We start from the raw sequence: 72,089 nt of genomic DNA, 5'->3' as shown, positions 1-72,089 counted from the left end.
TAATCATAACGATGTGACAAATCATCAGTAAATTCACAAACAGACGCTTGCCTTGCTTCATATTTTAAAACTTGAACCTGAGATTGGAATTGAGCGATCCTACAATACCCAGTATTAGTGAATTCATGGCATACTTTTCATAGACGAAATCATCAACAAAATCACCAATTGATACCAGCCGTAACGAAGGGAAATAAATTTGTGTGCTTTATTGATAATGACTTTAAAGAATTCATAGATTGACCAATTTAATTTATCTGCCTAAAACTGTTCACTTCAAATTCTTAATGCATTTTTCTCACGCGTTTGCATTGCGTTGCCAAATGATAGGCATAAACGAATATACCCCTAAAGGCCTAGCTAGGAATTTTAAACCGCAAAATTAATGAGCACAAACAAAATTAAGCGATGCGCGAAGTGCATGCCGTTAAGCTGCAAGCGTCGTCCATTTTGGAAAACTCCTGCTGTTGGTGGTGGTGCTGGGTCAGTCCACAGTCGAGTGGATATGCCCTGGCACACACACACACACACCGCCACATGCTGAGGGGGCAATGGTAATGAATGCACTTTCGCAGCTAATGCAAACATACGCTTATTTGCTCAATCCTCCAGCCGTTGATGCTAATCGCCAGCGACAATTTAATCTCTAATCAAAATTCAAAATCGCAAATTTCCGCAAGCACGAAATGAGAAATGCGAAATGCCAAATGACAAATGAGTGAAAATGAACGAGAATCGAATCAGAGAAGAATTTGGTGCATGAAAATGCAATCAGCATTTTGCCGCAAAACTTGGGCATTAATGAGCACATTAAGCCAGAGACAATGGCAAATAGCGCGGGCCAAGTGGTTGCCACAACCACCACCACTACCACCACCCTACACGCAACAGAGTGTGGCGAGCGTGTTTGTTGTTTGTGTGCATTGGTGCAATCAATCGCTGATGGGTGGCAATTGGAAATTGGAAATTGGAAAAATATTGCGCTGTTTACATAGCCAAAGGATTTTCACACGTTCCTGTAAGCTGGCAGCGTGATATAATATTTAATTATTGATTTATTATATGGAACAAGCCAATTGCAACTCACCCCATTGTATCTCTGTATGTTTGTGTGTGTGCTCATTAAATGCAATGAACGTGGCAGCGTTAACAAGAAAACGCAACAAATCTAAAAGAGGAGCCTCGAAAACAAAGCGCTACAAATCTGAAAACCGAGGCAGGCTAACAAGCTGTTTGGTCAGGGGCCCAAGGATCGCGCATCGGCGATTTGCCTTTGAAGTGTGTGCAGGGCATATAAAAACAAAACAACAACAAGCAAACACAAGGCAACAATTTTTTATGACCATTTGTTGTTTGATTATAGCAAACGGATAAACCCAAGCACAAACAAAAGCCGCACACTCACTCTTGCTCGCTCTCTCCTTTCCTCTCTCTCTCTCTCTAACTCTATTCTGAATCTCAATCTCAGTTTCAATTTCAGTTTCAGTTTGAGTTTGAGTTTTGAAGTTCGAATGCTCTGCGGGCCTGGATGCTGTTTGTCGATTGTAACGGCTTGGGGTACTCCTACTTGCGGCTCGCTGTGTTGCATGCACCGCATGACCTGCTGCCAGCAAACAAACAAATCCAAGCAACTCTCAATTCACCTTTTCCGACAAAACAACACGAGCACTAAAATAAGCAAAAAGAAAACAAAAACCAAGCGACGCACGACGTTGAGCAAACAAAACTCTCATATACGAAGAACTTCAAAATTCTGAGATCAGTTGTGTACCCAGAACACATGTAAATAGCAACGGACTTGACATGCACCGACAGCATATTGTATGTTATAATGGGCACTAAGCCGACGTCAACCGACTTAGGATTGTGCAAGTAATTAACATCAAAGTTGAGATATGTACCCTGTTCCGTTTGCAACGATAATTAATTGCAAGCTGACTGGCTTTTCCAATCATATTTTAATTTACTTATTAAATGTCAACTCAAAAGTTGGTGCAAGGATTGGGTATACTGAAAAAATACGTGGAGTCAATTTCACTATTTACTCATTTAATGATAAGCACGATGCCGAGCATACTCCGAGTAAGTTAAGGAGGGAAGATATATTAAAAGAGTTAGAGCCTACAAGAGTAAGGAGATCGATCCACACATAAAACCCTAAAAACCTCGCGAAAAAAAAATAAATTTAGATTTTTAATAGATTTAATGTTAATCTGATGGTTTAAGTATTATGGAGAGCTATATCTCAGAATAGTTCAAACACTAGTTATATTAAGTAATTTATTTGCCCAAGAACTTTAAGACAGTGAAGAGAAACATGCTTGTCAAACTTTAGATTTCGATCAAGCGGAACACCATTAACTTCAGCAAATCTATTGAGAGGTAACTGAAAATCCAAATAGCTGTAATTTATTTTATCTTTTTGCGCCTTTGTGACCAACTCTATTATATTCGACTTAGGGTATACGCTATCGAAACTCGTTTCATAGCAGGAAATATCAAAATAATAAACATCGCATACACGCGCCGAGGACATAGACACGCAGCATGGAAAGCGTTAAACTAGTTGTGAAGAGAGAATGTGGCAAAGGAAGTTGCCACTCAGCGCTGACAGTGGCAGAAATATGTTGTCACTCGGCATAATCTTGGCATGGAGCAACAAGAGAAGTGCCATATATTCTTTTTAATATTTTTGAATTTCCGCTGATTTATTTGCCGCCCTTCTTCTTCTTCTCCAGCTCCGGACTGTACGTGCTGTGAGCGTGCATCAGGAATCACACTTTAATTTACACTTGAAAGAATTTTCACGTCTCTAACACGGCGAACCGCAAACGTGTGCGCAACAAATGAGCAGCAAAGCGACCCGTAAAAAATAAGGGAAATTTCAAGAGGTTTATAATTCGATTGTCCACTCAAATGAAATCGAATGCACAAATCAGAGTTCACAAATCATCAAATCAGTCGAGGGTGAACTTAAGGCTCTAACTAGTGTACAAAAGTTTCGCACAGCTCCTGCTCTCCGGGCTGAACTGTGGGGAGGGTTGACGGAAATGCATTTCCCAAGCAATAATAAACAATAATTGTTGTGTGTAGCGATAAGCATATTGCAGTGAGAACGACGCTCGTAACATTAATGGAACTCGAACAGGCGCTCAAGTGTTAAGTGTCAGATGCAGGATAAGTGCGTGCGGCGACAGGATATTTGTTTGTTTGTTTGCCTCGCCTAGCCAAGGACTCCTTCACTGCGAATTTATGTGCGAATGCGTTCGTGTGTGCGTATGTGTGTGTGTGCCACACATCAGTTACAGGCACATTTTTAATGCAGCACTTTGCAAATCACGATAAGAACCTAACAAATGATCTGACACATGACGGCAGCAGGACATGTGGGCGTTCTTACCACAAATAGTTGCACAAAGTCAAGTTCAATCTACTGCACTCTCCATGTTATCTCAACAACGCAGCAAAACGCCCAAACCAATATGTTCCCGAAATGATAAGCGGTAACACCCCCAAGCATAAGAGAGCTGAACATTTCATACTATCTAAAGCCAACAGTTAGCCTGGGGAACTTTAATTTCACTTTTTAATGAACAGTACTCTAGCCTCTGCATAACATTACTTAATTGTCCTCATACACACACACACACACACGCACACACGCTTACACTTACAGGCAGGACACCTAATGTCAAATGAGTTTTTAAGCTGCCGTTGTGGACTTAACCCACAAACCCAGATTACTCGCAATTAGTTTGCCAGAGTAGTTTCAGTACGACAAACTGAGTGCAGCTAATCTAACAGCTTAGACAATTATTTATGAAGCATTGTTGGCTGCTCGACTAATGTCCGTGACTTGGCATTAGTCAACACTGCGAGCACTTTCCAACACTTGCACTGATTTATGACACTCTATCGCCAACTGCATGTGACATGCAGCTGGCAACACCAGAGGGCGCCACTCACAAAATCAAGCAATCATGCAAGTAGTCTCTGTCGCTCGACTTTCGACTTTAGACTCTCACTGTCACAGTCACTGTAAATGCAAAGCTGCTAAATGTCGAGCAGAGGCGTCAAGTGGTTGAGCACTAGTTTGGCGCTTAATGTTATTCTAAATATGCTTTTATTTATTTAAGATGTGGCTGCCTGCTGCCAGTCGCCTGCAGTTGCAACAACAACAAGCTTAGATTGTTTGCACAATTTTCTGCTCCAAATCATTTTGCAACAGCAGGAGAGAGCAACTGTTGCATAGCCCAGCGCCAGCAAGCTAACTGGCATCCTTGCAATTAAGCAACTCTTAACTAAATGACAATGCAACAAACACACACACACACAGACAGACAGACAGACAGACAGACACACACATACACACAGGCAGACACAATGCATGTGTATATGACTGTTACATGGCATAGTTAGTGGCTTTTTGGTTAGAATTTTGATATTTTGACTCATAAAATGAGAATTATGCCAACTATGCATGTTGATAAATTGTTTTTGTCGTCTTGCAGCATAATTGTTATTATAATTCAAATGTAGCTTAAATTTACATACTTGCTTATGCGCATAAAGTTACTTCAATTAGCAGGCTAACAAGTAAAGCATGTTTAAATTGGTGTAAGCAATTTCAAAAATTCATCAACCACTTACTTTCACTTAGGGCTTCACAAAGAAATTCATTTTTGCTTTGCTCAAAACAAAAAGTTGTGTGCAGTTGATTGCAGTCTTAACTACTAATTGTAAGTCATGTGCGTAGGCAGGTAGGGCTTAGATTATGAAAACCTAATAACATTTTCAAAATAATTGTAACATTTTATTAACGTTAATGCTTGAGCATTTATGATTGCCCCTAAATCTCATCCTGACTACGCCCATGTGCTGAGCGTTTTAATGTTTCGCTCATTGTCTGTTTTTCAGGTGTTTTCAAAAAATATCTATTAAGAAATGAAAAATTAGTGCAGCTAAGTTTACTTTTAATGATGCTCAAATTGCATTTAACGCTGATGGGAGCTGAGTGCGAGTTTGTTGACTGTTTCGAACGTTGCCAAGGCTAACGGCTCCCAGTGCCATTAAAAACCTTAAAAAAAAAGTCGTAAACTAAAAATTGGTAGCGTAAACAAAAGAAATGTAAAGCAACAACTCAAAGTGTTATGCAACGATAAAATACCCTTTAAGTAATTTGACTTGAGCAGATAATATTTTGATTACTTCAAGCTTTTAGGGTATCTAGCCGAGCATTTTCTCTGTCCGAGCTCAGCTGACAGACGCAGCTGAACAGTCAAGTGTGTGGTAATTAGAATTAAAAAGCATTAAAAGAAAACTCAGCAAAATTCACACAATGCGTTCCAAAGCCAAAGTCGTAAATAAAGCCATAAAAATGTAAAGCCAGTAACTATTTTCTTCAGCTTCGTTTTAGTTTTTTATTTTTTTTGGTAACTGTGGAAACTTAATTAGTTTGAAGAGCCAGGTCGGAAAGGAAAACCCCAAAATATAAAAACTGCGACCTGCCACAGATAACAATTAGTTTGGACGCTGTAGAGCATTTCAAAGTAATTTATGAATACAGCTTGTTGACAATGCCGCTTTGGACAGCTCATAAAAACAGTTTCGAAAGGTCGAGTGCCCACCAGCTCATAAAATAATAATAACTACAAATGCATAGCCAGTGGACTGGGCACAGCTGCGTGGGCGAAGATAGAGATAGACTGGGCTCTTGGCATTACAAGCTCGATTGATTCGCAATGCCAACGTTTGTTTAGTCTACAGCAAATTCAAATATAAATGCAGAAACACATGCTTGTGCCTTCAAAACATACCTGGAGTTTGGAGTTTTTGTCATCTATAATCCCGCCAGGAGGATAATACCCAGCCCTAGTTGTTGACATGCAATTTGTTGTGCTCAGCTTCAATGCTCAATTCTCAATTCTCACATGCACATGCACATGCACACAGGCAACTCTCGCATACAATTGACATTTGCTTTGGCTGCGACAAAGGCGGATTTGCGGCAGGATGCGGATTTGGCTGCAGGGACTACAACAACGGACGCGGCCGCGGCGGCTTTGGCTTATTTGTTGAACATCATTTGAGAAGGCTTGCGGCTGTTGTCAAATCTATCTGAAAACAGAGCGAAAACGAGAGAGAGGGAGAGAGAGAGAGAAACATGATTAATGCGGTTTGTTTAAAGTTTATGCAAAACGTAAATATTTATGCAAGTCTATTAATATATAATCAACTGGCTTGCAGCAGTGTGGCAACTATTTTAAAGCCACATGCGGCATATTTATAAACTGTTTACTGCCAGGCCAGGCAAGGCCAGGCCAAGCTTAAGTAATTCCCAGTACAGAACTTAATTAATTGCAGCTAATGCAATGCCCATTATGGCAACAGGCAGCCGCAAAAGTGAGCAGGATACAGGACGTTGGGCATAGCGCAGATGAGCAGCGCTGCAGGGAAGCCTCGGTGCAGCCCGAGCGTACTTAATGTAAAAGAAAATAGATTGAATTAAATATGAAAATAGTTAACATGCAGTGGAGCTGCCCTGCAGCGTGTGGTATGTTGCATGCTGCAAGCGCGTGGGTGCGGCTTTGAATATGTGTATTAAATAAAAAAAATGTTTAATTTAATTTCAGCGCTAAGCAACAACAACAATAACAGCAGCAGCAGCAGCAGCAAGAAGCATCGGAAGCACTTGACCCCACACACTGTAAAGAACACACACATGCCAAGTGGAAAGCATTCAACTTGGCTTCCAACATGGCCTGTAGTATAAGCTGGCAGCTGTGTGGCATTTGGAGTGCACTGCTGAGCGCAGATCTGTTTTACTAATTGGGTCACAGCTTAAAATGTGTTAGCCAGCATATGCTATAACTTGACCGGATGTGTTGATGTTGTTGTTGTTGTTGTTGTTCTTGTTGGCCAAACAGGTCGCAAGATATTTGGCCAACCAAACGTTAAATGCATTTAAGATATTTGTCTAAATTATTCAGCTTGCATACAAAATAATTAATCGAAGTGCACTTAACTGCGGTGAGATAGCCAAGCTTAGTGTAATTGATTTAGTATAAATATTAGAAATTGCAATTAAATAAACAACTTTATATGATTTTATTATGACATGTCCTTGTGGTTGCCAATGAAAGCAAATGCAATGTAAATACAAAGTAATGCAATCGAAGCATTAAAAGTATTTGAAATTCAGAGCTTCTTAAGAATAGCAATCAAATATTTATTATTATTAATTGGATAATTATTTTACTTTTTCCGTTTCTTTACGTGGATTGAGTTAGCAGAACATGTTATGTTAGAATGTATTTACCAGGAAATGTTAGATGCATGCCCTGCTAAGTTTGAACTCTAAGTTTTAATAAAACTTATGTATGTATGTTTAAAGGCTCGGCTAAGCAATATTACGATCCTTATGGAATGCCCTGGGCAACCTTCTTTGTTTATTAAGATTTATATGAGAGTAAAGAGATAGAGGCTCGTACTGAAATTGAAGCTTTGTGTTGGACATTTTATAAAAAAAAGGAAAATCGCCCACCATCCATACTCGACATTAGATAAATAAATAAATAATAAGAACGCATTAAAGTTGTTTGTCTTGCTGTATAACCCTCTATATGTACTGTATATTTCCTTTTTTTATTAAAATATTAAAGTGTGTAAGAATGTCTTTATGTATTCACTATCAAGACTCTTCTCTGGCAAGCTTTTCTCGCCCTAAATCAGATTACAGCTGTTAACTTATACTTTTATTTTAACAGACGACAACCAGGATATACAACAAACTCACAATCGAATAAATCCTGCAATACAATTTGATAATTTCTTTAGAAAATATTTTTCTTGCAATCCATTTTTGTTTTCTCAGTATCGCTTTTAACAGCAATTTGAATTCCTGCCATGTCTTGATTAATTTGAAGCTGCTTCTTGCCTCTTCTGGCGACGCTTAGCCAACAGCCAATGTTCAGCTCCGACTGTCGACTGTCGACTGCCGACTGCCAACTGCATTTCACCTGCCACTTGGCATAATCATTAGTGGCGTTTTAACAACAGCACAACGGTAAATGTAAAGCCGCCCACCTTCAAAGCTGCCAGCTTTGCTTCAGAAAATCAAAACGCACTCGTCCCTCGCTCGCTGTGCTCATTTTTCGCCTTGTTGCAAAGTAAAACATTTTCCATGCGCTGACGATTTGACAGGTTTCCACCGACATGAAAACTGAAACCCAACAACGACTTGATGGGGCTCAAAGGAAACGCTTTTCGTCATTACCACTTACAAGTATTTGCGGGCTATACCACGCCCACGTTGCCTTAAATTATGCGTAATCGTAGCTGTGGCCGCTGTTGGGTTTTAAATTTCAAATGCTTTTTGGATTGAGCACGCATGCAATCAACAAAGCCAAAGTCAAACCAAGACCAACACTCGGAAAAGCGTGCAACATCGAATTGCATTCATTATACTCTCTCTCTCTCACTCTCTATCTGTCTCACTTTCTAGCTCTCTTCCCACACTAACATGGCTCAAGTGTAAATGCCATTCGACGTCTCTAACTTATTTGCATTTTTCGTGCGCCAAAAATGCTTAAAAATACTTGACTAATGTTATGCCTGCTGCTTGTTGCTGTTGCTATTTTTGGTGTTGTTGTTGCTGTTGTTGTTGTTGATGTTGTGGCTTTGACTGCACAGATTTAATAGGATTTTAGTGCATTGAAGTGATTTTTCAACGCTGCCAACCTGGTGATGATAATGATGACGACGACGACGACGTCGACGATGATGTGTTTTTGTGGCTTAAATAGATACCCCCAAAAAGGTAAAAGGATATGACTGCGCTTGTGCAGCTCGTGAGTTATGCATGCTTTATGCTAAAACGTAGCTGGCTATCGGCTAAGCTAACCCAAAATATGTAGCTGACCCAACATGCAAACCTTTTGTTGTTTTCTTGTGAGCTAAGTCCGTAATTAAGCAACTTTTGTTGTAATTATGCATCACATCCTAGCTGCTCTGGTCCTCTATCAGCTTGCCAAGTCTTCATTGTTTTTGGATTGCCTAAGCCGCCAAGCTACAAATAGCGAACTCTCAACTGCAGTTATTAGTCTTGACAGCTTGAGGAAGCAGCGCTTAGCAGTGTTTCCCACATGCCCAGCGGGCAGACTACGAAACTGATAGTCACAACGATAGTCGAGCATGTGAAGGATATATATGAGTATTGGAGTGAAAAAGCGACTGCTTTTGAGTTTGGACTGGTGGCAAAATTTATGACTTGCCCTTGGCAACTAATGAGTTTGTCGGCAGCCGTCAGTTGCTCAGTTGCTCCTGCTCTTGTGTGGGGAGCGCTTGGGAAAGCTGCTTAAGCCGAGCATGTTGACCTTGTGGGGGGCGAGCTAGGGGCAGGTTTTGCGTAATGGGTTAAAAATGCGTAAGCATTGCGGCGTGTTGTAAGCTTCTTAGACATTTGCATCAGATTTGCCATAAATTGAGTGGGCGACTGGCAGGCACAACGAGCGGAACTAAAAGCAACGGAAGTATTTTGATTGATTTACACACACACACACACACACAAATACACACACGAATTGCTTAGCAGCCTGGCAGGACGTGCATCAAGTACGGGGCGCTGCGCTTTCTCAACTCATGGCAGCTCATGGTCTGGATGCTGGGGGGTCCGGAGCTGTTTGGTCCATTCGAAATTTACCATAAAGCCAAAATGCGGCCGTATTTCTTCAACTTCCGGCATTAAGTGCACACAGCAGCAAATTAATTAAGTGACGTTGCCAGTGAGGCTTCGACCTGACACAAGAATGAGCACAATTCCTAGTCCAACCGAGCATAAATGAGTTCCCATGTGTGTGTGAGTCTCTCACGCAGCGTTGTCAAATTAATTAAACACACACCAGCAGCAACTAAAGCTGCAGCAATTACTCTCATACGCATTGTTGTGCAGCTTTGTTGTGGCTTTTGTTAAGCTTGCGTCATTTACACCTGCACAGTGTTGATCCAAAGAAAACAACCAAAGACAGCTCTCTGTTTGATATGTCCTTGCAGTCGATTTAATCCAGACCAAGGTTGGGAATTAATTCAATAAGCTGTAGCTTGATGCCAACAATTATTTATACATTACATTGATGAGCTTTTTAATCGCATAAGACGCATAAGTTCATTTCCAAATTTAATAGATTTTTAATCAAATAATTTATTTCCTACAACTCACTCATTCGCCACATACATATAAATAATAATAAAATCAAACATGGCCGTTTACAATATCAAATTTTGGTTGCTGTAACCCAAATAGTGTCTGGCCATGATAAACTGCAAACGTTTCAATAAAACTAAGCCGCTCAAATTGCTTTTTAATACCAGGAAAACCCCAAAGGGAGCTAGCAAAAAAGAAAAAAAACTAAACCTATCAATCCCTTGCAATCAGGCAACACTTTTATACTTTCACTTCACACACACACACTCCCCCTCTCCCTCTCTCTCTCTCTCTTTAGTTCAGCCTAATTTCCGCTGCAAACGATTCCAGCTAAGCTCTGGCCTATTGTGCCGAGCACACACACATCTACATATGCATATTGACACAGCTCAATGGGAAAACTATGTCACTGAAGGATTTTACATGTAGCAGCTTTGGTATACGGCGTGAAAAGCTGGGCGCACGCCGTGCTTTCTATGCGCAAACAAGAAGGCTTAAACAACTATTTTTTTGTGGGTCTAGGCTAATGGCAAAAGTGAAAACCCACATGGAAATGGCAAACTAGGTAAACTTTAAGTCAGCAAAAGCTAAGAGCTTGTTATCCCTGAGCACTTGAGCAATCATTTCAACAGTCTGTTGCCAAATTGCAGCTACTAAATAACTAATTGCATTGAAGACAATATTTATCAGGCTGTGGTCAACCAGGCGCTCCGCACTGCCGGCTAGTGTATAAATTATATAATGACAGTTCCTAATTGCAATATTCAAAATGCAGTATATCTGTCTTTGTGTGTGTATGTGTGTGTGTGTGTGTGTGCATTAACTTGTACGAGTCTGGCATAACTTCTGCGTTTAATTTAATTTTTAATGCTTAAGCTTTGACCAGCATAAATACATAAAGCCAAGACACTAGGGAACTTATATCTTGCATCTTTAACTTGGCAACTCAAGCAACAAGCCAAATGCCAATATTTGCTTAGCCTGACTACCAACGACTAAATGAGTGTGCGTGTGCGTGTGTGTGTGTCTGAGTCTGAATGTTCACTTAACTTTTTGTATGCTGCCCAACAAGATTTTCAATTAAAATTGATTTTATGCAAATTTTCAATTAGTCAAACACATTTTATCATGTGCATCATCAACAAGGACAGGCAAACAAGCAAACAAACTTCAGCCAGGATACGCTTGGCTGCCATTTAATGTGCATGTGTGCGTGTGTGTGTGTGTGTGTGTGTACGCTCATTGACATCATCTTCATCTGCAGCTCGAGCTGAAGACATGACCAAAAGTCTTGTGCAAACCACTTGAGATAAATAGATTTTAAGTTGCATTTCGTTTTTTGTATCCAGCCTGCTGTCTGGTGCTTAGTCTCAGCTTAACCCACGGCCATATTTGAGCATCTTGAATGCTGATTAAGTAATTGCATTTCTGTTGAAAATTTTACAACATTTTGGCGCTGACTTCATTTGCAGTGCCTTTCAGCGTCAATTACGAGTCAAGCGACAAAAAAGATACAACTTTCTCTCCGCCTTCCGCTCACTCTCTCTATATTTGAGTGTGTATGAGCATAAATGTGTGTATATGTGTGTATGTGCTTGTGTCTATCGCCTAATGTTTTGCTACATTCACTAATTGCATTAAAGAAAAGCGAGCAACGTTGCCCCTCTGGTGTGGCTCTCGCTAAATTATACAAAATAAAAAGCGATGAGCGAGCGACAACCAGACAGTCGGACAGTCGGACAGACAGATAGTCTAATAGTTTGCTGGGTTAGTCTGCAGATTGCCGCACCCACACTCAGCCATATCGCTTATAAAATGTCGAGTGTGAGTTGCTCAACTCGGGCAGGCAGTCAACGCTTTAGTTGCGTTGTCTCCTGCGCTTTTAAGCTTGCAATTTGGTTGCATGTCACTTTGCAAATGCTTTCAGACAATGTTCCCAGGCTACTTCACATGATGTGCCATTAGTCAGCAAACGAGTCAAGCACTTGCTAAATGCTCTCTTGTCTACCTGGCGTATTCGTAACAATGCGCACTCGCCAATTCCAACAAGAGCGTAATTTTCGTTAACTAATTTAGCTAACAAAAATTGTATATGTAATTTGCCATTAAAAACTCTAAAGTAAACAAAAAGAGATTTTAAATTCAGTTCCGTAAATTCACATAGTAAGTAATTGAAAATAACACAAGTCTATAAATTTAATAAATTTACTTAGGTTTTTTTTTATTTTTTATTTAGCTTAAAGTTGGAAACTATTTTAACTAATTAATCGCTGCATATGTTTTACTATTCGGCGTATACGTGATTTTATGCACGCAATAAACTTTTCGACAGTTAGTTTCACTTCTTGGATCAACTTTTTTAACGAAATCTATCAATTGATTGTAGCTTTCAGTCTGTTGCAACATAATTTCATGTGCTCTGTGAAATGTTTGCAATTAAGCTACGGGTTTTTGTTAACCAAATATTGGCACTTACATTTTCAATAAATGTCCAAGCGGTACGAAGTCAACTCATTTGCATTGCATTTGCCAAACAGCAGACATGAGTGTATGGCATATCGTTTATATACAATATTTGTGTGCAAGTGGACAGCTGAAGTAGCTGCAAAGCCACAGAGCTCAATAAGTTTGCTGGCATTCGAGTGTAGAACACGCTCAATTTAGTTGGGTGGAGAGGGAGAAAGGGAGAGACGGGCGCGTGGTGGGGCGACAGTCGAAAGACAAACAACAATGGTACGCACTGATTTGCACCAGGAATGGACACAGAGACAGTGCACTGTGTGTGCAATGGACAGTGGGCGAGCTGGGAGAGTCCGCAGAGAACAGAGAGGTAAATAATGCTAGAGTTGGTTAACAACAACACTTGAGCATTGATTGGCTTGAAGACAGTTGAGCAATTAGCAGACGACGGTGGCTGGTCGGAAATGAAGCTGAAGCTGAAGCTCGAGCGGTGAATGCCTCACTAAGTGCATGAATAAATAAAATGACTGCTGTCGCTCTTTTGGCCTCACTCTCTGTCTGTCTCTCTTTCTCTCTCTAACAGTCAACACATGTTAACAACTTGATGGGCAAAAGTCAAATGGCTTAAATGCCCAGCACATTGTAAGCAAACAGACGCCAGAACCTCTCACAGTCTCTCGCTCAGCCAGAGACAACATCAGGGAACTGTATGGCATACCCAACTCGTATGCAAATTCAGGCAAATAAAATTATTATTCAAATTTTTTGGCATGTCCCATGAGCGTTAAACTAACAGCTACGAGAACAATGAACAACTTGGACATGTTGTTGTTGTTGTTGTTCTTGTTGTTGCTGCTGCTGCTGCTGCTGCTGTCAGTCAGTCACTTGAATGGGGTGACAGTCCAAACAACTTGAAGCGCTTCATAAAAGCCAGCCACAGAATGTTAATAGTAATGATGACAACAATGTCCTGTTGCAGGACATACGCAATATAGCTAAGCTTAAATTGAAGCGATTATTATGGCACTATAAATACAATTTAGATATTTTTGTATCTAAACGTTAAGTTTAATATTTTCAACTTTTAGCAGGTGCAGTGCTCTGGCTTTTGCTCCAGCTTTTGTCAATCACAGCACTTTGCATATGCTGCTTGACTTGAACATTGTTTCATGGCAAAATGCAAGCCATTAGCTAGACAACAAAAGGTCAGCTGCTTCTTGGTGGCAAGCAGAGCAGACAAACGACAGGCGACGGCCGACAGCAGATACCAGACAGCAGACAGCAAAGTGTTACGCCCACAAATCACGCCCAAAACATTGCAACCACACGACCGGCAACCGGCAACCGACAACACACACACAACACAAAAAAAATATAAAATAACAAAAAATAGCAAAAAACGGAGACAACGAACCACCCAAACGGGCAAAAAATGACAAGAATTTTACAGCCAGTCAATTATGGACTTGGGCCACTGTGGGCTCTGGCTCTGGCTCTGGCCCTGGCGCTGGCTCTGTGTTTGTCCAAGCAACAGTCACGAGACCGAAGCCACGACGAAAAGCAAAAGTTGTTACTGTTATTGTTGCTGGCTGTGTTGTAACCAAAACGCGCATTTTCCATGCGATTGCCAGCAACACAAAAAAAAAAAACTGCAAACAAGGAAACAAAATGTAAAGAAGCCAGCAGCAGGCAGGGCCGGCGGACAATCGGTCGATTGGTCGGTGGGGCGAACCCAAATCGACATATTGACAGACTAAATGGAGTTGTGGGTTTTGAGTAGTAAATCAAGTTAGGCACTTGCAGCGTGCAACACACACACACACACACACACGTGTGTATACAAATGTTGCATGCATAAGCGAGAATTGCATGCCGCAGAGAATTTACAAGAGACTCATAGAAAATAAAGCGGCTAGAAGAGCGAAACATAGATGCTCTAACTAAAGGCTATTCAGAGCTTAGCCTGGGCCACAACTTGTAACTAATATTGTGTTGGCTCAGCTTTTAGAGCTACATTGTAGTTGTGGGCACTATTTTCACGTTCAGACATGCAAAAGTTTTGTAATCCTTTTCAAGTTGACAACAAGTTGCACTGAAAGCGCCTGTCTGAAGCGCCAAAGTCAGGTGGTCCTTTGGGTGTGCAACTGGGCAACTGCTGGTAGTCGGGCGAGCTTTTGTTGTCTGTCAAGCCAAGTGGCCAAATATGGTTGTTACTTCATAGAGCCCAGACCCAGGCTATTTGCATATTTTTGCTCTGTTTTTGTTTTGTGTCTTCCCTAGACTATGGGGAGTTGTCTTTGGTCACTTTGTCTGCTTTGGCTTTTTGCTAGTTTTGCACAAAATCAAAATCAAAGCCAACGTCGTTGACTGCGTCTGCGGCTGCGGCTGCGTTGCTGTTGTAGCTCGTCAATGTTGCTGCCCCGTGAGACAAGTTAGTCAGTTGTTCTTGCCACTGCCATTGCCACGCATTTTGTACAGGCCCAGTCCAATGCGTTGCTGCTCTTGCTCTTGTTCTTGTTGTTTGCACACACAAATATGAAAATCTCAGCAGTATTGACTACTTCGTTAACCATTTGTTGTGTTTAGCCTTTGGGCCAGAGCCCTAAAATCGCACGGCTGCTGCTCCCAACTCAACTGAACTCAACTGCACATCGTATGCCACTTGAGGGAATATTTATGCAAAAGTCACGCCCCCGCCAGCGCTTGACTTGTTGTAGCTGCGATGCACCACCCCCACATGAGTTCATTGCGAATCGAAATATTAGACGAATATGTTCACGAAAATGAAATGCTTTTAAAATTCGAATTTGGTATTTAATTTTGCTAAAGTCAGTTTTTTGTTCAGCCTGCAGCTTAAGTCAAGTGCTTGAATTTTATGCACTCTAAACTCAATTTTAGTAGCTGTTGCGTTAGTCAGACCGCATTTTATTTGTTTTAGTCTGGTCTGACAATAACTTCATTAGCAGCAAACCGACAATCACTCGACTTGACCTGCACTGAACATCAAGCTCTCGACTAGCCGAAAGCAGACAAACACACACACACACACACACACATAGATACACACATAGACACCTACACCTCTAGTGTGCTGCAAGCAGAGTATGCAGCGTGTTTGCCTAATTGCCATGAGCCAAAGGTTCCAAAGTGCACTTTGCTTGCTCTCCCCCTCGCTCTGACTCTTTTTCTATTACTCGACGCTTTTTTGCAGTATAAACTCAAGACAGTGCCAGTCTATTTGAATGGCTAGTCAAATGTTCGACGCATTCTTGTGCTCGCCGGCATTTATTGACATCTTAAGGGCGTGGCTGTCTGAGAATTTACTACAAATTGGCAACAGCAGCCGTTTGCTTGCCGCCTTCCACTTGCCACTTGCCACTTTTAGCTGCAAGGGAGCACTTTATGCAACTTTCATTAGTTTTGAGTGGGCGCTTCTTTTCTTACTAGCCTGCCTGCCTGCCTACCTGCCCCTCTGTCCCTGACTATGCCTGTCTGCCTGGCCAGTTCAAAGTTCAAGCGGCCGAAACACCCAACGGCATTGTTTCAACTTTCCAAATTTAATTAGACAAATTTTTAATTGATATCATATGGCCAACGCCCAATTGTCGGCTCGTCTCATCAAGTGTCTCATCCCACCCCTCGCTCTCAAAAACTTGCTGCAAAAACTTTGCCAGCAATTATATGGTGTCTGCTGTATGAAATGCTAAAAAGCTGCATGTGCCACGCCAGCGCAGCAACTTGGCTAAAAGCCACTAAAGTATAACAGCAGTTCCTTTTGAGTGCTTCAACTAAAGTACATACCATACATATGTATGTTGGGGTTTTTCGCAAAAGTAAGATACTATACACACATATATGTGCTCAAATAAATTAGCTAAATTAAAAGCATAATCAACACTATTTAGAGTTTAGACTCCACAACATGAATATTTAAATTCACATGCTAAGCGCATTTAAGTTTTAAATAAACAAACGCTTAATTAAGTTGATCCAAAGCCGGCAACAACAAAAATCTGCTCTAAACTGTTGAGCCCTTTTTCAAAGGCCAAGTGCAAAAGGGGGCGTAGTTCGACCTACACGTGGAGCAAGGGCCAACTGAGCTGTGAGTGGGTGGGAGGCTGGGCGCTGTTGTCAATGGCAGGCGATAAGCTGAGGCAGCGTCGAAGGGGTGCGCTTGGTAGATAATGTGCCTGCAGGTTGTAATATTAATTGTTTTTACCGTTGAGCACTTGGATAACGTCAAAGGATTGTGTGCTGTGGCGGTTGCACTCTCTGCAGACGGGCTAAGGAGCAGCAAAGGCTGGTACAAAGGGGGACTGCTGGCGTAAGCGATATTGAATGTCTTTGACAGTAGCTGGCACGCCCAAAAGTATGCTTTCAATTTGCAATTAAGCGCCGCGTGCGCCACGCCACAGCCAGGACATTGGCAGGACATTGCTTTGATTCAATTAGCCAACAGTAGCAGCAACAGAAGCAGCAGCAGCAGCAGCAGCAGCAGCAGCACCAGCAAATAGCCAAGCAGCCTTAAACCACATGATCCAACAAGTTCTCGTTTCATTAACGCTAAGAAATTCGATTAATTGAGCATTTGTGCGGCTTTGCGGGCAGGATTGACACAAATTGGGGATTGAAACTCCAACTGCGGCACACAGCGTCGCTTGTCGCCAACAATTGTCGCCGGCTGACAAGCCAAAACTTTGCACATGCCCCATGCTCCATGCTTCATGGCAAACGCCCCCAACTGGCCGTCCACATGTCACCTTGTGTCAGTGGCATTTCCGGCTTGCTTTTGACTTAATTTGATTAAAAGTTTGTCACAGCAATTGAAAGCCGCCTGGGCGTACAAGTTCTCCGCATTGTTGGCCAACTTCCAATTGATTTTAGCGCCCAACAAAATACAAATTGAATTCATGGATAAACGCTTTGCTGTCATTGTCCAAAGCATTGGCATTCAATGACTTAATTGTCTTCAAAGGACTTTGCTGGCACTAAGCGTGTAATACACAATAAGCTAAACTCACAGACTGGTAACAATTTAATATTGAGATCTCAACTCATTATAAATTTTAAAAATATTTTAAGCCGAACATTAAAAATAATAAGCATATTCGTTAAAAATTAAATAATTCCTTTTTATCATTGCCATTTAAAGTTAGATTATTTTTAGTTAAAAGGTTAACTTATGATTAAAACACAATTTTGTTCAGTTCCACCCAATTACCTAATGATAACGATTATAAATAATAAATAAAAAAAACTAGTCGAGATTCTCTAATATTCCCCAAAATTAATAATTCTAAATTTTGTAGGAAACACATTTTTACCAAGATAGTTACGACTAATGTCGTTTGTATTAAAAATCTACAGCTTAGAAAGTCGTAATTACGGTCTTGAAAATAAAATAAAAGCATTAAAGTTGGGCGCAGATAATTCTTTGATGCACTGTGTCTAGGGAACTGGGATCACGATGCTTAGTTAAATTAAATTAAATTGTCAAAAATAAAAGCATTTATCCTTGCCTATTCATCTGCTCAACTTCATACCCTTTTCGATTTTGTATAATAATTAAAAAAGAAATATCCTTGGAATTCGGTATCTCATATAAATATGTTAAGCTATTTGTAACTTTAATGAAATCGTAAATGTAAATAATCTATTATCATTTCTACGATTTTGCTTAGCTAAGTTCATAAATAATTCCAATCGCAATATAAATAATAATATTATAGTAGCTTATGCTATTTTAATGACTTTAAAGTCAATGCGTTGGTTATTTTACTCTTTTTTGCCTCTGTGACTTTCAAATTCTCACTCTTTTTATCAACTCGAACTTCATTTGCTTAAATTAATTGTGCTTCTCTTTGGTTAAAACCCAAACGATTTGACATCAATGGGCCCAGAGGGCAACTTCACTTAGCATACACAAAGAAATCATTTGCCATAGCAGCTTTTAGTTAAATTTGTTCTTCGCTTTGACTTTCTTAATTAATTTTTTCTCATGACGATTTGTACTGCATTCAACATTAATCTCGCAAATGCTTCAAGTGCCTGCTTGTCTATCCCGCTGGACGCCTCTATCAAACGATTTTTAATTTCATGTATCTGTCTCTATCTAACTATAGCTATCTCACTAGCCATGGCTGTATCGCTAGAGTGGAATGCAACAATGTTAAAAACGGCAACGAATTCTGTGGTCAATAATGAGAAATTCCAATGGCAGCGATTTTCAATCAACCTTTGCAAAAAAATAAAAGTAAAACCCTAAAACCCGCAATGACGCAACCGACAGCTTAACGCCCTGTTAGTCCCTCAAAACCATTTCAAACAAACTGAAAGGCCAATGTACGGCACTTTTATGTACAGAGTCTAAAAACAAAGTAGAGTATTTGCACTTTATTCAATTAAGTAATGACCAAAAAGAAACACCAAAAAGCTTTGACTACTGCTCGCTGTGTTTTCTTTACTCCGCTTTGAGCAATTATTTGAATTCTCACCAATCTGAAAATTGGAATGCGAAAGAGAGAGCTTAACAGCCAGCGCACATATGCAGCTGACAGCAGAGTAAGCACGAAGTATTCCTCTCGAGAGAAACTGAAGCAGCTGTCAGGAGTGTCATGCAAAGACACCACAAAGACTTGACTTTGAATGTTTTGCAATCTTTTTTTTTTTGTTTTGCTTACAGTTTTTACAGTCAGTGGGACTCAGAGGCTTGCATATTTGTCTGGGAGGTTAAGAGTTAACCATGCGATTTGTTTTGATGCTACATTAAATGTCAGTTTCAAAATGAAAAAGTTATAAGCCAAGTCAAGTTGAAATACAAAAGTTACGCATACGCAGCGTTGACTTAAAGTTTATGAAACAAAAGCGACGCTTAACGTATTAGCCAATTTCTTATCTTCCTAGAAACATACGTAGTAAAAGAGCGCTCTGCAACATTTTGAGTGGCATCTTTCGGTCTAATCAAAGCTAAACAAAAGCACCGAAATTCTCATTACCAGCGTACACATTTCATTTTCCCAACTGCCCGTGCCTAAACGTATTATATGCCTACCCCTCGATCCCATAAAACTCAAATGTGGCACTTAAAGTGGTCCATTTCACTAGACACGAGCCTGCCTATCCCACAGGTGTGTGTCTATGTGTGTGTGTGTGCGCCCCCATGCCCCAGCGCAGTCAGGCGCCCCTTCAAATTAAATGAAATGCGTAAAAATGGCAACAATTTGATTTTGTCAGATTTCCAGAGTCAAGTAAAATGTATCTATGCGTGTGTGCCAAATGAGGGGGCAAAGTCACGTAAGCATTACAATGCTCGCTCTCTTCACTCCCCCGCTCTGTATCCCTGAGCTGAGCGAAAAACGCATGTTTCATGCAATCTTTAGTGCTGGGCCTTACCATAGTCCCAGGCCGCTCTGTTGCGTATTGCACGCGCGGCTCCCAAGTTGCTAATTTAAGTGTAATAATCCTCAAAGCCAAGGAAACGTGAGCCAATTTATATGCAAGCATTAGAGGCCAGCGTCAGGGGTTGTTGCTGGACTGCAATCACCTGACGCTAAGGCTTGCCCATTTCTATTATATGCTCGCACACGGATTTTGGCTTTTGCTAATAACACACACACACACACACACTGACATAGAGAATGCTAAAGATACTTGTTTATAGAGGCCGAAAATTATGAAACAACACATAAACTGAGAGTGTGGGCAACCACAACAAACAAAGAACAAATTCGGGCTGACCCTGTCCCGTTGTCTCGTTATTAAAATAAATTTAATATTGATTCAGCTTTTGTAATGAGAGACGCGACGTCATCAAAGATCCACTTAAAAGCCACGTTCTAGTTCAAAAGCTTTTGTTGTTCGCCGTCTAAATGTCGGGTGGGGTAGGTGTTACCGCAGACTGTTGGGGATGGCACCAATCTCTATTATGGGTGTTGTCGCAACCAAAATTAAAAAAAAAAAAAAAATAAGCTGGCAGTGTACTTAAATTATGCTGATGACCAGAAAACATGCTGTCCTTCCCTGTTTTGGTTGTTGCTATCTATTAGAACGTGGCAAACAACATAGAGCCCTCTGCCAGGCATACATGTAGGCTTTGGGATTTTCATTATAATGCCCGCTCATTGCGAGCAGACACCGAAAGCACTTAACACGTTGCCGCTTTTCATTAACATAAATGCCAAAAAATAAAAAGAACGAGGTGCATGTGGCCAATGCGTGCGTGCCGGCATGGCATGCAGACAACGCAAAGTGTTGCATATTCTAATTATAAGCGCGTGGTCGAAAATTGCTAAAATCAAATAATACGTATACGCAGCGTTTAAGGCTTCACATAAACTTGCGCTATACTTTATGTGTTTATCTATATGCTGCTGCTGCTGGAGCATACCTCTACCATTTGATGTTCTCCTTAATCGCACTCACTGTCCAATGGACGTTCGTAGTCCTTTTATTGCTCTGCTCATAAACATAAAGCTTGCAACCCCGCTGGCAATGGTTGTTTACCGCTTAGTATTATGCCACGCCCACCGCTTACACAAAGTACACTTATTTACAGAGCAGCTCATTAGCCGCCTGCGTTCTTCCATTTTCCGAAAGGGTTTTCCTTTGCTCAGGGCTTTGAGTCTATGGGCATTTTGGCTCTTGTCGCATTTCATTTTCGGTTTTTAGCTTAAAATAAATGTTGAATATTTGCAGCCGCCCGCTGTGTCAGCTGGAAATGAGTTGACAGTCAGTCGTTCTGTCTGCCTGTCTGTCTGGACATCCCCTTATTATATGCTATCTGCTGTGCTTGGCAAAACTATTGGACCCTCATTCAGTTTAAGCCCTGGCTCGGCACAAGTTTGTTTTGGCGAGAAATGCAATTAATATTAACGCCAAAACTCATTAATATCTTTGCGAGCCAGAAACGTCTCATGCAAATATTAAGTACGCAATGTCCTTTTTGGTACAGTCCCTTTTTTGTTTTGTTTTTTGCTTACCATTTACCTCAGGTTAATAATAAACAGCCAAAGGCTTAGTTATTATTTGCGCACAAAGATGAAAACACAAAACTTGTTGCTTCTAAACTCGAAATGGGGCTTTGAGTGCGAACGAGTTGAATTTTCATATAAAATTTAACTCTTTTTCGGCGCAATGATTTATGGCCAGAGGCCAAAGAAAAGGGCAAAGGTTGCTTTGGCTGCTTGGGATGCTGGGGCTGCTTGGGCTGCTTGGGCTGCTTGGGCTGCTTGGGCTGTGCGCAGGATATGAAGTTCAAGGCATCGTAAGTAGTTTCGGAAGCGGAGTAACAGTTCAAAGTGTAAAATCTCTCGTCGCTACCTTGCTCAAATTGAAAAGCGCACTTGACGCTGTTCAGCTTTGCTTTTTTCCTTTCTCACTTGTTTTGTCTTTTTCTTTTGGACAGGAAAAAAAAGAGTTCGAGAGCCCTGCCGCTAGGCAGTCAGAAAGTTTCATTGTAGTCCTGGGATTTGGGTAAACAAAATTAAGCAGTCTGCAAGTTTTTAATTAAAAAAGGGCGCGAGTGCGCATTAAACAGCCAAGAGCAGAAGGCCAATCCAATGTAAATATCAGCTTTAATAACTAAAGATTTAAAAGCTGGCGACACCTGGCATGCAAATTGCAAAATTACATATGCTGAACTTCTTTCTAACAACAGATCATTATAAAGATAGTTGGCAAATATCAACAATGAGAAGTGGAAACAATTACTCAATGTTTGCACATGCAACAAGCAATGCGCACATGTGAATAAATTACTTTGTTGTAGACAGGAAATTTGTTTAATCTGGCAACAAATTGTGGAAGACACGCAATTGGAATCGCAAGCCAAGCATTCGAGCGAGCGAGCGACTGACGGACCGACCGACCGACCGACCGACCGTTCGACCAGTTTGAGCTAAAAAGTTGATGAGATGCAAATGGATTGGGCGCGATAAGGCGCTGCAACTGAGCTGAGCTGAGCTGAGCCAACGCTAAGCCCGCTGACTGAAAGAGTTGAGACCAAAGCGCGACTTCAACGTGGGCTGTGTGTGCGAGCGAGCTGGTAACGCCAGCTTATTATTAACTGTATAATTTAATGTGTAGGCAGGAAATTGATTTATTATCAGCGTCAGTTAAGTTCTCTCTTTACGTTTTTTTTGTGTGTATGTGTATATATATATAAATTAAGCAACTCGCTTGCGGCATAAATCTTGCCAGCAAACTCCTTTTGCCTCTCAACGCTGGCACGTATAAAAAAATAAATTACAAATTAAGTTGTTGGCTCCCACAGTTAACCGACCGGGTGACAACAACTTCAGCCGCAACTCCCAATATCCCAGCTCAGTGTACAAGCCAAAGCAGCCGTCATTTTGAGATAAGGATAAGACAACATTGCGCGCTAAGCGCTGGCGCAGCTCTTGCTTGCCGCAGTTTGAGGCAGCAAGCTTGTCACAGTTGCCACATAATTTATCGCGCCTACTTTAATCACTGTATCTGCATCTGTGTGTGTGTGTGTGTGTGTGTGTGTGTGTGTGTGTTTGTCTTGTTTCTTGCTCTCTTAACTATCGATGCTATCTGCAAAAAATTTTGCTGTTTCACGCCAACAACTCAACGCCCAAAAATTTATCTCTAAGGTAGGCGATAGCTGGATAAGAAATTATGGTAAAACACTTTGATTTGCCTCAAAGCCGACAAACAGCCAGCACGGAATAAAAACTTCAAATGGACATACCTAAGATAATTTCATCTAGCTATAAATGTTGTTTAATTTCACACCTAAATGTCATATAATGCAACTGCCTGTGGCAACTGTCCTTTTGGAATTTGTTGGTTAGCCAACAGGAAATTTGCCGTCCATTGGACCCGCACCACAGCACTCAATGCTTCACCATTTGGGGCCACTTTTGGTTGTCATAGTCTGTCAATGCTTTAGCTAGAGTTCGTTTGTTATTGTTGCCTGTTGCCATTGTTACACTGTGTGCAGTCATTCAGTCAATCAATCGCTTGGCTATTGAGCGAATTGAACCCATTGAAGCCATGACTATTTCCAATTGCATTTCGTCAAATTTTCGTCAATTTTTCGGGTTCCGTTCAAGGGACAAATTGCTATTAAATTGCCTCACAATTGCAAGCGTCATAAATCGCATAGCGAGACGAGACTAGTTTGACCAGACAGACAGACAGACCCATGCTCATACCCATACCCATACCCATACCCAACTCCCTACGATTCGTTCCAATTTTAATGGCCTGGTTTTCCGCTTGGTTAACTCAATTTGCGTGCCTGCATTCAATTAGATATCCGCTCGCTTTTCACATTTTTATTTTATATCTATTTTCGTTGAAAGCTTATTGCGTTTAAAATAAAATTTGTCGTTTGTTTATTTGTCGCAAATAAAATGACAACGCCAGTCTCCCCGCTTGTGCCCCGTTGCGTTGCATTTAATAGATATTTCGTTGAAGTCGTAAAAATAGAAACGTTATTGTTTTAATTTCGTGACTGTGCCACAAATGAGTTTAATGACAGCTGACTGTCTCTGCCCTGCGTGGAGGCGCGTAGGCGTGACAGGTGCAGCTGCTCAGCGACAGCCCAAGCATAACAGTTAACGCCTTAGCTTCATTGGTGGTGGCCATAACTCAGCTGCAACTGACTCACGTATGCTTCGCATTAAAAGGCATTTTATATATGAAATCAGTGCCAAGTTCACAGCGCATATTTGTCATTTGATTAAAAGGCGCTTGCCACAAAAGATTCATCAGAATGCGATGTTGTTGTTGTTGTTGTTGTTTTTGTTGCGCTTATCAATGCATATGCATCAAGCATGACATATAAAAATAAAAATAACCAACAACTTTTGGCATAAGATAAACGAGAAATTATTTCAAGCATATAATGCGAATTTAATGTGACATCCGACAGGCGACAAGAGCCTCAAGAAACTGGCGACAACTTTGCATATAAAAGACTTTGCTGTAGAACGAATACGAATACGAATACGAATACGCTTTAAGGAGAAAAAAAAAATAGTGGAATGCCATTATTTAACGTTCAATAATTTCAAGTTTTTAGTTTAACCTTTGTTACCTTCTAGTTACCTGTTCTGACAGCAGCACCTTGCCCCAACTCAATTATTTCTTAGTTTTCCCTCTACACTAACAACAAATGTTCAAAGCGTGCCTCTGCCTTCCACCAAATGACGCATTATTGAACTGTCAATGGAAGTGACAAAGGGTTAACAGTGTCACAAACGAGTAGTTGTTCATCCTTTTTATGCAGGGACCGAGACCGAGACCGAGACCGAGTCTGAGACTGAGGCAGAGACAGGCGTATAGCCAAAGGTCTCGCTGCCATTAAATGATGTTTATTGTTGCCTGGCCGGATGGGAATTCATACATGTATTATATATTATTGTATTATTTACATACACCAGGCCATAACTCATATGCATTGACATTTATTGCTTTGAAGTGTTTACATGCATAAATAATTGAAATTATTGATCACTTGCGATCGTTCTAAAGATCTGCTTTCAAAATAAATTCGATAGCAAAAGCTTTTAGCAGAGTCTTTAATAAAACAATTTTTGGCAGACCTTGCAAAATATTTATGGCATAAGATTGGCTACAAGACTGAAAGTTGAGACAAGGGACAGACAACTTAACTTGGGCTTGTCAGCTCGACGCTTTGTGGGTCACTATAAGAGCGAAAGAGAGAGAGAGAGAGAGAGAGAGAGAGAGAGAGAGTGGGAGAGGGAGAGCATCATCAAATGAACACTAGCTAATAAAAGCAATACTCTGGCTAAGGCCTGTGTCTGCTGACCTGTGGCACAGTGTCTATGTGTATGTGTGCATCATCATCTTTGGTAGTTGGACACGTCAGTTTTCGTGTTTGATAAGGATCCGCAACGAGAACAAGCAGGAGAAACGCCAAAAGACAAGGCGAAGGCGTGCGCCCGAATATATTCGAATTTTATTATGCATGACAGCTCCACGAACAACAACAACAACAACAACAACAGACACTCCCACTGCCCCAAACATAAAGCCAAAGTCAATGCCGAGGGTTGGGGCCTGGTTATTGGGTTTGGGTACCTGTTTGACAGCGGGTTGTCTGGCCCCTGGTATACCTTCATTTCATGGAAGTTGGGACGGGGGGGCACTGTAGCGATGCCTCTCTATAGAACAAACCTAATGCTTGGCCATGTGAAAAAAGATTGCGTTATTCATATTTTAATTTTACTTGTTTAACGTTCGTTGCGTATCGTTATACGATTTTTGAATATCGATAAGGTGCAAGGCGGAACGGTTACTTTGTTGTACCAATTGTGCTTGGGCGCGTTCTGTCTACCTCATGCATGATTTTGTAAGATTTTTTCTATACTCAAACTCTTACTCATGCCTGCAGTACGGCTCAAACATGCCTCGATTTATATTTTGACAAATGATTTCTAAATGAGTGGACACTTTTGCCCTCCCCAGACAACACCGTTTATATACAAAGAGTATAAACGACTGTGTAAAGCGATAGCAGCAAGCGAAGGAAATCAAGCATGTACACACATGCATATTAAATTAATTAAATAGCGTCAAGGTACAAAGAGGAAAACAAGCAAAAGATAAGAGTGCAGGAATACGAAAATTAACAACGATTTATTTGAACGTTGAGTAATGCAGTTGAGAATTTACAGACATTCGGAATCATTTATTACACTTTGCATATAGAATAAAAATAGCTTATACACATGCAACAATTATTATAAATTAGACATTATCGAGCCCTAGAAATTGCAACGGTTATTTGCTTGCTTTTGTGTTACCTAATTTTATTTGCTAATGCAGCGCGCCTATTCAAATGAAGTGCACTGTATGTAATTATTTGATGTAATGCGCAGTTTTTGAGACCAAATAGACAAACAAGCTTTACATTGTGTAAGGCCGGCCGGCGATCTGATAATCGCTCGAAAGCGCTCCCCCTCTCTCTCTCTGCGTCCCGTGCAAATTGTTTATTTATAATTTGTATTGTAGACGTTTTTTAAATAGGCACGCTTTTGTATATTGCACTATGGGGAATTTCACAAGAAAATTTGTCCAAAGCCCATATATTGTAATGATTTTCATACCAATATTTTGTGAATACAGTAATATTACATGGCCAAAATTTTAACATAGCTACTATCTGTTAAGAGTTGGTAAAGAGTCTGTTAAAGTCAGTTGGTATCGATACAAAAATCGTAAAACATAAATCGCGTAATTTGTTACAATAGTAAACTTATACAATGAATATAATTTTAGGCAGACTTTATAATAATATCTATCTATGTGTGTTATGTGAGTAAATTTAAATTAATTTATTTGGGTGCCTAAATATATGTATGTATTTGTATGTTACTAATTTAGAAGTCACTGAAAATAATTCATCTGCAATTATAACTAGTTTTTGGGCCGTATTCCCCATAGTGCACAGGTATGTACATATCATACAAACATATAGACAGACATATTTACATACATACATTTAATGCAAATATTGTTTACTTTTGTTGTTGTTAAGTCATAGAACTGGATTTACAAATATGCAACTATTTTAATTTATACGAATTTAATAACGATAGGCAGTATTCAACTTAAAAGTTGCTCAATCAGTAGATTTATTCACATGGTATACATACATACATATGTATGTATGTATATAAATACATATCGTGATAGGCGCCCGAAAAAAGAACACGATACTCATTACAACATGCTCAGACAATAAGAGAGGGTTAGCAACAGCACGTAAGTTCGAAATGGCATGATGCGACGCAGCATTTAGTTGCCTCAGCACGCATTTGCTTTGGTAATCTAAGACCTGACTTTGTGCATGCCCATGAGGTGGAGCAGTTGCTGGCCTGTCGCCAACTCTATGACACCGCAACAATAGCTCAAGTCTTGCACGGATTGCAGAGCAGTTTACAGGCGGTGGAAATGCCACCCGAGGCTTCCTCACAGTATCGTCAGAGCCTAGCCCTCTCGCTATACTACAAGTTTTTGTTGGGCACAGCACCCAAGAACTTGGTGAGAGAGAGCTATCGCACCGGTGGTGACCTATTGGTGCGTCCTCTATCTTCAGGCAGCCAAACATTTGAGACCATTAAAAAGAACTTTCCTGTAACACAAGCAGTGCCAAAGCTAGAAGGTAAGAATTAGAAAGATCAAATATCACTAAAATTTTGAAAATCGGATTTTTAATTTTCTAATAATTTAATATAATAATGATTATAATTCTATATTCTTCTTTTTTATGCGCTTAGGTCTCATACAATGTTCTGGCGAGGCGATGTACATGAATGATTTGCTTACCACATCCAATGCGGTGCACTGTGCTTTTGTGACTGCCAAACGCGTGGGCGCCAGCATAGAGCAAATTGATGCTAGCGCTGCACTGCGTTGCAAAGGTGTTTTTGGCTTCTTTTCGGTGACCGATATTCCCGGGGATAACAATTTCTACAACAGTACGCTTTTTTCCGTGGAACCGGAGGAGATTTTTTGCGGTAGCGCTGTCAAGTACTTCGATCAGCCCTTGGGCGTAATCGCAGCGGTTAATCAGGATACAGCTATATATGCAGCCAACTTAGTGAAGGTTACCTATGCCAGCGAGCAGGTGCAGCTCTATACCAGCATGGCTTCGGTGCTCTCGGCGAAACATACGAAAGAAGCACAGCAACGTTTGTTTGTTCTGACTAAGCAAACTCAGGAGACTTTGCCGAAACCCAGTTTGGCGCCAGGTGATGTGCTAGGACGTGGCATTCTTGAGTTAGAGTCTCAGTATCATTTCACCATGGAGCCACAGACAACGATTGTTGTGCCCTGCGAGCAAGGCTTGCAGGTGTGGAGCGCTACACAGTGGATGGATGTAACCCAAGCCAGCATAGCACGCATGCTTAAGATGGATGTGAATCTGGTTCAGCTGCAAGTGCGACGCGTGGGTGGTGCATATGGCGCCAAAGTGACGCGTGGCAATTTGGCAGCTTGCGCCTGCGCTTTGGTGGCCCACAAGCTCAATCGTCCAGCGCGCTTTGTGCAGACTATAGAGTCCATGATGGAAACCTTGGGTAAGCGCTATGCCTGTCGTTCGGACTATGAATTTCAAGCGCGTGCCAACGGATCCATACTTATGCTAAGCAATAATTACTACGAGGATGCGGGCTGGAGTCTGAATGAGAACGTGGTGGAATTTCTTACCTTGTCAGCCCTTACAAATGGCTACAACTTAACTAATTTGAATTTCAAAGTGCAGGGCACAGCTGTTCGCACAGATGCACCCAGTTCAACCTGGTGTCGTGCGCCAGGAACAGCGGAGGGTAAGGCAAAATCCAAAAATTAAACTACTACAGCTACACTCACTGTTTTGTTTATTCGCAGGCATCGCAATGACAGAGACCGTGCTGGAGCATATTGCCTTTGCCTGCAAGCTAGATCCGGTGGATGTTCGGTTGGTTAATCTACGCCCTGGCAGCAAAATGGTGCAGCTGTTATACATTATAATTAATTAAGAGACTGCCGAAAAGAACAAAAATATTAAATAGCTCTATTAACATGAGAAAGAAAATCAATGCTAAACCTGTTAATCAGAATGTCTATATTTTAAAAATCTCTGATCACTAGTAAAGATAAAACAAGCAGATAAGGGGTGGAAGAAATAAGAAACAATACATCATGGCCATGGGGGCGCATTAAATTTAGGGGCAACCAACTTTTATATACACTTCGACAAGGGCATCGCAGCAAACATACCCAAGCGCACCACGCTGCCTATATTGAAAATTTAAATTAAAAAACCAAACTATTTATCCGATCGTTCTGAAATTTTCGACATGGGTCGAGAACATGACCAAGCGTTTTTGTTACTTATATTGTGGGCATAGGTCGTTTTTCTCGATTTGTTGGTGAGGGGTGCAGAAATAAATAAATAAATATATATAAAAAAAAGCAATTCGGAATATTGAATGGTATATGCAACGCTTCCGTCTCCCTGTTGTACACAATTGCACAACTTCATAATACCCTTTCCCATTTTTGATAAAAATGTTAAAATGTTTAACAATATATTATAATAATAGTCTCTCCTAAAACTAAAAACTAAACCTCACTACTTTTTATACGCAGCCATTGCTATGACAGAGACCGTGCTGGAGCATATTGCCTTTGCCTGCAAGCTGGATCCGGTGGATGTTCGGTTGGTTAATCTACGCCCTGGCAGCAAAATGGTGCAGCTGTTACCCCGATTCATATCCTCAAGCGAGTATCGTCAGCGTCGCGATCAAGTGAATGTGTTTAATGCCCAACACCGTTGGCGCAAACGTGGCTTGGGCCTGGCACAAATGGAATTTCCGCTGGATATCGGCATTGCCTTAGATTATCCGGCTACGGTGGCCATTTATCATGCCGATGGATCAGTGGTTATAACACATGGCGGTATTGAGATCGGTCAGGGCATTAATACCAAGGTCGCTCAAGTGGCTGCCTTTTTGCTGGGTGTACCGCTTCAGCTCGTACGTGTGGAGCAGAGTAATACTATCACGGGCGCGAAACTTCTTTTGTTCACTGCCAACTCTATGACCAGCGAAGTAGGTAGGTATTGCTGTGCGCAAGGCTTGCAATACCCTAAACCAGCGTCTGGAGCCTGTAAAACGTAGACTGGGTCCCAAAGCCACCTGGCAAGAGATTGTGGAGGCAGCTTTCTTACAGTCCATAGGCATGGTGGTCACAGATTCTTACAAAATGGGTGACCAAAGCAACTACAACATATATGGCTTGAGTCTTTGCGAGCTGGAGTTGGATTTGCTAACAGGCAATCATTTAATACGCCGCGTGGATATTTTGGAGGATGCAGGTGAAAGCATAAGTCCCAATGTGGATGTGGGTCAGGTAGAGGGAGCCTTTGTTATGGGCTTGGGCTACTATTTGACTGAGCTGCTTCTCTATGATCGACAGACGGGACGTCTGCTTACAAATCGCACTTGGAACTATCATCCACCAGGTGCCAAGGACATTCCCATCGATTTTCGCATTGAGCTGCTGCAGAAGAACCCAAACCCTGTTGGTTTTCTGCGGTCAAAGGCAACTGGAGAGCCCGCCTTTTGTCTGGCAGTTGGCGTGCTGTTTGCTATGCAACATGCCATTCAAGCTGCTCGACAAGATGCTGGCTTACCAAGGGAATGGGTGCGTCTTGGTGCGCCAACCACACCAGAGACGGTCTGGTTAAATGCAGGCAATGAAGTGTCACAGTTCGTGCTATAATAAAGTATCCTTTTTACCTTACTTCTTTTATCCTACCTACAGTTTCTTAAAGTGTAACTCCCATAACTGCTATAACGTCGTTACTATTATAATTTTACGAGATAACAATTATTTCTCAATTTTTAATTGAAAAATAATTTTAATTAAAAGAACGTTTAACTATTATTTCATATTTAAAATCCAAAAAATAATAAAATTTAATTTTTATACACCTTGACATTTTTGAAAAAATGGAAAAGGGTATCATGAAGCTGTGCAAATGTAAGTAACATGGAGATGTAAGTAACATGGCAGACTCCATAAAGTATATATATTCTTGATCAGCAAGACAAACTGAGTTGATAAAGCTATGTCCATCTGTATGAGTGGGTGTTTCTCAGCAACTATAAGAGCTAGAGCAACCAAATTTGGTATGCTGGTGCTCCTATAAAATCGTTTTTATTTTTTTTTATTTCCTTGTCCCTCCTACCTCCTCAGCAAATTAAAAAAAAAAAACAATTTACCTCCACAAAAAAAAATTTTTCAATAAATCACACAAGCTTTGTCATGTTTCTGACTGGTATCGATAATTTCAGAACGATCGGATATATAATTTGGGTACGCTTGCTGACGCTACAGCAAAAACGAGCTGTTAGACGCGTTAGTTGTGTGTATATGGTTTGCGATACCTATGATTGGTTTTTTCTGCAGATTGCCTGAAGCTCTCTCTCGATATGAACATGGCATCTCCAAATTCTTATACAAAACTCTCTCTCTCTCTTGGTATTTTCATACTTGACGGGGTTAATGGCTCACACAGGTAGTAAACAATAACATGAAGAAACTCGGCGATTTGGTGATTCCCATGTGGCTTTTTTTGTACATGTTATTATTTAGTTAACGAGCTTACTGTTGATATTGATTATCTATTATTTCAATATAGTCTAACACTTATGACCTTTCATAGCTTGTTACTGTCATTAAATTAAAACTTCTAGTGCATGAGTAACTTGTGTACTGTCCTCGGATGTATTTTCAATGCAGTGATTCAAATAATACGTTACATAAACCTCGAATTTACGTTCAGAAAATTTTTTATCTATAGAGTATCTCTGCATGCTTATATTTTCACTGTACGAGATCCAGTTAATTTATATATGGTATAGACTACATGGGATGACCCACCTGCAATATATATATGTAGATAGATGGTGGCTCCTGTGGATTGAACTATTCCTGTTAATATTCGAGGTAAGCCGCGGAGGTTTACAAGGCCAGACTTGTGGACTTAAGCCTAATAACGATATTATTAGTAAGTATACTCGTTAGGAGTAGGGTGTGCCTGGCGAGAGGGCAAGACACACTCGAAGTGTTAGACGCATATCGTATCAGGTGGTCTGTCTATCTTCTCGCGAAAGCTGATGGTCCGTAGTGTTAACTCGACAGCTCTCAAGTTGGGGCACGCTTGGTGTAGAACTCATTAAGCAGCTGGCGTCGTCAGCTTCTGTCGGTGCATGTGGTGTAGGGCGCTTGCCAACTACATAGACTCCTAACAATATGACTTACGCTTTTTCTTTATTTTATATTCATGTGTCTTTGCACTCCAAGCCCCCTCAATTATTGCTAAGAAAATTTGGCTGCTCGAAAACCAACAAACAAAAACATGAGTACTCTCTTTAACAGTTTGTGCTGTGTCGCTCTACTTATATAGGACTGACAGACCTTCTATATAGTTGTTATCGCGCTCGGCTCTAATAATCACGGGGCTACAACAAGATCAACACAAACTATACAACAGAACAAACGAGAACGCCATTGAATTTTAGACGCTCATATTCGCAAAAGGGTAGGCTGTTACACAGCCTGGCAGGCAGCTCTGACGCCTCCAGCGCAGGCACGTCTCTTACATTAAAGTGCTCTCTCGATACTTGCCGAACCATGAAATAAGACACGCTGGAAAAATGATCCAAACACAAAGTATAATTAGTCCAACATGATACCAAGCTCGGTATAATATAATTGTACGCTTGCTAAGTTATTTATCGGATCGTGTGGTGCGTGTTGCTTTCATCGCTCGTGGTTCTCTCGTAGATATATTGTTGTAGTCTTATATATAGACCAGGGCTCACGGATATTTATAGAATATTATTTTAAGATTATGGTAATTAAGAAATTCGTTGTAGAAATGCTTGCATTCAATTACTTTTAGCGTGTCTCATAATTATTATTTGATATGAGGTATAGTGCGATGGGTTCGAGCGACAGAAGATTAGTCATATAATAAATATTATAAGAATACAACGGAATTGATAAGTGTAATATATTGTAATCATGTGATCTTGAACTTCTATTATTTTTATGTAGCTGCAAGTTACTTAGTCTCCTCTTACCAAAATATTTGTGGTGCTAGTTAGGCGTTCCACCTACGTCCTTCATAGTAGATTTTACCTGAAACGTAGATCACGAGAAACAAGCTAATAATAGACACGGCATTGGGGATGACCGTGGAAGGAACGCGCAAGGAAAATAGACACAGACATATAGGACTAACTAATCGTCGTTCTAGTCTAGAGATGGACATTTGTCTTTGATCTAGCACAGCTTGATAAATTGCTCAATATAATTATATATTTACACAGAAGTTGACTCACTCGCGTTATGCCTTTTTCCCGCTCGAACTACTCAATTAGAATTACTGCAATTGTTTTTGGACTACTATCTCAACATACTCGCTATGATTGTCGCATTTTGTCTCTCGTCCTGCTTTAAGGTATGGTTCTTAAAATGAACTACTGCGTTAGACCTTACTTTCTAATGCCTTGGCATAATGCTTTACTCTCTAAGCCTCAAGTCCATAGATTAAGAACTTATTATACAATAACATAAAGTATTAACATAACATCAATAATATATTCAAGATGTTAACTATTGAGTTGAGGTTAAATTTAGATTATAAAATCACAGTAGAAGGTTAGTCAGCCTTATTCGTCGGATGCTTGAGATTTAAAAGGCTAACTGCTCATATCAACAGTGATATATATATATTAACAATAAATTAAATAATTAACTCTAATATATGAGTTGTCCCAGCACTGGTGCCTCCTGCTGCAGGCGGACTATTCAAATCAATTTATACGCGACACTAAGCGAACACTTTACTCTTATCTCCACTACATCTAATCACACTAACTCACTTCACACACTCACAAAACAGGATCGGAATACACACAAAGAGAGCTTAGACAATACAGCTGTGGATGCAGGCGCAGCTCTGAAGTTATATTAAAATCAGATTAGATATCCGCATCGTGGGCCGCTGGCTCCTAGTTCTAAACATTAAGAAAGCAATGCGTGGAAAGCCAAGATAGCAGACACAACGCGCGATAAAAAGAAGAGGTAAGTGCGTTGAATAATAAGAGAGTTGCTCGATAATGGAATGATCCGTGTCAGTAAAATAGTAGACCAGAACTCGTAGTTGTCCGATAATGGGGTGGCGGGCAGGATTCTCTACCCTCTCCTGCCATCGGTTTAAGTGAAAAAAAAGGTCTAAAACATTTCAAACCATGCATTAAAGGTTGGGCGCAGCCCCAAAGTGTCCACTTTGACGAGGGGGTCGCCGCAAAGACAAAAAAATACTTTAGCGAAAATTACCATGACGACACGCTTTACGAGAAAATCGTCCATGCTACAGTACTTTTTAATATGTTGGGGCAGGTATCGAAATTACTAAAATAAACTTTAGACTGAATGAAAAATTTAGCATTGAAAAGAATTTTTATATCTATACTTGCGTATACTGTCGCCACGCCTTCTTTTGCCTGTTAAGCTCATTCAACAAAATTATAAATCCTTTTGTACATTTTATGTACATGGTCTAAAAAAGAGCAAGAAGCAGCAACAACAACATGTTGCTATAGATGCAACTCACCTGACACACACACACGCATGCACACTCACAGCAACAGAGTGAGAGAGCGCGTGAGTTAGTATGAGAGCGAACAAAATACACCACACACACACACAGCCAGCCGTCTAGTATTCCAACCTGCCTCACTCACTCACTGACGCTCGCTTAACTTCTTCGTGTTCGTCTTTTTGTGCATTTTGGAGCTTCGTCGTTGTGTGGTTGTCGCCCCCAAAAGCCGCTCGACAATATTCGCTGTCTAGAGTTGCTTGCCGAACGTGCTTACGTACAGACGTGCTGGACGACGAGCGTCTGCCGCGGCGAATAATAAATATATAGCAGCTGCCGTTTCAGCTGCGCGCGTCGCGTTTTACCTGTGTGTGTTTCAAGTGTTTGTGTGTGTTTATTATTGTTGTTATTGGCAACGTTTATAATACTTAAACTGAGTTTAGTGGACACAAAAACTTGGTAATTTAAATGTGAAAAAATATTGTGCAAGCTACTGCAGAGTAAAAAATAAGTATGCGAAACATAAACAAATTAACGATTGCTTCAAAAGCAAACATCACTAGCTGCAATTTATTTAAATATTGATTTTTTTCTTTGAGTGCCACTGTGTCAAAGTCACACACATGCTGACATAAATTTATGTACGCTGGTGTAAGTTTTTTGTTGAAGTCTTCATTCAGCGCAATTGTAGTGGGCGCCAAAGCTTTAAGCCTTGTCCACAGCTCAAGCTCAGTGTCAAAAGTTCTTCAGCAAAAACTAAACGAAAAAAAAGGCAAAATAAAAAAAATGACAATAGGTGGAAAATACAGCTTAAGAAACAGCTGTCGTTGGCTTTGTTGTTTTCTTAGATGCACATCCTCTGCTGCTGCGTTCTCTCTCTCTCTCACTCTTTCTGTCTCTCTCTCGCTCTTGCTTTTGCTCTCGAGCCAAGCCAGCAGCTTAAAGGCTGTTGCGCTGTTCTGTACTTCAACTGTTGGCAGAAGGGAAAAAAGTAGGGAGCGCATTGCCATAGCAAATAGTGGCACTAAAAATTGAAATAAAAAAGGCAACTAAAAAGAAAAAGCCCAAAACCGGAATTGTGCAAATAAATCTTGATATAAGGCTCTGGAACTGGCAGTGTGTCTACTTTTCCCCGCAATCCGACCGCAATGGTCGCCATCGCTTCAAGCAGAAGCTACTACAAGCGAACAAGGAAGCAAATCTTTTACAGATTCCGTGCCCCATTACGCGCACACAGAAATATTATTTATTTTCACCTATTAACGAAAATTGACGTTCGCCTCCCCCCCACCGCCTTTCACACCCACTGCCTCTGCCTCTGTAATTTGCACAAGTATGTCGCAGTAAGCTCTCATCGTTACCGTTATCTCCGACATAGTGTTGATACATTTAGTAAGCTAAACTATCTGATTCATGATAACATTTAACCATGATAAGCTATACAGGTGTACTATCAATACGAATCAATACGAGCCTCAACTGCATCGATAAATACGATAGACTATACTAACTCATTAATTGACACTTAATTTGTTCACTGATGAGTGGTCTCTCTCTCTTGTTCTTTAATCTTAGACTTAGTATCTCGACTTAATCGTCTCAGTATTACATATTATTGTTGGATTTATTAAAAATTTGTGATATTTTTCCGACTGCTCTGCACAGCATCATAGTTAACTCTTTTTGTACTCAGATGAGCATATTCTCTCGTACTTTAATATTAAGAGTCAAATATTATTCTACAATGTTACTATAATGTAAAAATATGCAATATATGCTTTAGGTATTTTCAATGAATTTCAAACATAACATAGACAACAACAAAAAAATCTCTTTTATTGTAATAAGTTTTAGATGTATTTAGTTTTTAGTTGCTCACTACGAGGTTTGAGTTTTCGTGTCAATCATTCACATATTAATATAATTTCTTTGGCTTTAAGTTTAATTTGACCGACACTTACCGAGCTGAATAAGCTTGAATAATCTTTTTATACGAGAGCATGCTTTGACTTACGGGCACCAAATCATTTGTGCCAAAGAAGGCGGTTGCGTGTTCTGGCGTTTGGCTTGAGCGCATTCAATTCCGGGTTGGGGGCGGCGCGCGAGCTTGGCCAGGCGCGTCAAGGTGTGGTAGAAAAAAACAAATCCTACTCTTAATCACCTATACTCGGAACTGTATAGAGAATTGCTTGCTGACAACTACAGATAAACACAAACACATGGAATGTATGCATACAAACTTATAAGCATTATTATGATTTGTGATTTATATTAGTAAAAAATTCTTTAATAAAGAATTTCTTATCTACCAATGAAAGCTTTAGTTAAAGTTAATTACACCACATTTCATTAAGACACAACTATACAATTAAATTCATCTTACTTTGCATTAAATATACATACGTATACTGCTGACAGCAACTGTGTCCTAAACTTAGTTACACTTTAAATTATCTCTGAGCGTAATCGCTGCGCTAACGCCGACGCTAGCAGCGCTCTTGACGTGCCAACTCCGAAAAGGCCGCAGAGAGCTCAGCAGCGCCGCTAACTTTTCAACTCTTGCTTAGTTCTTTCTTTTATATTCTTTGCTGCCAATCCAATTTTTTAATTCAACGCAAAATTGTTCTACGGCGGTTCGAGAATAAGGCACGGATGGCTGTGGAGAGTGTAATTATAGAAGATTCTGTGACGAGTCGCGAAGACGCGGAGAGAACGAGCGCGGCGAATATAAGAGACGTGTGAGACGCTCGCTCGCACGGTTTTAAGTAGTGCAGAGAAAACACGAATGAATAAGACACGACCAAACAAGAAGCACGATCCCGCGTGGACGCAGTGAGCAAGCGTTCAACGGCGCGATGGTCTAGGGCTTATTATAATTCGGTTGTATTCTAGGCGACACAAAGTGCATCTTCTTTACGTTACTACGTCTCATCGTGTTTGCTGTTTATTCGTACGCTAGACATGTGAGTATATGCTTAGTACTTTGGCGAATAACATTCTCAATTTTCTCTATGTTATCCTGTGATGGTCAAGTGTTGCTCGTTTGTTGTTACTTGTGTCAAGTCTCGAGACGACAGTGACAATAATCTAACGCTCTTTTTTGATGATCCAGCAGCTGAAAAAGCCAAGCTCGAGCACTTTCATACATCTTGAATTGCGTCTTATAAGCTGACCTGGGCTTGAAGCTCCTATTAGTGTCATAATTACTCTGCTGCTAGTCGCGTTTAAAAGTCGCTTACTCAGATATGTGGTCTATTGCATGGAGAGGACTATGATCGTGATTTTCTACTTTCTTTTTGTAAGGATTGAATGTTGGGCTTGTCCGGTTGGGCGGTTCTGGTAAAGATCAATATATAATGTGTTCGGGCAAGCTTCCGAGAAGACCTGCTGCTTTGAGCTATATATTCACAGCGTGAAGTTTGCATCTGGACGGATATATCTATCACAGGTGTGGTTGCACCTGGACTGGATTGCCAATGTGCCAGTACGCAATGTAAGTCAGTGAGGTGTCCACTAATCTCTTTATTACTTGATAACAAGTGTATCTATCTATTCTTATCTATTGAACCTATGCTTATCAATGTTTTTCATTTCTGTTACATGCAACTCAGGCGGGCACCTTGGCAGGCAACTTGTCGATCAAGCATGCACATCCCGAGTTCCCCTCAGATGTCTACATTGTGATGGAGGCTTTGAATGCAAAGGTGATCGTTCAAGAGTCGGCATCAAAGCAGGAAGCCATCAGCTTAGACAGCTATTTGAAACTCAACATGCAGGGCAAGCTTATTCGTGGATTTATTCTTCCAGCTTATTCCAAGGAGGAATTCATTTTCGATTCCTATAAGGTTGGTTCTCAATTTGACTACGAAATTGATCATTATTTACTAACTTAGTCTCTTTGTAGATACTGCCGCGTGCTCAGAACGTACATGCCTATGTCAACGCTGGATTTTTGATAGAATGGCATGATGCCAACTCTCAGGTGAAAAGTGCCCGCGTTTGCTTTGGTGGTATTCGACCGGACTTTGTGCACGCATCTTCTATTGAGAAGCTGCTGATTGGCAGCAATCCCTTTGAGAATTCTTTGCTAGAGCGGGCTTTTAGCAATCTGGAATCCATTCTTCAGCCTGATGAAGTGCTACCTGACGCTTCGCCTGCCTATAGACGCAAGCTGGCCTGCGGCTTGTTCTACAAGTTCCTTCTGAAGGCGGCGACTCAACGTCAAAAGACAGTCGCGAAGAAGCATGAAACGGGAGGTCTGCTGCTACAACGTCCAGTTTCTAGTGGAAAGCAGAGCTTTGAGACATTTTCACAGCATTACCCGGTGACGAAACCAACGGATAAGCACGAGGGTCTCATTCAATGTGCTGGTGAGGCTACTTATGCCAACGATCTTCCCACGCAACACAATCAGCTGTGGGCAGCGTTTGTGACTGCGAAACGAATTGGTGCAGTGGTCACCAAAGTGGACATATCGGCTGCTATGGCTCTGGATGGTGTGGTGGCATATTTGGACGCAAAGGATATACCTGGACCCAACGATGTGGCGCCTGCTACAAAGGATCCGCACTTCTTTCCAACGGAGCAACAATTGTTTGCTACGGGACCTATAAAGTTCTATGGCCAGCCAATTGGAATGTTGTTAGCCACATCAAATTCTTTGGCTAATCGTGCAGTGGAGTTGGTTGAAGTAAGCTACAAAGGGGGAGCGGAGCAAGTGTTGCCCAGCATGAAACATGTGCTAGCTGCGGCTGCCTCTGGCGACCGCATCAAACATACTATCAAGTCACTTATCAGCAACTTGGACTTAAAAGAAGAACACGAGGTGTCCTCAAGCGGACAACTGGATATGGGCTTGCAATATCATTATTTTATGGAACCCCACACGACTGTTGTGGTGCCCTTTGAAGGTGGACTTCAGGTTTACTGCGCTACGCAGTGGATGGACTTGACACAAGATATCATTTCGAAAATGCTAAAACTGAGAAACAATGAGGTGCAGGTGAAGACGCGTCGAATTGGTGGCGGGTATGGTGGTAAGGCCGAGTGTTCTAGCATGGCAGCTACGGCGGCTGCCTTGGCAGCTTTTAAGCTTAATCGACCCGTGCGCTTCGTGCAATCGTTGGAGTCCATAATGACCTCATTGGGAAAACGTTGGGCTTTTCATTTGGACTACGACTTCTTCGTTAAGTCAAATGGCAGAATTGTGGGCATAAACAGTCGCTTCTATGAGGATGCAGGTTTCATGCAAAAACTTTGTCCGCTTGGCCATACCCAGCTGTTGTCCAAGAACTGCTATGAGTTTAGTGATAACTATAAGCTTGATGGCTACGTGGTATGTTCAGACTCTCCCAGCAGCACAGCCTGTCGTGCTCCAGGCTCCGTTGAAGGCATTGCTCTAATTGAGAACATCATCGAGCACATTGCCTTCGAAACTGGTGTGGACCCAGCGGATGTTCGCTATGCCAACATGTTGCCTGCTCATAAAATGGGTGAAATGATGCCCAGATTCCTCACAAGCACACACTATAAGCAGCGCCGTGCTGAAATCATGAATCACAACATAGAGCATCGCTGGCATAAACGCGGCTTAGGCTTATGCATAATGGAGTATCAAATCGGTTACTTTGGGCAGTATCCAGCTACCGTGGCGATTTATCATGGTGATGGTACTGTCGTTATTGCTCATGGGGGCATTGAAATGGGCCAAGGTAAGTTTTCCCCTCAACGAAAAGTCTTTCAACAATATGCCTAACTCTCTTATTATTTCTAGGCATGAACACCAAGATTGCACAGGTTGTTGCTCATACGCTCGAAATTCCGTTGGATCAGATACGTATCGAGGCAAGTGATACGATTAATGGTGCCAACTCTATGGTCACTGGCGGCGCCGTGGGCAGTGAAATGCTTTGCTTTGCTGTTCGCAAATCGTGTGAGACTCTCAACTCTCGCTTGGCGCCACTCAAGGAAGAAATAAAGCCGGAGAGCTGGCAGCAACTCATCAATGAGGCTTATAATCGGAAGATCAATTTGATAGCCAACGAACAGTGCATACAGCAAGACATGGAACCATATTCCGTTTGCGGTTTGGCTCTCACTGAAGTGGAGCTAGATGTACTCACAGGCAACTATATGGTCAAGCGGGTGGACCTTTTGGAAGATACTGGCGAGAGCTTGAATCCCAATGTGGATATTGGTCAGATCGAGGGAGCTTTTATCATGGGCTTGGGTTACTGGACTAGCGAACAAATTGTCGTTGATCCTGTTACAGGCGAATGCCTTACGAATCGCACTTGGAACTACAAGCCACCTGGTGCCAAGGATATACCCATTGATTTCCGCATCGAACTGCTGCCCAAGAGCCCCAACAAAGCGGGCTTCATGAGATCCAAAGGTAAATAGTAGTAAAGACATAAACAGATAGTTTTTATTAATTGTTAATTTCATTGTTTATCGTACAGCAACTGGAGAGCCTGCAATTTGCCTGTCTGTTTCAGTGGCGTTTGCCTTGCAGCAAGCGCTACAGGCGGCGCGTGACGACGCTGGTGTGCCCAAGTCCTGGGTAACGCTGAATGCGCCAATGACACCCGAGCTGATGGTCCTGCATGCTGGCACGAAGGCGAGTGAACTCAGATTAAGCTAAACGGTATGTTTGCTTGAGCCCAACTCTAGATAAAATACGTGACCAGCAAGTCTTTACAGGCCAAGTAAGCTTCTAATAATGCAACTGTTAATATACTGTTTATAATGTAAATTACATAAAATATAAATAAAGTGGTATATATGGATAACGTTATAAAAGGAAGCCAAGTTTCGCTAATTTAAAAAGCCAGCCAGCTGGCAGCAGGCATATTATTATTTTAATAATTTGTTTAGAAATAACAAAATAAAAACAAAACTCGTTTAAGCGAAACGCAAAAAATATTTTATAAACAGTGGACGATAGTATACGCTGTCGAAATTAGAGTTAATAAATAAATAAATGATTATTTACATTTTTGTTTATCGACACCACATGTGTTTATTATCACCAATTATAGAGAAGTATATTAAGTATACAAATTATGCACACTAGTGTATAAATAAGCTCACTTTCATTAAACATTTTAACCGGCTCCAAAAAATATAAACAGAGAACAAACTAACAAGAGAACGTGAGACGAACTCAAAATGAACAAGATTATAAGCAAAAATGAACTGTAGTGTGAAGAGTTCATCAGACGAAGACGGAGAGCGAGAGATTAGAAAAGCGTGCGACGTATGTCGGGCTATAAATGTGCGAAGCTTTCAGCCTCAGACTACAGTCTACATCAAAGCATTTTGCGTTGCGCATGGGAAGTAATTGCATTCATGAAAACACTTGTTGAATAGTTTAAGTGCTTTTGTAAACTATAGTATAAAACAATTAAAGAAATGTCTGGAAGTATAACTATAAATGGTGATAGCTATGAAGGTAAGTACATAACCAGCTATATATTTTCAAACATACATATATGTGTTTTATTAAAGCGTAGCCTATTAAAATATGTACATATACATATATAAGTATATAGATTACGTTGCTCATGCTTGGAATGCCTACAAGGTGCTTACTGATAAAAACACATATATGTACGTAGTGTGTTTGGTTCCTAGAGTAAAAATTGCATTCATTAAAAGCTTTCTATTTTTTGCGTGCTTAAAACTTTATTTGGTTTACTTGAGTAGAATTCATTTAAAAGCGACTTAAATGACTGAAGAATGAATGAGAATGTTAGAGCACAACTTTTATAGTTCTCCGATTGTTTACATAAATAAAAACGGTAACCCTTATGTTAGACCAAACTTAAATTTATTAATAAGCAAATCTTCATTTACAAATAATTTAATAAATTTAATGTACATCTTTTCTCAGACAAATTTTTAAAGCTGACGTGTTGCAACCAAATTTACTGATAACACTCTATTTATAATACCTTTTAAGACAAGTCGTAGTTGCTAATAACTTAAAGAGCTTTTATATTATCTTTATTAACTGCATAGTTGGCTAGTCAAAGGTAAAAGGGATTTACGAGTATGTACACATTTGTTAACAGTTATAACAATATTTAAAATATTTTCTTATCAGACTCTTAAATGCTTTTTAAGTTAAATAACAACACTAAGCAATAAGCAATCGTCTATTTTATATTATTTAGTTAACTTGGCAACTCTACCGGCCGACATAAGCTTGAATACTTTTATACGAGAGCATGCTGGACTTACGGGCACCAAATTCATGTGCCAAGAAGGCGGTTGCGGTGTCTGCGTCTGCGCCTTGAGCGGCATTCATCCGGTGACCGGCGAGCTTTGCACCTGGGCGGTCAACTCTTGCCTAACACTCCTCAATACCTGTTTGGGATTAGAAGTAACCACCACGGAGGGATTGGGTAACAAGCGCAAGGGCTATCATGCGATCCAGCAACGCCTCACCAAGATGAACGGCACCCAATGCGGCTACTGCTCGCCGGGATTCGTTATGAATATGTATGCACTGCTTAAGTCTACGGGCGGCAAGGTGACAATGGCCGAGGTGGAGAATTCGTTTGGCGGCAACATCTGTCGCTGCACCGGCTACCGGCCCATACTGGACGCCATGAAGTCCTTCGCCGTGGACAGCAACATCCAAGTGCCGGCGGAATGTGCAGATATCGAGGACTTAAGCAATAAAACGTGCCCCAAGACCGGTGAACTTTGTGCTGGCAGCTGCAAGAAGCAGCCGAAGAATGTTCAACTCTATTCCGATGGCAGTCGCTGGTATTGGCCACAGACAATATCTACGCTCTTTGAGGCACTCCAGCAGGCTGAAAAAGAGCAGCTGCCTTACATGCTTGTAGCTGGCAATACGGCTCATGGCATTTACAGACGCAGTGCGGATATTAAGGCCTTTATCGATGTGCGTGCTGTGGGGGAGTTGAGAGGCTACAGCTTGAAGGATAATGCCTTGTCTTTGGGCGGTAACCTGAGTCTCACTGAGACCATGGACATATGTCGCAAGTTCGAGAAGACTGCTGGCTTTGAGTATCTATCACAGGTGTGGTTGCACCTGGACTGGATTGCCAATGTGCCAGTACGCAATGTAAGTCAGTGAGGTGTCCACTAATCTCTTTATTACTTGATAACAAGTGTATCTATCTATTCTTATCTATTGAACCTATGCTTATCAATGTTTTTCATTTCTGTTACATGCAACTCAGGCGGGCACCTTGGCAGGCAACTTGTCGATCAAGCATGCACATCCCGAGTTCCCCTCAGATGTCTACATTGTGATGGAGGCTTTGAATGCAAAGGTGATCGTTCAAGAGTCGGCATCAAAGCAGGAAGCCATCAGCTTAGACAGCTATTTGAAACTCAACATGCAGGGCAAGCTTATTCGTGGATTTATTCTTCCAGCTTATTCCAAGGAGGAATTCATTTTCGATTCCTATAAGGTTGGTTCTCAATTTGACTACGAAATTGATCATTATTTATTTATATTTATTTATTTCTAGATCATGCCACGTGCTCAGAATGCTCACGCCTATGTCAACGCTGGATTCCTGGTCGAGATGGATGCCAACTCTCAGGTGAAAAGTGCCCGCGTTTGCTTTGGTGGTATTCGACCGGACTTTGTGCACGCATCTTCTATTGAGAAGCTGCTGATTGGCAGCAATCCCTTTGAGAATTCTTTGCTAGAGCGGGCTTTTAGCAATCTGGAATCCATTCTTCAGCCTGATGAAGTGCTACCTGACGCTTCGCCTGCCTATAGACGCAAGCTGGCCTGCGGCTTGTTCTACAAGTTCCTTCTGAAGGCGGCGACTCAACGTCAAAAGACAGTCGCGAAGAAGCATGAAACGGGAGGTCTGCTGCTACAACGTCCAGTTTCTAGTGGAAAGCAGAGCTTTGAGACATTTTCACAGCATTACCCGGTGACGAAACCAACGGATAAGCACGAGGGTCTCATTCAATGTGCTGGTGAGGCTACTTATGCCAACGATCTTCCCACGCAACACAATCAGCTGTGGGCAGCGTTTGTGACTGCGAAACGAATTGGTGCAGTGGTCACCAAAGTGGACATATCGGCTGCTATGGCTCTGGATGGTGTGGTGGCATATTTGGATGCAAAGGATATACCTGGACCCAACGATGTGACTGCTGCGACAAAAGACGCCTTCTTTTTTCCCATGCCTCAACAATTGTTTGCCACGGGTCGTATTCAGTTCTACCAGCAGCCAATCGGTATGATACTAGCCACTTCGAACGCTCTGGCGAATCGTGCTGCGGAATTGGTAGACCTGAGCTACGAGGGAGGTGCAGAGCAGGTGCTGCCCAGCATGAAGCATGTCTTGGCATCAGCTGCCTCTGGCGACCGCATCAAGCAACCGGTAAAGTCATTGATCGATGTTTTGGACTTAAAGGAAGATTTTCAGATATCGTCCAGTGGTCAGTTGGATATGGGCTTGCAGTATCATTACTTCCTGGAGCCGCATACGACAGTAGCGATACCTTTTGAGGGTGGACTGCAAGTGTATGCAGCCACTCAGTGGATGGACTTGACGCAGGATGTTATATCTAAAATGCTCAACTTGAAGAATAACGAGGTGCAGGTGAAGACGCGACGCATTGGCGGCGGATATGGCGGCAAGGGTGAATGTGGCAATCTAGTTGCAACAGCCGCTGCATTAGCCGCTCAGAAGCTGCGACGAACAGTGCGCTTTGTGCAGTCGTTGGAATCTATTATGACTTCGACGGGCAAACGCTGGGCTTTCCATTTGGACTATGACTTCTTTGCCAAGTCGAATGGCAGAATTGTGGGCATAAACAGTCGATTCTATGAGGATGCGGGTTATATGGAGAAAATGTCGCCAATGGGTCATACCACAATGTTGTCCAAGAACTGTTACGAGTTCAGCGATAACTTTAAGCTTGATGGCTACATGGTAATGTCGGATTCACCAAGCAGCACCTCCTGTCGTGCTCCAGGCTCTGTAGAGGGAGTTGCTTTGATCGAAAACATAATAGAGCATATTGCCTTTGAAGCTGACCTTGATCCGGCGGATGTGCGCTATGCAAATTTGCTGCCGCAGCACAAAATGGGTGAGATGATGCCCAGATTCTTAGAGAACACGTTATATAAAGAACGCCGCGCTGAGATCTTGAGCTTTAACAAGGAACATCGCTGGCGCAAGCGCGGCCTGGGCTTGTCTATATTGGAATATCAAATGGGTTACTTTGGACAGTTTCCAGCTACGGTCGCTATTTATCATGGCGACGGTACTGTTGTCGTTGCCCATGGGGGCATTGAAATGGGTCAAGGTAAGTTTTGCCATTTACCAAAGGTCGACTGAAAATTTGACCAAATTTCTTTATTACTGCCAGGCATGAACACCAAGATTGCTCAAGTAGCTGCCCATATACTGGAGATTCCATTGGATCAGATACGCATAGAGGCAAGTGATACCATCAATGGTGCCAACTCAATGGTCACTGGGGGCTCCATAGGCAGCGAGGCGGTTTGCTATGCTGTGCGCAAGGCCTGCGAAACACTGAACCTACGCCTGGCGCCTGTCAAAGAGGAAATTAAACCTGCGAACTGGCAGCAACTCATCAATGAGGCTTATAATCGCAAGGTGAATTTGATAGCCAGTGATCAGTGCAAGCAAGACGACATGGAACCATACTCTGTGTGTGCTTTGTCCTTGACGGAGGTTGAAATGGATGTGCTAACAGGCAACTATCTGATCACGCGCGTGGATTTATTGGAGGATACTGGCGAGAGCTTGAACCCCAATGTGGATATTGGTCAGATCGAGGGAGCTTTCATGATGGGCTTGGGATACTGGACAAGTGAACAGATTGTCGTTGATCCTGTCACAGGCGAATGCCTTACGAATCGCACTTGGAACTACAAGCCACCTGGTGCCAAGGATATACCCATTGATTTCCGCATCGAGCTGCTGCCTAAGAGCCCCAACAAGGCGGGCTTCATGAGATCCAAGGGTAGGTGTCTGAAGCTCAAGTAAAGACTTTGTGTTAATTGTTTGTTTTAAATTTCGAGCAGCTACTGGAGAGCCCGCCATTTGCACGGCCGTTTCGGTGGCGTTTGCCTTGCAGCAAGCGCTACAGGCGGCGCGTGACGACGCTGGTGTACCCAAGTCCTGGGTAACGCTGAATGCGCCAATGACACCCGAGCTGCTGGTGCTGCATGCTGGCACAGAGGCCAGTCAGCTTAGGTTAAGCTAAGGGACATGCCTCGTTGAACCCACCACTGAAGACCAACTCCAAGACCAAGAAAGCGCAAGAGATACGCCACGTGGCCGCAAAAGCGCCGATGGGTACGCGCCGATAAGCTAATATAAAATGCATATTGAAGTATGTGTTTGCCTGTGTAGCACACACCTTATTTTGTTTTTTATGCACAATAAATTAGAAACTTATCCAAGGCAAATCCAAATGACATTCATTGCGAACGCCGCTGGCCTGGGTCAACAGCTTGGCCAGCCTTAAGCTATTTCCATTCTGCTTGCGCATTTTTTTGTTTTTTGTTTTTGTACTGCTTAACACCTCAACACCAACGTTGCACCCCCATGCCATCGACGCAAGCTCTTCATTAATTTTAAAATACATTATTTTTTTTGTTAAGAAATTGTATGCCACACGAAGCGTTAAGTGAATCCTGTGGCTCAGCGGCGGGGGTTGGCGGCCTAGTAGCTCTGGCAGCACTAATGGGCCTTTTATTTATTTGTGTATGACCAACTGTGTTCTTAATGAGCACAATTCTAATGACAATTTTTATTGAATTTCAGTTATTTTTGGGAGAGACTTTAAACAACTTTAAGCAGCGCTAACTGTAGCCTTGGGTCTGGCACGTCTAGACCATGGAAAAGCGCGACGGAAAACGAGATAAATGACAGCATAAAATCAGCGTAGAAGCAACAAAAAACAAGGAAAACAAATAGCAAATGCAGCCGAGAACAAGCAGAGCCAGAGACAGACGGTCCAGTCTCGATAATCACAGGATGCATTTGCATATAAACACGCTTCCGGCTCTGGTTGCTGTCCGCATGCAAATGAAAACATTAGCGACACACGCGCACGCGGCGCGTATCTGTGAGATACAGTTACAGTTTACAGCAATACAGCGAGATGCAGAGCGACATTTGCTGGCAGCGCTGCTTAAATATATATATATATATATATTTCAATTAAAATTTTACACACGAATAAATGCAAAGCCACGCCTAGCACATTAGACCAGTCACTATCTATCTATCCCTCTGCCTTTCACTGCGTCCCTAGCTGTCTGCTGTCCAACTTTAGTCGCGTTTGTTTATGAGCGTCTGAACGCTCATCAGCAGTCTCGTTTGCAAGGCAGACAATTCCACACATAATGTCATCGCACATGGGCTTCTAACTGTGCTGTGGGATCAGTAGATGCGGCACATATATAATGCAATGTTAGAATATTGTAGTCACCGTAAAACTCAAACGTAATAGTCGTTTTTCAATATTTTCTTTTAAATGTAAATCTATTTTACTTTTAAGCTAAAACTATAATTTCATGTATCCAACAATATGCGAAAAATAATTTATGTTTCATTTTGCATTTTGTTGCGCAACTTAGTTACATAGTTTTCAACTTAAGGATTAAGTTGATTTTTCCTCTTTTATGCTTGACATTGGGGTCTTCGCATTCATCCAAATAGAGGTTTCCATTTCATACACATTCACCATGGCTCCCCCTGAACTTGAACTTGCAACTGTGTAATAATATTGCGCGCTTGAGAGCGTTCCAACTGGCGCTCGCTTTTGCATAGCTGCAGTCCGTGCTACACAATATTCTTTTTGGGCTGCTCTTAGCTGCTGGGCTGCTGTCCGGCCACTGTCTGGCTTTGTCTGTGCCATGCATTTCAAATTCTAAGCAAATTTGTCGTCTGGGGGCGCCGGGCGCAACATTTTATGAGCGTGTGCGCGATGCAGTGCCTCTGATAGGGCCACAAACCGTCTGCTGCTCCATTTTGGCTCAACTAGATGACTGCGTCTGACACACACACACACACACACACACACACACACACACACAAAGATGTCCTGGTGTGATTTATCGCCGGCGTAGCCTAGGATAATGGCACACGTATTATAATAATGCCGCGCCAGGCGTATGCTTATCGCTGTCGAGTGGAGCAGCAGCAGCAGAGCGAGGCAGCTGCAATAGCAACAACGTCTAGACGTCCTGCGGTGCAGTTGTTACTCCTTTGCACAGGCAAGGATTTCATTTTCGGTGCTTAACTCGCAGCTAGGTCCTTTTTAGTCATGCATTTTGCATTTGCACATCGAGCGCAGTCCTTTGCATGCAGTTTATTAAATAGAAAAACCAAAATTAAGTACATCATTTTAGTTGAATTTCTCGTTGATTGTTGCCTTTCAAATGTGCGTGTATGTGTATGTGTGTGTGTGTGTCTGGCGCATATCCTGTGGGCAACATAATTTACAGGCGCCGCATGTGCCCGTTGTTGAATTTTACGCCGCAGCGAACGTCTTCCAGACAAACTTCAAATCGTGCGCCAAATACATAAAACATATGCAGTTAGCATGTGTGTATACTTTAGCTCCAAACTGTATTGCAGTGGGCACTAAATAGTTTTAAAGTTGCTTTTATTTAAATGTGTACAACATTGCTTAATCCATTAAAAGCTTAATGCTGAGAGCAAACATTCATATTTGCAAGAGAGTAATCAATTTGTGAAGTGTGGCTTAATAAAAATAAGTCTCAAACGATACAAGATTTCGTCAGTTTATTGTTAATTAAAAAGATTCGCAATATTCGCACAATGCAAACTCTTCAGCACGCAAAGAAAAAACGATAAATGCAAAGTCACAGCCGAAAGCGCTGCTGCATGCAACTGATAGACAGTGGGGTTGCAAGTCCAAGGGGCAGGCAGTGACAGCAGGCGTGACTCAATCTGTGAAAAAAGGAATAAGCAGTCAAACGCACTGCCGCAGGACTAAAAAATAACAAAATAATGAAACCATTTGCTCATACCCTTTAATCCAGCGCGTAAATTGGGCATATTGCTGTGCGAAATATTAAAAATTAACCAACAAGCTGCAAGTTTTGTTTTATTTAGAGTAGCCGCCGTCAGTTGCAGAAATTCAACTGTTGATTGCGACAATTCTTAAATCAACTTATTGCCAAGACTACTCAGACTGTCGGCAGTACACTCTGCTCTCCCTTTTCAACTTGCAATCCGCTCAGCATGAAAATGAAATCAATTATGGTAAAACTTTTTGAGCGGTCACACCGCCGGCTATGTTGTAATTAATACACAGGCATTGCAGGAGCGGACTTTCCACTCTCACTCACACACAGCCAAAAGTTGAGCGCTTGCCCTTGCCAGCAAAAAAATAAAAACAAACTCAATTTTGATAAAAAATTTCATTTACGATTGCTGTCTGCTGCTCTGCCTCCGCTTTTCAGCAGCGTGTGAGTGGACAGTTGGTGCACAGAACTTGAGAGAAGCGAAGCGAAAGAGAGAGAAGGGAGTGTGGGAGAGCAAACAGCAACAGAACAAGGACAGAGCCCAGTGCCAATTGTTGTGTTTATTAATTTAATTTGACAGCCGCAGACTCAAAGCTGCCTCGAGGCAGATACAGTAACAGCGTTGCTGCCATTTGGTGGTTAACCAAGAACTTTAGGTGGCATGATTCACACGTACAGTTAGCCAGTTAATGGCAGACATACATATACATATACGTACATACATATATTTAAAGGCACGTCTAGGCTATGCCATTCAATTAGATTACTTCCCTTTGCTATCAGTTAACATCTAATGCACAACTTTAAGCACGTGCCTTGGTATCCTCACACATACACGCACAGATATTTATATGTCAATCGTATACTATGCTCATTTTTATAAGCAAGCTATAGATTGGCCTGCCACAGCGATATTCATAAAAAAAAACTGTCAAATAAATCAGCATGGTGTGCCAAATGACAATAAAAACAGCAACAACCAAATTAACATGAATGCGAATATTGCATACACTCAACTTACTCTAGTTCTTATAATTTTAGGATTTGTTTACATTATCAATTTTTTGATCCTGTTCCTATAGTAGCTTACTTTCAACAAAGAAAACTAAATCTTTTCCTAAAGAACAAAAAATCATTCATAGCTTATTCTAACCTAGACCTGATTAGGTTCTTCAGGTTTTTCTAAAAACATTTTGTATCTGATCAAAGACTGAGTAATAGAAGTTTTTTATTTAATTTAATGTATTTATGTTAAATACTTCTTCATTGTACAGGTCCTTCACTTGTTAAATATCCTTATTTTCTTTACTTGTGAAAATTTTCTTTTTTAGCGACAGTGCATAGTCAATATGAAATGAATAATAATAAAAAAAAAACCGGATATAAAATAAGGTACTTATACATAAATATTTTAAATTTAAAATTTGTTTGAAAAAGAATAAATATTAAATTTTAGGAATATCCTAGCCAACCCAATCTGATAGACCAGATTGGTGAAAAAAACCTTAACACCTTAACTACAAGAAGTGCATAACATGCAATTTGTTGTGAATTTGCATTGATTGTGTGGCATTGAGGTAGGTAGATATACAAAGCAAGTGTCAGTTGCCAGCTGCACGCTGGCCAGGAGAGGCCATAACGTCAGGGCCAGTGCATTTAGTTAACAGCGCGCGCATGTGGTTAAAGCATTTGTCAACGGCAGCGACGTGTCGGCAACATCAACGCCAACGCAGCAGCGACAGAGCGTCAACAGGAGATGCAACACCACGTTTTTAAATGTTGCACGCATCAGAGGGGGCAGAGAGCGCCCACTTGGCAAAAGTTCTGTAAAGAAAAACTATAAACAATTTATGCGTTTGGGTTTGTCTGCCTGGCGATTGCTGTCTCGCTCTGTCTCTCTCTTTCTCTCTCTCTACTTGTCTCTCTCTCTTTCTGTTGCAGCTGGGCAACATGCAGCGCATGCCAAGCGCCTTTGCATTTGCTGTCAATTGCGTTGAGCAACATCTAGCAGGCAGGCAGGCAACATGTTTAAGCGACGCTCAGATACTCGAAGTCGTATTGCATTACAGTTGCTCAGAAGTTGAGTGAGCAACATTGTGAACTAGTTTTTGATTTGTCTTGGCGTGGCAACTTTGTTGCACATTGTTGCACTTGAACTTATGCCCCATGGTTATTTGGAGCTAATTATTCGCCAGGCACTTGGCAACTTTGTTTTCTTACGCTCGTATAATTTACAAAATTTTACAAACAACAACAAAATGTAAGCATCAGCTGCAACATCAGCAGCAGCAGCAGCAACAGCATCTCTAGCGACCCCTCTCGTTGAAAGTTTAACAAGTGTTAACTTTGCCATTTTCATTTGGTATTCTCATTTCTTTGCTTTTATTCATTTGGCAGATAAGCGCCAAAGCGTAACGAGTGCAACAGCCACGGGGGTGGGGCAGCCAGCTGTGGCCATGCGATTTGTGGCAGCTGCTGTGGCCCACAACTTGAGCCAAATAATTTTAAATGACCGCAAGTGTATAATTAAAGTGCAGCGCATAATAACAATCACTACAATAACAACAACAATAGCAATTCCAATTACAAATAAAAGTTAGGGCAATCAGCTTTGCCTCAAGCTGTGCTTCTGTTTTCGCAGCAACTTTGCTGGCGTGGATTATTTATTTACAAAGCTGCGTATTATAAATACTGAAATCACTTGTTAATATTTGAAAAAATTTTCACAAATTATAGAACGCTCTTTCAAATAAATGGAACAGCGCCTTGGCACAAATTCAAAAAAGTGGTAACAGGCAAAAGCTACTTCTATAACTGATTTTGTCCTTTTGCAGATTAAGCATACAATATTTTCAAATATAAGGATTTTCTCGGAACCTTGTCCACAAGAAAGTTTAAGACAAGTACATTAAATGCTTAACTATTTACATTCATTCTACATTATGTTTTTTGAGCTTTTGAGACCGCTTGGTCGTTGTCTCTCTAGGCTATGTAAGCAGCGCTGCTGCTGATCACGAGCAGTATTCTGATGCTCTTTATGTGATTTATATTTAATTTATGTGATTTAAGAATCCAAAGCACGCAAGCAAGTGTAGAGTTAACACGCAAAATGTTCAGCATTAATTATATGCATTTGTTGCCAGTTTCTGATTTTGCATATTTACACATACACACTGTCATATCGAATCCATGTGAGTGCATACAACTTCCGTTTGGTTGTTGCTGCTGCTTCCGCTGCTGGTCGCATTTGGTGATCCTTTTGGAGTCCAACCTCAGGCCAATGCCACAAGGCATGTGTGTATTTAAAAATGTTAAAAATAATCTGTAAATTGTGAATATTTAATGCATTTCGTGTCTGCGGCGGAGTGGCCGTGGGGCGTAGCCCAGCGGCCATAATAATGTCTGCTGGGTGTGACGATGTCTGGCCATCATCATCATCACCATCAGCAGCAGCAACACCAGCAGCAGCAACAATAGCAGTAGGCTCACTGTCGTCATCATCATTTGCAGTTATTGTTTTTGTGCTGTTGTGTGCGAAAAAGTGATCAGCGATTGCTGGCTTGCTTGCCAGGCTTAATATATTACAAATATATATATGTATGTATGTGAATACATACAGACATGCTCTTATGGCATACACGGCATGCACAGTGTTGTGCATTGATTGTGCAACGGAAGTGTTGTGGCGGAATTAAAATAAATAAATGCATACGCATTTCCACTGGGAAGCTACGACTATAGCTATAGCTATAGCTACAGAGTGGGAAAAGTGTGCGTCTGAATTATTTTTTCATTTGTTGCACACACATAAAGCTTTAAACGAGCCCAAAAAAGTATGCAACGCAGCAGATTCGGTTTTTAAAGATGCTCAAGGCCAGAGTATATTGTTTTTATAGCTCATTTAGCAAACAAACCTAAGCATACCCTCGATGTAACCTGAAACGTTACAGATTGCTTGTTGCTTTGATGTCTCATTAGTGCAGCGCGGTTGCCAGGTGACGCAGCCATCTGTAAGTTCCTCATACGCTTCCTAACAACCTGCGGCTATTTGGCAACGCTATATAAATAACTCTAACTATAGTATATTGCTGCTAAGCACCTGATTTTGGTTTCGATTACAATACCAATACCGGCGCACATTGATATACTTTGCTTTGTTTGTTTTTTGGGTTTCGAGTAACCTATTAGGTTAACTGTTGCTTGGCAATTAGCTTGTTCCCACTTTAATAACAAGTTGCCGCAGTGGAATTATGACAGCACTTAATGGTGAATTTAATTAACATAAAAAATGGCAATGTTAACGTGCTGCCAACTTTACTTTGACGGCCATGATATGTTCGTGGTACTCCATTGAAGTGCATGCATTGGTCACTTCTGATAATGAAGCACTGCATATATTTACATATTGGCAATTAAATGTTTGGTCTGAGGTTTAAATTGGCGTCTATAAAATCTACAGTCGCAGTAAGGGAGCGCAAGTTAATTATAAATGGCTTTTACGCATCAACAGCTGCTGGAAATTATACAGTGGCGGCCAGCGCAATGCAGACACTATTATATTCTAGTTATTACAAAATTAATGATTCGTTAGATCGTAGAGTGCGAGTGAAAGTTAATAAAAAAAAAAATCAATAAGAAATAGCTTAAGGCGATGAGTCAAAAGATAAACTGGAAGATATGTGTAAAACATCTTTTGTTTGACTTAAACATTTTATTTTATTTTTATTTATTTCATTACAAATTTCATTACAGAATTTGGCCGCTTTTTAGATATGTCAGTCTTCTAGTAAGTGAGCAATATTTCCTAAATTAATTTTATTTCATTTCGAAAATGTAATTAATTTCTGGATTTCATATGTTTTACTTTTTTAGGTGTCTTTATTTTTGTTTCCGCCACTGTAAGTGCTGATAAAAAAATAATATTTAATATGCCTAACAAATTTTTTACCTTCACAACAATAAGAACTTTTGTGCTTCATTTTATTATTTTCTTTTGGGTTTGGCCTGCGCAAAAGTTTTCGTAAACAAACAAAGTTTTCAATGTTGCATATGTATTTATATTTATAACTTATAGTATATAAAGCAAAAGTCTGCACTTTTTTTGGTCAAGTTGGCGCGCATTTTTGGCAGTAAAAGTTTTGTTGTATTTTTGCAACATGCTCAAAATGTTATTGCTGTAACTATAATGCTTGTTGTTGTTGTTGTTTTTGTTGTGGCAAGCACTCACGGCATTTACTTTAATGCGCAGACAAAGTGGCAAGCAAAGTTTATGAGCTACAGTAGTCCAGGCAAATGCCTTTGCCCAAACTTCCGCTTGGCATCTAATAAAGCAGGTACAACGTTTTGGGGTACTGCGTACCTGAAACCCCAAAGTTTTACTATGGCTAATAATGCAGCCTTAGTCTTATACATATATTTTTTTGTTGCCTGCAACTTTGTGGCAGGCAGGCTTCAGCACGAAATTATGAAAGTCTAGTGTAGAAAGTGTGATTCCTTGGGGTCACATTAACATGTATTTGTGCTAAAAGTGTTATTAGATTTTAGCTTCAAGTCAAGTGTAGCATAGTGTGGCCTTGGGCGTGACTCATATGTTGTCTTAGTCCATTTAGGCCAAGTCCAAGACCAAGTCACATCAGCGCAGCGTCTGCACTAAAGTTTTATTCGAGCAACATAAACCAAAAGTGCTTTTGAGTTGACTTAACATATTGCCTACTTTATGACACAGACACACTGAGGCAAGCTGACACAGAGCTGAGCTGCAACATCATGTTGTCGGCAGTTTAAAGTGTGCCAACACTTAACAGTGCGATTAAGATAGCGCAGACTGCCACACAGCAAGGGAAATGAATTTTTGAAATGGTCAGATCACCAGATAGCACTGCAAAAGTAAATAAAATTTAAAGCTAAATTACCAAAGCAGTTTTAATAAAAACAAGCTGCAAACATAATTTCAAAACTTGCCAAAGTAATTTGTTGTTTATGCCTCAAGCTTTCATTCAAAGCAGCAACGCCAAGCAACCAATTTTAATTGCAAAACTAAAAATTGCCAAGCCAGACAAAAAGCCCCACAAAATGTCAATCATAAATAAAAGTTGATGACCAGGGTGAGCGACACAGAGCGTTGTCTATCTGAAGCGCTGAAATTAAAAGCAACAAATCGAAAAAAAAAACAAATAGTATTGAAATCAATACAGTGGATTTGCAGCCAAAACGGCTAGACATTGGCCCTAAAGTGGACAGTTGAATCAATGCCAAAGGACAACGGCCAAAGGTTCAGACAAGCCGCTGTCTAACCGACTTTCATTTTATTTGTCGCATAGACACGTCAGTGTCATTAAAAAAGCAGTGAACGACTTGAAATTAAATGTGTTATGCGCTGTAAATAACGCATTGCAGACAAAGAGAAAATGTGTTATCTAAACATCAAATTGTCGCTTTAAGTTGAAGTTGAGCAAACACTTTTGACTTACGCGCCGTATACGTGATATAAATTCGTTTGATGTTCACGAAATTAACATAGCACGCTGGCTAGTGCTTACACTGTCGCTTCTAATTAAATTAAGAGTACTGGGCGTGGTTGCATATTAAATATATTTTGAAAGCTAGCGCGCGCGTCAAGGCGTTAATAGCTATGAATTAGGACCCAAAAAGTCTTTGCGACTGAAATATTAATAGCTACAGAGGTGTCGGCCAAAATTCATGTTTACAAGTAATTAAGCAATTTGCCTACAAAAAACAGTCGAGGAGCGCTTTGATGTCAAACACGTTGGCCATATCAGCAACATTTTCCATTTCTATGTGGATTCCTTTTCAGTCTGGCTGCTGATGCAGCCAAAAATCCCAGTCACTAATTTGGGCTTACTGTCTATCAAGCAAGCGCTTCTCTGGCCCTCGCTCAACGTCTCCATTACCCGCATAGTCGAACATGCTGCGCTCTTTTTATAACCACATTTATCTCAACTATTCGCGCTGACAGTTTGTGGCTTGTGTAAAATATTTAAATGTCATTGGAAAGCTGGCATGATAACAGGCGCCCCTTAAAAGTCAAGTGAATACTGGCAGCTGCTGAAATTGCAATAAAGTATCCACAACTAACAGTAAGCATATTTTCCATCTCTATCAGCTCTAAGCTCAACTGCTGATTTTCTTCTGCATTTTCTTCAATTTTCACTTCCCTCTTTTGAGCGGGTGGTACACGAAGCTGCGTTTGGTTGTGAATTGGTTTGATTTGGTTTCTATAGAAATGAAAGAACAAGCAGCAGCTAAAGTTAAATTAAAAAAAAAAAAAAAACATAAATTTCAATCCTTTGCTGTGTTAAGTCACTTGCTTAAACATATCAAGCGCCAATATATTTCATAATTTATGCCACATTGAATCCATCTTAATTGCCACTATTTCTACATAATAAATTGTGCCTTGATGCCTAGTCCTTAATCCTGCGCTCAATACATAGTAGTGCATCAATCTCGGCACTCATTTAAAAGTTTTACAGCCTGCACTAATGGCTGGAATGGACTTGCCTTGTCTGGCCGCCACTGCAGGAACATCAATCATGCCACAAAATTGAGTATTTAAGCAACTCTAATGCTTTAAGGCCGCGCACAAGTGTTGTAATAAATATATTTTGCGTTTTGTTTAGCGCACAAAGTCAGATGCAAAACAGCAGCAATTGATTGATTGATTGATGGATGGATGGCAAATGGCCAAATGCATGGTTTGAGTACTGGGATTGATTTGTCGCAACAAAGTTGCTTGGCCGCATATGAATGAGAAATGTGCGCATGATTAATGAGTTGTTCATTAAGCTCGTTAAGGTGACAGTACAAGCAGGACTCAGGCCTGTTGCTGCTTGCCACACTGCGTGGCATTGGCTTAAAAATACGCGTTATATTATAGCTCAAGTCTTTGGGGGGGTAACTTGTCGCTGCCACAGTCACTGTCAGAATTGCGTACGCACGCAGCAAACTGCCACTCACATTGACACTTGCCACTTGCCACTTGCCACTTGGCACATGGCAACGTGGCCTCATTGATTTAGCTGCGCCTCATGAAAAATGAAGTGCAAAGCAAAGCGGCCGCGGCGGGCAGCAGCAAAATCAAATATTTTTCTTGGCAGCATTGCAAACGCAAAAAGAAGCAAAAATTCATAAATTGGGTTAAATCCTTAGAGGATTCACCATGACAGCGCGTACAAGTGGCAACAAACCTGACATGCTGCGGTGGTTGCTTAGCCCAAAACCAAAGCTGCTTGCCACCCCTAAAAAATCAGCCAAACGCAATTTAAAAGCAGCCCTCGTGTTTGTTTTTTTAACACACTTTGAAATTAAATAAAAAAAAATTGGGCGCGGGTGTTTTGAAGTTGTGCAAATGTAACAAGGAGAAGGAGACTTGGCACACCCCATGAAGTATATAGATGATCAGCAAGATAAACTTAGTCGATGTAGCCATATCCGACTGTCTCGACTGTTCTACCAGGAAAATCGAAAAAAAAAACTATTTACGCCCACAATAGACAACAGAGAAATCTTAAATAATTAACAAAACATAATACTTTGTCATATTCTCGACAGATGCTGAAAATTTCAGAAATATCGGATAAATAACATTGGTGCTATTCACATTTCAATTTCCAGAATAGACAGCGGGGTGCATCGCTGCCAACGCAGTCCGCAGTCAATGTGTTTATAAGTGAATTCTTGTGTATTCAAAGTGTATACAAAAGTTGGTCGCGCCCAACTTTTTTGCGCCCACTCGTTTTCTTTTATATATTTTTAAAGCGCAACTTTTGCTGTTGCCTCTATTCTCACACACATTTGAAATTGCCCAACAATGAATGCCTAATTTACACTTGCAGGCATTTTTGCAACTCCCAATTGCATTGCCACTCGTATGCCACACCCCGTGGCAGCTATGCTTATTACCATAATTAAATCATATGTATTTTGCATATACTTGCATTGAGCTCATTAACCATTTTGCAATCAAGCTCAACTTCATACGGAGGCAACATTAACAAGGAAGGCAGGAATATACCGTATCCTTTGGGATTCTATAGCAAACCTCAAGTCTTAACTGTAATATAGCTATGCACAGAAATGTTCAATATTTGTAAAGCGCAAGCGGAGAAATTCGAATTTCAAAGGTAATCTTAACTTGCGGAAATAATCGAATTACTGGTAATAACTAAACATTTAAAAAAAACAATAAAGTAAATCATTCAGCATATAAAATAAATTTGTTCCAGAAAGGTAATTAATTATAAATGTAAATTATGTATATAATTATTAAATATCTTTAAGGTCATAATCAAGTTGTTCTTGTAAAAACTATATATGTAGATAAATTTTATTTTAAAATTTAATATTTTTAATTTATTTTCTTACTTTCCGGGTTTTTAGTTTTTTTAATGAACTTGGAAAATGGTATATTAGTGCTCAATTAAGAATTAAGTTAAATCTTATTCACTTCCTTTTATTATGAATCATTTGACTTGCAATTTCTTTACTAGCGAGTTGCGTCCTTCTGAGAACGAAAGTTAAACGCTGTAAGCCAAATTAAATACTTTTTCTTTTAAAAGTGTATCCATAATTAATTACAGGTTCAAAAGTTCAATTGCCATTACCATTATCCACTTAGCTAGTCAGACATGCAACAGCATGAAGCAAAGAACGAAAAGCACAAAGTGAAAAGAGCAGAAGTAGCTAAAATACAAAAAAAAAAAAAGTATACGCAACGTAATACCAAATGGTTGTTGGCATGTCATAAATTTACGGATTAACTTTTAACCAATTTACAAGCAGGCAGTGGGGTTAGCAGCATGTCGCGTCATGTCCCATATTGAAAGTGTAATAAAAAGCAGCTGCGTGTGGCACACACTCACACATACACATATAAATACATAGAAGAGCAGCAACGTGAAGTCAAGACGCAAGTGTTTGTGATAGAGCAAAAGGCGAGGCTGAAGTGCGCCTTGGCTGGCACCTCAACGAGCATCACGTGCAGCCCACTTCCGTTTCCGCTTGCTTGTTTTAAACTTTCAATGTGTGCGTGCGTGTGTGTGTGTGCGTATGGTGTGAATCAATGCAAAGACTGCATGGGGAGCGGCAGCCGAGACAAAGTACATTGCTTACACAAAGCTTAACAGCAGCAGCAGCAGCAACAACAACAACAACAATACAGTACTAGCTTCGCTGCTACCCCGCTGTGCTTGGAAAACAAAGCAGTGCATAAAACAACAGCAACAACAGAAGAAAAACACTGTAAAAGTAAAGCACTGACGCTGTCGCATCCGCATTCACATTCACCACATTCAGCATACACCATGTACTACGTTGAAGGCGGCGCGTTGCCAGTTGCCGCCAGTGCCACTCATTAAGCTGATTATATTGTTATCCTTTTTATGATACGTGCAATACGTGAGCGCATATGGCAGCAACGTCAACAGCTTTTCCACTCGCCGTCGCCATCGCCATCGCCATCGCTGTCTCTGTGTTTTTTACAGTTTATTCTACTTGCAAGTGTAATTATTATGAAGGCAGCGCATTAAAATTTATTTTATGCACAGCATCAACGTAATCTCTCTCCCACATGACGTAATGCTATTGAATAACAGCGACGCGCAAAATTGGGTAGATTTACTGAAAATTAACTAGCAATTGCTTAAGCACAAATATAAAGTAACAAATTGCAGCGAAACATGAAAGCATTAAATGATGTTAAGTCGCTGTAAGATCAACTATGTAAACCTTAACAGAGATAGTGCTCGCTTGCTGTTAAGCAGGGCTGTTATCCATTGCGCTTGTGAAGTTTACAAATTCAATAAAGTACTAAAAGTCTTAAAGTATTTTCCAGCACTGATTAATTAACAAATGAATTCCACTGAATACAGAAGGGAAAAGTTTTAAGCATTAATTAAATAACGCACTAAATGTTGGCAAAAACCAAATCAAATAAAAATGAATGTCATACAATAAATGTTAGGAGACGCACACACATACTTATAAACTCATATATAAATAAATGTAATTTAAATATGAATTGAAGTGAGCTTTTGTTGCATAGAGAGGAAGCCGCTTTCGTCGAGCATGACGACATTGTACTAACAGGACAACATTGCGGATACGCTGCATGCTCAAACAATGAGCCATGTAAACAAAACTGTTGGACGCTGCAGGGCAGCAGTAAAAGGCTATAACTATAGCAAGGGCTTGGATTGGGGTGTTGGGAGTTAAGAGTTGGGGAAAATGGCATGCAGCCAAAACAAAATTTTCATAATCATAATCAAAATGGCATTAACAACAAAAGCAATGCAAATACAGCGTCGCGACGCAACGCAACGAAAAATGTAACCAAAAATGTCATAATGAAATGCAAAAGCGCGCAACAGCAACAACAACAATTTGTGGGCAACTTTGTGTCTGTCTCTCTGTCTGCCTAACTGTCTTTGTTGCCTTGTTGCTGTGCATAATGCAGTTTCAATTTCAATTGTTGTCGCCCAAAGCAACAGCGAACTTTTACAAAAAATAAGAACAACAACACCCAAATGGAAACTAGTGCTGGCAGACTGTGCAACTGCAACAGACTTCTCAGCAACATCATTGCCGCAAAATTATGCTAATTAGATTAGAGCATAATTTCATGCAGCTTACAGCTGTGTCTGTTTGCACTTTCTTTTACGCTATCCTTGCCTGCTGTGTTATTTTTTCTGCGTATGTGTGTGTGTGTGGTGTTGACGCTTATGGCAGCTCTTTCACTAAAAGCGCTCAGCGTGCTAAAGAGGATGTGACAATTTGTCTCATGCTGATTGCCATTATTATGATTATCAGGTTTAACGAAAATATTAGACAAAGGAAAATTCTTGCCTTGTCTCCTTTCTGTCTGATAAACTTAAAAAGGATTGTGCTTAAGGGATTATGTACTTGAATAGTAATATACTTATATAGTAATATTTTGCAAGTAATTAATTAATTATTAGGAATAAAACTGTGCAACAGAAGCTGGCAAGTACTCAAATATGTATTTTCGTGATCGGTAAGAGAGACAGAGTCGGTATTAAAAATCTGAGAGCTTCCAACCTCTGTTAGTAACTAGCTAGCTTTATGCCAACTGGCGACAACCCATTTGCTTACAAGTCCGAAAGTCAAACTTTAAGCCCACTTGACTCATGAATGTGGCTCATAATAAAAAAGCAAAACCTAATCCAAGCGCAAATCCATGCTACCCCTGATTGGCATTACAGCAGGATATTATAAAGACCCCAGCGTCGCACAATTAACTGAGCAAGTTTTAAACACTCCCCAATGATGTCTACCAACAAGAACAACAACAACAACAACAATGACTGAAGCGTACTTTAACAAAAATACATGCTGCCAGTTTCACCGTTGTCTAATGCACTTTAGCCTGGGTTATGATTATTAGTTATGATAATTCAACTTGGCGGCGCTAAAGAAGTTGACACCACCGCACAGCGAGTCAAGATGGTAGCTCTAGCCCCAGCCCCAGGGACGTGCTAAACAACCCTTGGGCTAAAGTGAGGGACACAGTGCAATCGAAACTTCCGTTCACTTATTTTTTGTTTCTTTTGGCTGCTCTTGTTTATTGCGAGTAGACTTTTATATATATTTTGTGACCAGTCCCAGAAGTCACATCAAAAACTGTTGCGTATTTTGCATTCGACTCGCCTGGCTGGCATCCTGCCTGTCTTGTTCTGTCTCTTAGTCCTTTATTGTTTTCAGTTTTTGGGGTGCGAGTGCGTCGCATTTGCACCTTCAATTAATGTGGCAATGACTAGAAACAGCAACCCTCGTACCCACAGCTCGTTGCTTTTGTTGTGATTTATGAGGGTGCGCGTTGGCAAAACAAAATTAAGCCACGACAAGGCACGACATTTGGCGTCAGCATCTTCTGCATAAGCAAAGGACTTGAACTTTTAATTAAAAGTCACTTTTGATTTATAATCATGCGCATTTTTAAACTCCACTAGCAAATCGATAATAATCACTAGACCAGACTAGACTAAGCTTGGCATATACAGTCTGCTTGCCACAGATGCACGTGACGCCACATAATCAATGCCAAATCAGGATTTGCATGCAGCGAGTTTGCGTCAATTGTAATAAGATTATGACAATGAAATCCATCAAAAGTGCGCCCGCAGCAATTCGCTGCAGTTGCTGTGATGCGTAAAATGTTTGTCTGTGTGGCAGCCTTGACGACGACGTGTGCTGCAACCAGTCGCGTGTGTCCGTCTAATAAGCCTAATGCATGAAAGTCCAAATGGTAAATAAACATGTTACAGTGAGCCATACGCAGGATACGCCATAGAGACAATACTAGCAATATTTTAAAGTGCCGAGACAGGCACACGGCACACGACCCACGACGAACGTCTGTTGTCATAAAAACGCTTTAATTAAATTCATATTGGACACTGAGTGCGTTTGCTGATTTATGGATTGAGGGGCGTGTGCCTCTTACCCCAAACCAAAGACAATTATTGAATGTTGGAAATACTTTGTTGCTCGTGTTTGGTTTGGCATTAATATAATTGGATTGCATTGTATTGTTGCTCAACAACTTTTAACTGTTGGCAACAGTAGAATTGTAGATGGCGCTTTTGTGCCAATTGGTTAGCTCTAAGATATGCTCAAGTTTGCAAGAGTATAAAATTTAATCAAATCAATCAAACTTAAATTAGATTGATGCTGTCCCGTTCCCCGACTCATTATAAAATAACTATTGTTAAACTATCAATTCCGTGTTGACTATTTATTAAACCTTTGTTATATTTGTGGATTATTTATAATTTGCTAGTAATATTTTACATAGTCTATCTACAATACTTTCTAAACTTTCTCTGTTCTAGCATAAGTTTCCAAAAATTCCACACGACAAGCAATCCAAAGAATACTTGGGCTGCAAAAGCTGGCCTTAAGCTCTGGGTAGAATTCATTTTTGAGAATGCGTCGTCACAAATATCAGGAGATTGTTCCACCAACATTGTGTGTTCTCTCACAGACATATTAAGTGCTTGAGTCGCAGTTTCTAGCCACCCGATTACCGTTTTTTTTTGACCTTCATTGACCTTTCTCTGTTTTGTGAGTAACTTCACAGATTGTAAAGAACCTCCATAATTGCACAATATTATATATGGATCTATTTCTGCTACGACATATATCGCTTTAAATGTTGTATCAGGTACATCATCTATACGATTTAGTGTGATTATCCCCTTCTTCGCGTCATTGTTCCATGGAATTGGTACGTCCAGTTTAAAGCCCTTGTACTCTCCATTGTCCACTTTTACGAACCTTACGCTTAACTTAAGTTCATCAGTCACGTCACTCGGCACAGTAACTTCTACGCACCTCGGATCAACACGGAGAGACAACCTTGCCACCTCAAACCAAACGCCAGAAATCTGCTTATAAATATACATTAGTTAAATTTGTATATTCCTTAAATACGCGTCAAGTTACTTTAAATATCTCCAATGGCACTGGTGGTAATATTCGACACACTTTATCTACAATACTTTCTAAACTTTCTGAATTTATGCAACTAAACGTCAGCAGCAGGGCACAAAGAATTTTAAAGGCCATTTCACGATAATCGCTGCAGCATTTACATGTATATTAAAATGTTGTCTTTTTATTTCATATATGATATATGATATATTGTCCGAAATAATATTTGATATATTGTCCGAAATAATATTTGATATATGATATATGACAAAATTCACTTTTTCATTCCAGTGTTTGGCTTAGATTTTTTCTCCCTGTCTCTCTTTCCCTTCTTCAGTATGTAATTAGAAGGGGCACACTCAGGGAGAGCCAAAGGAAATGCTAATCAATAACAAAAATAAGTAATAACAGATAATAGAAAATTTTGCACGCAATCCTAGGTATGTCCTTTGTCATTGTAGCTTAAGAAGTATATATGATCGGCTGTGGCCTAAACTACATTCTAACTACGCCCATGTTATCTCACATTTACATTTGCTATCCTAGCATAATGATCTAGACAACTAGCCAAGCTCTAAGATTGAATGTAAATAAAAAGGGTTAAATAAGTTTATTATTTTAATGTTTACATTAAGCTAAGCTATTTTCAATTCAATGCATATATATGAGACTGTTTCAATATTCTCCATATGACAAGCAACGCTACTGCTGTATAAACTCCAAATGCTGGCCTCAACCACTGGGCTGCATTGCAGCGATCTGGCGATTGCTCCTCCCAGACCAAATACTTCGCAACGCCTTTTTTTTCTAAAATATCGGTAAGGTTCTGTTTTACGTTGGCATCGAGCTCACGTTCCCATGTGAGTATCTTCATGAGCGGCATCGGTGAGATTCCGGAATAGCCGCATAGTATAACGAACATTCGCGGAACTGCAGTAACCACTTTATACGTAACATTGATCGTCATTGCGGAATTGCTAAATTGCAGCACAAATTTGCTCTGCTGCGTTTCATTGTTCCAGGGAAAAGACACCTGCTCCTTGACGGGTGTCCTCTGCTGACCCACCGTGTTTATGTATTCCAAGTCCAAATTTAACTTATCAGTTACGCTAGTCGGCACAGACACATTTAAGCATTGCAGTACATCAACGTTGGGTGCCCGTGCCGCCTCATACCAAATGCCCCCCATCTATTTATAAGTGTTTATTAGTTTCTCTTTTCTTTTGTATGCTTTTGATTGAACCTACTTACAAAAGATAGATCCAGTGGATGCGGCTTCACGTCATTGCAGTTAAATGTCTCGGCCGAATATACGCTGGTCAACCAGCAAAATGCCAACAACAGTCCCAAGAGCGCCATTTGAATTGACATTTGAAGATCTGTGCTTTACCGCTTACGTTCAGCGACTGACTAGGCAACACGACTGGGTGCAGCGACAATGCTTATCAGCTAAATGTGTGCAAATAAAAAATTATATTATGTATAGTTTTATAGACATGATAGTGTTAAATACTCAGTAATACTGACAAGAGAGCACTCGAACAAGTGCGTATGGGGTTAGACAGATGACTAACTCAATGGAATATCTTATCGCGAGAACGATGAGTGTGGTGTCCACAGCATGTGCGATGATTATATACTCTGCAAAAAACTGTTTATCTTGCTTTTATTGGCATTTACTTATTTATTTGAATTGCTTATCAGCGCCTACTTGTTGTTTGTTTTAAAACAACATTTCAACAATAAAAACGACTTAAAAATAATATAGCAAATTTTGAATTGATTAATTTACAGAAGAAACCTATTTATAATATTAAGCTCTTAACAAAACATGGACGTAGCCAGGTGTGATTATGAAGGGATCAACAGTCCATATAAATTATAAATATTAACACAAAAAATACAAATGTGCCTATATTTATAATTGTGACCAATAAAGTAAATAGGTTTTTGTTGCAATACAATTGAATTACTATTTATTATTAGACCTCGGAATTTGCATATATTTTTATTTTTTATCCGATTGATGCATTTTGGTTTTGTTGAAATTTGAATATCTTAAATCCTTTAGCAATATGCAAATATGCAAATTCCGAGGTCCATTTATTATCGTTTTTAGCAGTTGTCTCTATGAGTTTCAGTTATCGCTTGCATATAGTATATTGAGGAATTGTGTTGTAGAAATATAATTTATAAAATCATGAGTCAACAGATTATTAAAAGCAAATATTTTTTTTTTCAATCTGAAATTGAATTCTATTTCTATACGCAATTTTAATTTTTCAGCAATTTTTTATTTAGTTTTTTAATAATAGATACACACTACTTTAAGAAATATTTAATTTGTCCTCAAGTAAAGTATGAACATACCTCTTGAGATGTACTGAGTCGGCTTGTTGAGGCCCAACATGACTGGAAAGTTAAAAATAATATAAGTGAAGAGCCACTTTTTCTTTTAATTTTGAGTAAAGCGATAGTCTTGAACTTTCTTCATTTTGTGATATGTGATATATGAATACAAAACTGCAACTAGCTTTTGTTAGTTTTTCAAACGAGTTGGCAGTTTTGTTACAATCCACATCTCGTCCATTAATGTTTTTTCGCACTGTTTACATTTCATAAATTCCTATAACTCTGTCTATATCTTTTTTAGTAATGTTACGGCGTAGCTTACTAGGCGACAAAAAAAAACCCACTCCACTTCCCCTGAGCATAGTCGATCCAGAAGACAGAGTACGTCTCCAGTAGCTACACACAGCCGTGTTCGTTACATTTTTCATTAGGTTAATTTCGTTACATGTATGTAAATGTAAATCGCATATATTATATAGCATAGCATATTCATCCGTTGCATATGTGTTCATATTTGCATAACCTACGACCTTTAGCGTATGCAGCAGGTCTGTCCAAGCAGCCTCGCATCTTGGCCATCATTACTCAACTTACTCCGCTATGGCCTCAGCCACTTTACGAGCTGTATGCCCAAAGTGGGCGTGGCCGTAAACAGCAACTGCTACAGCTGCATGCAGCCGCACGTGCCAAGCATATTGAATAGCTTTGGCAACTGCTCTGTAGTGAGTGCAGCATGAGGCAACTTTTGAAAAATGATCAAAGTTGTTGCTGTGCACCACCACTTACCTTTTTTACCTTTAAGCCAATGCTCCATAGATATATATAATACATGGCAAAGATCACGCACACGCTGCTTTTGCTAACCCAGTTTCTGGCCTGCAGCACGTGAGTCCTTGCTAATCATTTGTCTTTTTGGCTGCAGGTTTCTCCTTTCATGCAACGGCAGCGATGGAGCCCTGAAGTTTCCATTACGCACTGACAACTGATTGCCAAGTTTATTATTGCTTCCGTTTGCTTATGAACTGCCAAAGATTCAACATTTCTTTTGCTTGCTTCAAACGCAACGCAATTTATCAAGTGCACTGCGACACCAAAAAGTTCGCTTTGAATTTATGGAATTCTATTTTTTTTTTTTTTTTATTTCTGTAGCTAGATTCATTTGTTTTCCGTGACATTTGCAGTATTTGATGTCAGCTGAAAGCTATTTTCAAAATGACATGTCGAACGACTTTTGGGTAGAGAAGTTGTGCGCATAAATGTATGCTATATGAAATGGTAGCGCGTGGAGATAGAACAGTAATACACAATACAATAAAAAAAATTATAACCTGCTACTGAAGCCAACTACTTTTAATTTGCGTGTTTTTTCAAACACAAAAATATGTATGACTAACAATCAACTACTGCTAACTATTAAGGCTTGATAAAGATAATTATTAATGCTTGCAATCGTAAATGTTTCATCAGCTAAACGCTCACATGATAGGCAAATACCTGCACAATAAAGAAAATAAAAACATTTTCTTGCTTGCCTTGCTTGGCATTAACTTATTGCATTGAACTTGACATAACTTATTGCGAGCGTAAGAGTAAGAGCAGTGGCATTCAGTGCAGTTGCATCAAGTCACAAAACGACGGCATTTAAAAAGCTGTAAAAGCAGTGCGTATGTTGTATGTGACAGCACTTAACACTGCCACACACACACACATACATTCACACGCACGCACACACACATACACACATACAAGTATGCATGGATGGTAGTAGTGGGTGTGGCAAGGCAAACAGTGGCAGCCGTAGCAATTGAATGTCAGTCACAAAAATGCAATCACAGTTTGACACAATTTTACCAAAGGCGCCACTTCAACACGTTGCAACTGCAATATCTTTACACACAGTGGCAAGCGGAGCGCAGCGCGCACGAACGACATTTTGGCAAACAACACACAATGACAACTCTTTAACACAGTTAAGTTTGCATTGACATGTACGTTGTCGTCAAATCCTTATCGCAACTCACTTTGGGCTCTTTTAAAAATGTTAATAACAGCAATAGTTGTTTCTTTACACGCTTACACGCGTAGGCGTAGAGTATCATAAGTATAAAATGTTATTAACAGCGCTGTTGCTTCACATACTTAGTGATTGGAGGCTCTAAGTTAGATCATCATGATAGTAAAATGTTAATAACAGAACTTTGGCATGTTAACAACAGCAACTGTTACATACTTAGTGCATCAACGAGTCGTTAAACGCTTGTTGAACGATTACAACTGCTGCAGTTGTTGTTGGTTTTGTTGCTATCGTTATCGTTTCTTCGTTGTCAGCACGTGCTCGAGTGCATTTACACACACACACACATACACACACACATGGCAAACACAAATATATGTATCACAGGACATTTTTGTTGTTTGATTGCGTTTTTATCTTCGTCATTTCAGTCAGCGAGCGTCGTGTGGCAAACTGCAAAGCTGGAACTGCAACAGCAATGATGCTGTGGCGATATTTTACAGCGCCAACATTTTATTACAAACATTGTGCAATTTCACTTTAAACATCAATCGATTTTCATTTGATTTTTACGAGCGCTCTTGCGCTCCTTTGTTCAAGTATCCTGACCAAGCTTTTGGCTTTATCAATTGCACTGCATTCAATTTTATATATATTTTTGTATTTTGCGACTCTACACCCATCCAATTACTTCCCACATATTTATTTTGTAACACAGCAAACGCATTATCCTTAAGGCTGTCTGTCTGGCCTCGGGTATGTGTGGGTGTGGGTGTGGGTGTGTGTATGTGTTTACTGCCAAATTTAATTAACTTGACATTCATTGAGCCAGACACTTGGCATGCAAATTTGCTTGATAAGGTTTTGTCACATACTTAATTTGTCAACGCATCAATGAATTACAATTTTGATTTGACTGCCTGCCAAAATCGAATTTAAATCAAATCCTTGATTTATCTCAGCTTAAGTAAGGCGTGTCCGACAATTTATAAACTAATTAAAGTTAGTTAACTTAGGACTAGAATGCAATTTGTTGGCTGTCCTATGACTTCTTATCACTTATGCCAAATCGATTAAAAACACATAATCGACTTGTAGCTTAGCCCATTACAGAAAGCCAACAAGTTAGCCAGCAGCTCCATATGGAGCATGCCGGACTGAAATATGAATCCCCAAAAAGGGTGCTTTCACTTTCTCTTCGCTTGATTTAAGTAAACAGCTACGAGGAGTCGATACTCTGTGCTATGGTGCTGGGCTGGTCAAGTGAAGCATGCAACAACCGCAAGTGGCACGCAAACGCATCAAATCAATGAAAGTCCTGCCAGCTTCCATACTAGCCCCGTTTCGCACTCCATTGATTTCAAAATGCCAAAAATAGAGGCTGAGCTGAACAGCCAATGAAGCTAAAGCTAAAGTCAAGCGCTTGGAGCACTACTTAAAGCATTTTTTTCATTTTCTTTTTCTTATGCTTTCCTGTAGATTTTTTAAAAACGAACTGTTAGTTGACATACATATGTCTAATATATGGAAGAAAGCCAAAATAATCGTAAAATAATGCGAGATTAACAAAAATAATCATAATGGAATTTATTTTTAAAGAAGTCAAATTCTTTTAAATTTTTCCATTATTTTTGTGTAACAAAGATCCGTTTTTTTCGTTTTTTTCCGACACAATAAATAAAAATATTATCAAATATATATTAAATTTAGTCCAAGCCTGCAATTATTATCTGATTGTTTTAATGGAAGAGAAAAAAATGTTTAAACTTGCATATTTATGAAACATTAATACAAATTTAATGTAAAATGTTAAAACTGTCGCTTTCATTTTCTTCATAATTTGTTGTAAATTTTAGTTGATCAATACCAAAAGTAATTTTATTTTTTCATGAGTGCACCCGTTTTACTATTCAAATATATCACAAATGGTTAGACAGGGTACAATGGAAGTCGCTTATGTTCGACTCGTGCGCATTTGAGTCTTTTGTTAAACTTTTATTCTGGTGCACTGTTATGTACATAATTACGCCCGTATGAACTTATTGAGCCATGACCACAAGCTTTACCAACGTAAACGTCTAGCTCAATAAAGAGCGTGTGCTTGATTTAATGTGAATACAAATCGCTTATCAGCGTAAAAATAAAAAAAAAAGAGTCGGGCAATGCAATTGAAATAAATAACCGAAACGCGCTGAAATATAACGATAACTTCTGCACATAAGTTTAAATTTATTTTTTTTCACCTAATCATATTAAAGTCAACTTTAAGACACTTATCTTCTAAATTTAAAGAATCTGCTAATACTTGTAATACACATTAAATATCGTCATAAAGCCTACCTCGATTTTTATTGGAGGAAGTTTGCTTGTGTTTTGTTATTCCATTCATTATTCATAAACGAAACAACAATAGACTAGTTTTCCTGCTATTTCTGGGTGTAACCGGGTATGCAATAATAAGGCCGTCCCACTTTACACATAACGGCAGGCAACTAAATTTATTAATCAATTTAAGATGTTCTTCTCTTCTGTTGCTTAAGTCATTTGAGTGCTGAATGTGGCGCAAAGGTTATAGTGAGATTCCCACTTGGAGTGTCAGTAATGAAAAGCCAAAAACGAAAAGCTATTTGAAGTGTGTGGTTCGGTGTTGGCTTATTAAATTCACCTAATTACAGATCGCTTCGCAATCACTTTTGAGAATATGACAATCAGCAAGTACAACAATCTCTTGCATTTATAATACAATTAGGTGCACTTCTAAAAAACGAGAAACCCATTATAAAAATCAACAAGGTAATTCCGCTTTTTAAAAGCCTACTACCTATGCTGAGAGTTAAGCATAACACTCAGTTGCAAAGCTGCATAATTAAGAGAGCGCTTTATCTGTGTATGTGCGTATGCTGCAGAGAGTATAAAAAACTAAAGCACGAATCTTGCAACTTTTTGGCATACCAGACTATTGAGCAGACTTTAGCAGTAGAGTAAAAATAAGGATAAAATTTTGGGGTTGGGAAACAAAAAATGCCGTCAGCGCAAACATGAGAAACTATTAAAAGCATGTCTTTGTCCTTTGTCCTTTGGAAGCAGCATATAATGAAATTCCTAAGCTTTACGCTGCCTTATGTCGGCAGCGTTGCCACTTGGCGGCAAACAACAGTCGCTATAGTTTGAGTTTGTCACCAGTCAGCCCTGGCACTGGCAGTATCAATCTAGGTGAAATATTAACAAGCCCGACGGAGTCCGAAGTGAAGGCAGCTCATAAAAATTCCTTTAGCTTATGATGCTGACGACCGAAGCGGCTGCCTAAGCAAACACCAGCAAAGAGAGTGGCAATAATGACAGAGAAAGAGAGAGAGAGAGAGAGAGAGAGAGAGGGAGAGAGAGTGAAGTTGAAACAATAGAC

At 40.4% G+C, this 72,089-nt stretch overlaps 4 protein-coding genes across 4 annotated transcripts; 3 read left to right on the top strand and 1 right to left on the bottom strand.

Moving 5' to 3' along the window:
- Positions 1-20,529: 20,529 nt before the first annotated feature.
- On the top strand, positions 20,530-30,922 carry LOC117134871 (aldehyde oxidase 4). The gene is given in 5 exon segments (XM_033294234.1): positions 20,530-20,541; positions 27,449-27,818; positions 27,934-28,983; positions 29,789-30,252; positions 30,254-30,922. Coding segments are annotated over 5 exon segments (2,565 nt in total).
- A 6,544-nt stretch (positions 30,923-37,466) lies between these two features.
- LOC108604256 (xanthine dehydrogenase) lies at positions 37,467-41,629 on the top strand. Its single transcript, XM_033294233.1, has 6 exons — positions 37,467-37,552; positions 38,226-38,307; positions 38,426-38,659; positions 38,719-40,525; positions 40,588-41,208; positions 41,276-41,629. Exons 1-6 carry the CDS (start codon positions 37,467-37,469, stop codon positions 41,455-41,457), a joined length of 3,012 nt encoding a protein of 1,003 aa, XP_033150124.1. The 3' UTR covers positions 41,458-41,629.
- Positions 41,630-42,145: 516 nt separating this feature from the next.
- On the top strand, positions 42,146-47,259 carry LOC108604220 (indole-3-acetaldehyde oxidase). The gene is made up of 6 exons (XM_017993585.2): positions 42,146-42,267; positions 42,992-43,911; positions 44,030-44,263; positions 44,324-46,127; positions 46,191-46,811; positions 46,873-47,259. The coding sequence occupies exons 1-6, from the start codon at positions 42,228-42,230 to the stop codon at positions 47,052-47,054; spliced, it is 3,801 nt and encodes a 1,266-aa protein (XP_017849074.1). The 5' UTR covers positions 42,146-42,227; the 3' UTR covers positions 47,055-47,259.
- Positions 47,260-64,923: 17,664 nt separating this feature from the next.
- On the bottom strand, positions 64,924-65,769 carry LOC108602144. Its single transcript, XM_017990177.1, has 2 exons — positions 65,572-65,769; positions 64,924-65,509 (listed from the first exon to the last, which is right to left on the bottom strand). Exons 1-2 carry the CDS (start codon positions 65,689-65,691, stop codon positions 64,967-64,969), a joined length of 663 nt encoding a protein of 220 aa, XP_017845666.1. The 5' UTR covers positions 65,692-65,769; the 3' UTR covers positions 64,924-64,966.
- Between the last annotated feature and the right edge of the window lie 6,320 nt (positions 65,770-72,089).

This window comes from Drosophila busckii, chromosome 3R (genome assembly GCF_011750605.1).
Source record: "Drosophila busckii strain San Diego stock center, stock number 13000-0081.31 chromosome 3R, ASM1175060v1, whole genome shotgun sequence".
Classification (NCBI taxonomy): Eukaryota; Metazoa; Arthropoda; class Insecta; order Diptera; family Drosophilidae; genus Drosophila; species Drosophila busckii.
This window is presented reverse-complemented; position numbering and strand designations above follow the sequence as displayed.

Excerpts from the sequence above, each read along its gene's own strand:
- LOC108604256 (XM_033294233.1), top strand. The coding sequence starts at position 37,467 with ATGGCTGTGGAGAGTGTAATTATAGAAGATTCTGTGACGAGTCGCGAA. Across the intron at positions 37,553-38,225 it reads GCGGCGAATATAAGAGACGT|CGTGAAGTTTGCATCTGGAC; the intron begins GTGAGACGCTCG and ends ATATATTCACAG. Across the intron at positions 40,526-40,587 it reads GGGCATTGAAATGGGCCAAG|GCATGAACACCAAGATTGCA; the intron begins GTAAGTTTTCCC and ends TATTATTTCTAG.
- LOC108604220 (XM_017993585.2), top strand. The coding sequence starts at position 42,228 with ATGTCTGGAAGTATAACTATAAATGGTGATAGCTATGAAG. Across the intron at positions 42,268-42,991 it reads AAATGGTGATAGCTATGAAG|TTAACTTGGCAACTCTACCG; the intron begins GTAAGTACATAA and ends TATATTATTTAG. Across the intron at positions 46,128-46,190 it reads GGGCATTGAAATGGGTCAAG|GCATGAACACCAAGATTGCT; the intron begins GTAAGTTTTGCC and ends TATTACTGCCAG.
- LOC108602144 (XM_017990177.1), bottom strand. The coding sequence starts at position 65,691 with ATGTCAATTCAAATGGCGCTCTTGGGACTGTTGTTGGCATTTTGCTGG. Across the intron at positions 65,510-65,571 it reads ATCCACTGGATCTATCTTTT|ATGGGGGGCATTTGGTATGA; the intron begins GTAAGTAGGTTC and ends ACTTATAAATAG.